The 71,195-nt window shown below is 34.6% G+C and overlaps 7 protein-coding genes and 1 pseudogene across 9 annotated transcripts; 1 reads left to right on the top strand and 7 right to left on the bottom strand.

Moving 5' to 3' along the window:
• Positions 1–27,053: 27,053 nt before the first annotated feature.
• Positions 27,054–28,539, bottom strand: LOC116126962 (annotated as a pseudogene).
• A 6,290-nt stretch (positions 28,540–34,829) lies between these two features.
• Positions 34,830–39,054, bottom strand: LOC116127015 (serine carboxypeptidase-like 25). Of its 2 annotated transcripts, none has more exons than XM_031412679.1 (8): positions 38,688–39,054; positions 37,409–37,612; positions 36,848–37,023; positions 36,288–36,569; positions 36,050–36,180; positions 35,850–35,945; positions 35,645–35,750; positions 34,830–35,269 (listed from the first exon to the last, which is right to left on the bottom strand). In XM_031412679.1, the coding sequence occupies exons 1-8, from the start codon at positions 38,965–38,967 to the stop codon at positions 35,240–35,242; spliced, it is 1,305 nt and encodes a 434-aa protein (XP_031268539.1). In that variant the 5' UTR covers positions 38,968–39,054; the 3' UTR covers positions 34,830–35,239. The 2 variants fall into 2 exon arrangements, with proteins under 2 accessions (XP_031268539.1, XP_031268538.1); XM_031412678.1 differs by having other exon boundaries at positions 35,090–35,273.
• Positions 39,055–43,941: 4,887 nt separating this feature from the next.
• On the top strand, positions 43,942–44,775 carry LOC116126923. The gene is made up of 2 exons (XM_031412602.1): positions 43,942–44,196; positions 44,280–44,775. Exons 1-2 carry the CDS (start codon positions 44,006–44,008, stop codon positions 44,428–44,430), a joined length of 342 nt encoding a protein of 113 aa, XP_031268462.1. The 5' UTR covers positions 43,942–44,005; the 3' UTR covers positions 44,431–44,775.
• An 11,902-nt stretch (positions 44,776–56,677) lies between these two features.
• Positions 56,678–57,690, bottom strand: LOC116127037. Its single transcript, XM_031412705.1, has 4 exons — positions 57,440–57,690; positions 57,045–57,233; positions 56,838–56,941; positions 56,678–56,748 (listed from the first exon to the last, which is right to left on the bottom strand). Exons 1-3 carry the CDS (start codon positions 57,673–57,675, stop codon positions 56,911–56,913), a joined length of 456 nt encoding a protein of 151 aa, XP_031268565.1. The 5' UTR covers positions 57,676–57,690; the 3' UTR covers positions 56,678–56,748; positions 56,838–56,910.
• A 259-nt stretch (positions 57,691–57,949) lies between these two features.
• On the bottom strand, positions 57,950–59,792 carry LOC116126961. Its single transcript, XM_031412632.1, has 4 exons — positions 59,096–59,792; positions 58,739–58,835; positions 58,432–58,656; positions 57,950–58,333 (listed from the first exon to the last, which is right to left on the bottom strand). Exons 1-4 carry the CDS (start codon positions 59,377–59,379, stop codon positions 57,950–57,952), a joined length of 990 nt encoding a protein of 329 aa, XP_031268492.1. The 5' UTR covers positions 59,380–59,792.
• A 64-nt stretch (positions 59,793–59,856) lies between these two features.
• On the bottom strand, positions 59,857–64,317 carry LOC116127035 (disease resistance-like protein DSC1). 2 transcript variants are annotated; one of them, XM_031412703.1, is made up of 5 exons: positions 64,015–64,317; positions 63,105–63,619; positions 60,872–61,204; positions 60,249–60,775; positions 59,857–59,961 (listed from the first exon to the last, which is right to left on the bottom strand). In XM_031412703.1, exons 3-5 carry the CDS (start codon positions 61,169–61,171, stop codon positions 59,892–59,894), a joined length of 897 nt encoding a protein of 298 aa, XP_031268563.1. In that variant the 5' UTR covers positions 61,172–61,204; positions 63,105–63,619; positions 64,015–64,317; the 3' UTR covers positions 59,857–59,891. The 2 variants fall into 2 exon arrangements, with proteins under 2 accessions (XP_031268563.1, XP_031268561.1); XM_031412701.1 differs by lacking the exons at positions 63,105–63,619; positions 64,015–64,317 and adding an exon at positions 61,857–63,057.
• Positions 62,395–63,589, bottom strand: LOC116126960 (TMV resistance protein N-like). Its single transcript, XM_031412631.1, has 2 exons — positions 63,105–63,589; positions 62,395–62,932 (listed from the first exon to the last, which is right to left on the bottom strand). The coding sequence occupies exons 1-2, from the start codon at positions 63,587–63,589 to the stop codon at positions 62,395–62,397; spliced, it is 1,023 nt and encodes a 340-aa protein (XP_031268491.1).
• Positions 64,318–68,080: 3,763 nt separating the features above from the next.
• Positions 68,081–70,893, bottom strand: LOC116126959 (protein SUPPRESSOR OF npr1-1, CONSTITUTIVE 1-like). Its single transcript, XM_031412630.1, has 4 exons — positions 70,714–70,893; positions 69,720–70,052; positions 69,240–69,623; positions 68,081–68,278 (listed from the first exon to the last, which is right to left on the bottom strand). Exons 1-4 carry the CDS (start codon positions 70,819–70,821, stop codon positions 68,081–68,083), a joined length of 1,023 nt encoding a protein of 340 aa, XP_031268490.1. The 5' UTR covers positions 70,822–70,893.
• Between the last annotated feature and the right edge of the window lie 302 nt (positions 70,894–71,195).

The following is a 71,195-nucleotide window of genomic DNA, read 5'->3' as shown; positions in this document are numbered from 1 at the left end:
ACTGCTGTTTATTTTGAAAAGCATCTTTCATATAAATAAAAATATTTTTATTAATTTTTAAATATAAAAAACATAATTTTTATTGAAATCTAATAGACTCTTTAAATTAAACAAAAATACTTTTTATTTTTAAGAAAAAGACTTAATGTGAGAGAGAATTAATAAATAAAATGCATAGGAATTTATAGTTTATTAATTAAAATTATGATAGAGAGTAAAATTTGACTCTCTAAACATAGAGAGTCAAACTCGCTCTCTAATTTTTATTTTAAAGATAAAGAGTATGTTGGATTCTTGTTTTTATGGATAAACTCTTTATAATAAAGAGATTTTGGGTCATATAAAGAGTCATTTGGAGATGCTCGAAATCATTTATGCTCCGCTGTAAGCTTAATATAAAAGAGTGCTTGTATCTCAGAGCTAAAGTATAGTTATATTTCTCGATGTCAGACTTTGTCTAAAATTTGGATTATTCTACGACAATTTCATCAGAATAGTTGTAAAGTCAGTACACGTCATTTTAAACATCAATTATAAACTATAAAGAAAGGATCATTGTCAATTAGTGAACTTTTATTTCTGATGATAAGCTGTTAGATTTTATCTTAGATGGATTAGATTTTAAAGCTATTATTATGAATCTAACATCTCAAATGGTGTCAATTTCTTTACGGTTGATTTGCATTCTGGAAATTCGGTACAATTTGCTGCTGTAAAGTAAATCCAGTATCTCAAAACACACTCTTCCTCAAGCTCATCTAATTGCTGCGAATAAGTTTGGATTATTTCCTGGCGCTCAATTTAATCGAAATGTGAATAGAGGTGGCTATCAGAATGCTTCCAGAGGAAGAGATAGAGGAGGACGTTCAAATAATAACAAAGGGAAAATAATTTGTTGATTGTGTGGAAAGTCGAATCATGGTGCTTGGCAGTTTTCAAGGTCCTTCAAATGTTATCATTGGCTCTAGTCAACAGACGCAGACTACTGATTTTTCTTCTCAAGAACATCAGTCATCGCAGCAAACAAGTTCTTCTATGCCTCAACAGCACTACTATTAGTCTCAATCACGAAATTTTTCTCAGCCATCAGTTGTGAAGTTTAATAAAGCATATCTGATTTTTATTTTGAAGATATTATATAAATAAAGAATATTTTTATTAATTTTTAAATATAAAAAACATAATTTTTATTTAAATCATATCTTTAATTAATAAAAACTACTTTATTTTTTAAGAAAGAAACTTAATGAGAGAAAGAATTAAATAAAAGTATAGAAATTTAGTTTATTAATTAAAATTAGGATAGAAGTAAAATTGACTCTTAAAAATAGAGAGTCAAAACGCCTCTCAATTATATTTAAAGATAAAGAATTGTTGGATTCTTGTTTTTATGGATAAACCTTATAATAAAGAGATTTTGGGTCATATAAAGAGCTGGAGAAGCTCGATTTATGCTCGCTGTAAGCTTAATATAAAAGAGTTGTGGTACTTGAAAGCGTTCATATACAAGTTTCCCTCAATTTGAGAGGTTTATTCCACTGGTATGAGAGCATTTTGACAAACGTCTTCTAGTCATAGAAAATTTTCATTCATTTTCTCACCTTCCAACACTGATGAGAAAAGTTCTTCCGTTTTTAAGAACTCCGCAAATTGACATCTGATAACTTCGTTTTTATAACTCCTCCACAAATTAACTTAACCATTCTCATTCCTCTTTCTATTAAATGATTCGTGACAATTATTGATATTAGTTCTCTTGGTCTCTCTTACAACTCTACTTGGTTATATAAGTCCAGATCCATTTGTAATAGTGAAGATCTCGAATCAGAAAAGTATCAGTGTTTATCAAAAACTAATCCTGACTATGTCGATTGGAACAAAACAAAGAATTCGTTGTTCACTGGCGGTTGGTTCTAATGGTGTGGGCTAGGGCTGGAAAAAAAGGCCGAACCGAAGACGAAACCAAAAAATCGAATTTTTCCACCCTTAGTGTGGCCCAAGTTGTTACTTGGATGGAATATGGAATTGCTTCCTAAGCCTTTTTTTTTTTTTTACCGGGGTTATTGGATTCGGCTTACGAATATCTCAAGTAATTTTCCGGGACTCTAAAATTATTAACTTGGTAAGAGTTGTAATAGCTACCCCTATTAGCAACCGATGAAAGACTCAAACTTAAAACCTCTTAAGTAATACACTCAAAAATCTTTATCGAATCACTCGACTACCTAAAGGTAGTTTATTACCAAAATATCTGAAGCAAGATGTATGACACACCTTTGAAACTGCAAAATTACAATAGTCCGTTCAACATTTTGAGTGTAATCCAATGTTGATGATTACTAGTTATCTTCTTTTTGCAATTTAGCATTTTGTGTTTACGCCTTCTGTTTGGGCATGTATACTTATCTTATCTCTGTCCCTTCCATAAAAGTCATGATATCAAGAGTCCATAAAAGGTGTCATCTTTTGCCGAGATTTTCTTATTAATGTTTTGAGTCTTTCAACTTATCTTCCAGAAACCTTGAATGTTTCTAAGCTGGATTATATATGTATTTTTCCTTTCAATCAATAATTGTTGGACTAAACAATCACTAGATAACTTGAAGATAAAAGAGTAAAGAATGACTTAACATGGTCTTCCAAATTCGAGTGTTCTTGATGGTCAAAAAGCAAGATGAGGATCTAACATAGTCTTTCGAGTTTGAGTCCCCACGGTAGCGAATAAGGGTGGTCACTAGAGCTTTGTTTATCTCGTTAATAGTTTTACGTCTCGAGAGATTAGTTAAGGTGCACACAAGTTAGCCTAAACAGAAGAAAAAAAAAAAACTATTGTACTAATTTACTTGGGAAAAATCAAATGTTGCTCAAGCTTTAAAACAAGTACGTAAAATTGCCCTCATGTGAAAAATCAAGTCAGTTGATATTGTTATTAAGATAAGTTTTCAATTAATATGTGGAAATGGGTAATGTATGGCTTTGTTTTAAAAACCGGACTGGACCAGTCGGGACTTGACAGCTTCTCTGGTCCGGTTCAGGTCCTAGGGGGGTTTTCATAATATTTTAAAATTATATGGATTAATTTACAATTTTATAGAGGTGTTGGGGAGATATATCAAAATTTTAGGGATTAATTAATAATTTTTTTGGAGCATTTTTTAATAAATAAAAATTTTAAGGACTAATTAAAACTTTTTAAGAGAATGTTTGTAATATATTAAAATTTAAAGTTTTAAAACAATGATGTATGGTTGACTATGCTTGCTCAATTCCCCATTCCATCATTCAATTCAAAGCAATGTACCTGCCTTTTGCCAATAAAAGGCAGGTACATTGCTTTTAAAATTCAATCAGTGTACCTCAGTAATCAACATATACACAGCTAGTCAAGGCGGCATTTCTACAGCTTGGTGGGCTGATAGAGATCTTTCCACAGCCACATGAATATGAGACATTAATTGGAAAACTTAGCTACAAGTTCAATGTTCCTCCAAATATCCCCATCATTTTTCGTTGAAGAAAAGTCGATCTGAACTTGTAAAAGACTTGCAACATGATTTTCGAGCTTACTGTTGAAAGTCAAGTTTTAGCATTTTGACTTGTTGACTATGCTTACTCAGCATTCCATTTAGGTTTAATAAAAGCATATCTGATTTTTATTTTGAAGAATATATTTTATATAAATAAAGAATATTTTTATTAATTTTTAAATATAAAAAATGTAACTTTTTTAAAATAAAATTATTGTTGATGTCATCTGTTCAACCAATTGGACCGGTTGACCCATGCCCTTATTTAAAACAATGATGTATGGTTGATTATGCTTGCTCAATTCCCCATTCCATCATTCAATTCAAAGCAATGTAACTAGTCAAGGTGACATTTCTACATCTTGGTGGGCTCACACTGATCTTTCCACAGCCACATGAATACGAGACATTAATTACAAAACTTAGGTACAAGTTCAATGTTCCTCCAAATATCCCCATCATTTTTCGTTGAAGAAAAGTCGATCTTATATAAATACTTCAAGTTGTTAGGCATCAAATCAATGAATATATTGTGTGCGGTAAATCCACCCTCGTGGCTTCACATCATGTGTGTCAGGAATGCATTGTCACCCGGCCACATTTCACCCTGTTAGACAGCTATTTCACTTGTAAGTTTATCAAGTATTACTTCATTAGTAAGTATCAATTTGTACTGATAATGAGGCTACGTGTCATCTCATAAGAGAGTTACTTCATGTGCAAGACTACCGTAGGCCGCGTGTCCCTTTCTGTAAGGGTTACTTCACCAGTAAGTCCACTAAAACAGCAGTATATAAATGGGTCTCTCACCCTAAAGAAATGATCTTTTGAACAGTCTATTTTCTAGCTATAGAAACTGTCTCATTTGTGTTAAGGATTGAGATTGCTTGTACTTATAAAAGCACATAAAAAAATAATAAAATAACAATGAATATATAATTTACACCTTGTATCTGAACAACTTTAAAAATCTTCAGTTCTTTGTATTTATTTATCACTTTAGCATTAATCCAACACTAAATTATCAGTTTATTACAAACCCTTGCGTAAATTCCCATTAGATTTATGTACTTCTCATTGGTGCGAAAAAAATCACATCAACCGAATATATATCATTTATGTATGTATTAGTTTACATGTCTTTTTAACTCTAACAATTAATATTATTTATTAAAAAAAAGAAAAATCCATCATACATTAGATGTATCATATTATCTATATATCAAGTGGATGAATATCATATCATATATGGATTATTTTGTCTTTGTTAATTTTAACTATCTATATGATATATTGATAACAAGAAAATATATTATGTATTAAATGTATCACATCGTATATGTATCAGGTTTATGAATATATGTCATTAGTGTATTATTTCTCTTTTTAATTCTAACAAACAATAATATTTGTAAATTTTAAAATAATTGTATAACATAATTTTATTGGTTTGACAGATAAACAATGTAGTGCATTCATTGCATTTACATAATGCTTTCTCCTTTTGATAACAAATTATAAGATTTTTGGATCATAATACCCTTACCTTAACTTCTTTCTTCTCTTCCTTTATATCGTTGTTGATATAGAAATCTGCACCAACCAGAGAATGCCGATTGACCCTGTCGGAACCAGAAGTGATGTACGCGTGATTTAATGAAAATCAGTAATGAACAAAAATGAAAGAATCATAAATAAGAACACAAGACAATTTTTAAAGTGGTTCGACAAGTTAGAACTTGAGCCTATGTCTACTACCTTAGTTGGAGTCTAAGTCAACCTGAATATCTTCCTTCCAAATAGAACCAATCTAAATATCTTCTCTCCTAATAGGGAATTATCCTCTCCAGATTAACCGCACAATAATAGCCCCCCAGTTTTTGGAGTGCGTAATCGCGCTTCAAAAACTCATGTCTTTGATCTAGATGCTTGTCACACTATAGGCTGCAGTCTCGAACTGAAGAACTTGAACTATGTTTGCCGCGATTTAAGAGATCTTGAACACGTGATCTCAAGCGAATGAGTGAGCTTATAAGATTAATCAGAGAGCATAAAGAGCTTAATCTAAAAGCATAGAGAGCTCGATCAAAGAGCACAAGAAGCTCGATCTAAGAGTGCGAGGAGTTCAATTACAAAGCACAGAGAGCTTGATCTGAAAGCATAGCTCGATTAGAAAGTATAGAAAGCTTGATCTGCGAGCATTACTAGATCAGAAAATGTGGAGAGCTTGATCTGAGAGCATAGCTCGATTAGAAAGCGTGGAGAGTTTGATTTGAGAGCATAGCTCGATCAGAAAGCGTGGAGAGCTTGATTTGAGAGCATAACTCAATTGAAAAGCATGGAGAGCTTGATCTGAGAGCATAGCTCGATCAGAAAGCATGAAGAGGTTGATCTGAGAGCATAGCTTGATCAAAAAGAGTGGAGAGCTTGATCTGAGAGCATTGCTTGATCATAAAGCATGGAAAGCTTGATCTAAGAGCATAGCTCGATCAGAAAACGTAGAAAGCTTGATCTGAGAGCATATCTCGATCAGAAAGCATAAAGAACATGTTCTAAAAGCATAGCTCGATCAGAAAACATAAAGAGTTTGATCTAAGAGCAAATCTCAATTAGAAAGCATGGAGAGCTCGAGAGCTAACTTGAGAGCTTGATAACTTGGGAGCTCGAGAGCTAGCTTGAGAGCCCGATAGCTTGGAAGCTAGAGAGCTTGAGAGTTAGAAAGCTAGCTTGAGAGCTCGATAGCTTGGGAGATAGAAAGCTTGGGAGCTAGAGAGCTTGATAGCTTATGAGCTAGAGAGAGCTATCGAGCTCTCGAGCTCGATAGCTTGCGTAAGAGCTTGATAGCTTGAGAACTTGAAAGCTCTTTCTAATCTGAGAGAGATCTAAGCGCACAATCTGAGCGATTTGGCCACATGATCTGAAGCTAAAGATCAGAGTGATCTAAGCACGTGATCTGAGGGATCTGACCACGCGATCTAAGAGCTCTGATTTGGAACATGCTTCAATATTTTGATGATAACTTGAGCTGAAAACCTCGAATTTGGATGATTCTTGGACCATCGGAAGCTAACTCGAAGGGCTACAATTCTTGTGTTTATTACTTAGCCAGATTCAGACTTTATCCTACTCAGATTTTCACATTTGACGACGTGATTCTAGATTAAGAAGTTGGGATTTGTTGAAGAAATTGAGACTTGAGGAAAAAATATGGAGAGCTGTTGTGAATTAAGCCCTCATTCTAGCGCCAAAATGTTGATATAGAAATCTGTACCAACTAGAGAATTATGATTGACTCTGTCGGAACCGGAATGGATGTGTGCGTTATTTAATGAAAATCAGCAACGAACAAAAAAGAAAGAATCATAAATAAGAACACAAGACAATTTTTAAAGTAGTTCGGCAAGTTAGAATTTGAGTCTACGTCCACTGTTATCTTCTTGCTTTTGAGAGCTTATAAAGAATAGTATAATTCCAAGGAAAATTTGCTTAGAACAATTCCCCAACCCCTTTGAAAACAAGTTATGATGGGTTTATATAGCACCGATTTACATGATAGAGTTGAGATAAGATTCAAATACGTAGAATTATGAAGTTGCATAATCTTCCTCTACCTTAGTTTGAGTCTAAGTCAATCTGTATATTTTTCTTCCAAATTGAATCAATCTAAATATCTTCTCTCCTAATAAGGAATTATCCTTTTTTGATTTACTGCACAACAATCGTATTAAATGGCTTAACTAAGCTCGAGAATAAAACTTATCATAAAACTAGATTTTTGATTCGTTTTGAAGTAATTAATGAGAAGAGTTAGAGAAGGGAGAGAAGAAAGAAGTTATGCTAACAGATTTATTGTCCCAAAATCTTATAACAGATCTTATCTACCAATGTAAAAACATCCACCCAGATAGATATGCATGGAGCAAGTTGAAGGTTGAACCTAAAGGACGACACCGGCAATGGAAATTAAATAGAGACGTATGAGAGATTGAGAGTTTAATTCTTCATACACTTTTCCAAAAAGGGTCTTGAAAATCCAACCTGGATTTAACCTTCTTCAATCATTATGGTCTTATTCATGTGAATCCCAGTTTCAAAACCCTAGATTTTCAAAGCTTACTTTTGAAATTGGGTTTTATGATATAGCTATCCTATCAAATACGCATAAATCCTACCACTAATGTTAGGGCAACGAGAATAATGTAGCCAAAAATTTGTTGGTTTTCAGTCTATGAATTTGGAAATTGTTTCCAACCAAAATGAGTAAAATATAAAGATGGGGCTCTTTTGTTTTGATCCGGAATTTATGAGCTTTACTTTACCACTAAACTAGTAGATAACTTCGCCAGCAAAACCACGGACATCTAAAAACTCACAAGTTATGTTATGTTAATTGTATGTTCCCAGCTTTATAATCAAAATCCTAGCATCTAAAACTCACCAAGTTGTTAATTGGATGTGTATATGGAGGATTTTCAAATTTTGAGCGACCCAGAGATCGAGTATATTTCCATGGAAGTGGAAGATTTTGAATGCTGTCAGAGACTTCTAAAAGTGGAGTAATGGACTGAGTTTTCTATGCTAGTCTGCTAGCTAATGTCTACCTGTATGAAAATCAGTGGTGGTCATAGTTGAGATAAAGACCCTGGAATTTAAGTGGTCGACTAAGGTTCAAAGAGACACTGGCATAAAAAGTAGTGATCTCGTACTAGAATCTCAGCTAATAGTGACGAACCTACAACTGGAAGCACTCTTCATTTGTAGTTTGAAGGAACGGTCAATTAGTGAAAGAAGAAATAAATACATTCCACTATCAACTTGTGTGGGTTAACAAAAGCAGATGGAGATTGATGTTGTCAAAGATAAAGACCAATATAATCTCGGGGGTGTGGCCTAAAGATAAAGACCAAAGGGAGCCTTGTGGTCAGCCATCTAGGTTCCTTTCGGAAAAGTTGAAAGTTCGGACTGTACACCTACCATAAATCTTTGAAAGATCTACAATATTGCTGATCATCAAACCTCTTGCGTTTATACAGGATTATAGTCAATAAAACCAAAAATTAGTCTTTAATTTAATTTTTATAATTATTGTGTACTATAAAATATTCTCATAAGTTCTTAAATTTATTACGAGAGGTCAATGGTAATTTATTAATCTTAAGCATGAATTGAAATGGATTGTGGAGAACCGCCTATTTGACATGACAATAGAAAGTTACAGCTAAGCTTTATACAAACACTCAACACTCTTGAAACGTCATCGTTCTGTGAGTTTACAACAATTCTTTTACAAACAGCAACCCTCATGTTCATAAGTTGCACTTTGGTCTGTCTCTAACTTCTTTAAGTAATACAATCAACATCTGCCTCAATTCGAGCTGAGTAGATTAGTGATGGCTGACATTCCCCTGAAACGGACTGCTGTGCTTAGAAGACTAAGAGAATTGCTGCAGAATACAGAACTTTCTACAGCTTGGTGACATTCCCCCTGAAACTGGACCTGCTGTGCTGGAAGAACAAGTAAATTGAAGACATTTCTCCTGAAAATTTCGGCAGAATACAGCACTTTTGAAGAAAAATAAAATTACAGCACCTCCTTAGCCAATCTTTAGTCAATCTTGGCCATACTTCTTTCACTTTCAACACACACAGCATTTAATTGCCATGCTTACATTCACTTCCAGCAAAAATCACAAAAACTACACACACGTACAAAACAACCAAACACAAAACAAGGCCTTTAGCCAAACTTTAGTCAAACTTGGCCATACTTCTTTCCTTTCAACACACACAGCATTTAATTGCCATGCTACACATTCACTTCCTCAGCAAAATTACAAAAAACTACAACACGTACAACAACAACCAAAACCACAAACAAAGTAGTTCCAACAATCATGCCACAAACCACAACAGAGCAGTTCCAACAGTCCTGCCACTGCATACACCAGCATGCTACGGCATTATACAGCAAAAACCACAAAAAGAGCGTTCCAATCAGTCATGCCACTGCATTCACACCAGCCATGCTACTGCATTTTCCAGCCAAAAACAACAACAACCAACACCACAAAACAGGCAGTTCCAACAAATCATGCACAAACCACAAAACAGAGCGTTCCAATCAGTCATGCCCTGCATTCCACACCAGCCATGCTACTGCATTTATACCAGCCAAAAACCACAAACAGAGCAGTTCCAATCAGTCATGCCACTGCATTCACACCAGCCATGATACTGCAGTTATACCAGCCAAAAACCACAAAACAGAAAACACAAACAGAGCAGTTCAAACAATCATGCCACTGCATTCACATCTCATGCTTCAGCCGGCAACAAACAATAGATCCGTAACAACCAGAATTATATTTCCTGTGACTGAGAACAGTAAGTTTTCTGCTTAATTCAGTGAACTGAGCAGCTGGTAGAGGTTTGGTCAAATATGTCCGCTATTGAAGTTAGAAGGACATATTGGATCATAACTGTTTTGCTAACACTTGGTCTCGAGGTAGTGTATCAATATCAATGTGCTTAGTTTAGCATGGAAGACAGGATTAGAGGCTAGGGGCACCGCATGACATTGTCACACCAAATAACCGGTGTTGTGGATAGTGTTAAACCTAGTTTCAGAAAAAACACTTTGCAACCAAGCTACCTCAGTACCAGTTTGAGCCAAAGCTCGATCTTCAGCCTCAGTTGAGGATAGAGCAACTACTTTTGCTTCTGGGAACTCCACTGAATCAGATAGGAACCATATACAACAATATCCACTTGTGGATCTCCTGTCATCAAGTTACTGCCCCAATCTGCATAGCATAGCATTATACTTGTAAAGCCACTGTTGGTTTGAAGTGTAGGCCATAATCCAGTGTGCCTTTGACATACCGAGGATTCTTTACATGCCTGCCAGTGGAGCTCTGTAGGGGCTGACAAAAACTGGTCAACTTGTTGATAGAGAAGCTGAAGATAGGTCTGTGAGGGTAAGATATTGAAGAGTACCTATGGTACTTCGTAAAGTGGGTTGTTAAATGGCTCACTATCAGTAGAGAATAATTAACACCAACAGCATGGGTGTGAGACAAGGTTAGCATCCACATCTTGGTTTCTTAGCAAACTGAAGCATACTTTGTTTGTTTTAATGAATGCCACCAGAATTTCGTGTGGCTCTAAACCAAGAAAAGAGAAGAACCAAGGGTTGTAAGAGCAAATTACTATTTAACTCTAGCATCAGGAGCAACATAAAAGAATCTGTTCCGTGATGAGAATATCATCAAAATAGATTAGAACATAAGTAAGTGATCCATGTTGCTTGAGATAAACAAGCTAGAATCTGCAATGGAATTGAATCCTTGTCATACAAGGCTGTTTGAGCTTATCAAACCAAGCTCTAGGAGCTTGTTTGAGTCCATAAAGGGCTTTATTCAACTTACACACATATCCTGGTTTATCATGATCCTCAAAACCTAAAGGTTGCTGCATATACACTTCTTCAACAAGAGTACCATTAAAAAGGCATATTACGTCAACTTGTTGAATATCCCAACCTTTGTCACTGCCAAGGTCAAGATTATCCTAATGGTGGAAGGCTTAAAACTGGACTAAACGTCTCAAAATAGTCAAGTCCTGGTGTTTGTTGAAATCCCTGGCTACAAGTCTAGCTTTGTACTTTTGTAAAGTACCATCTGCATTATATTTCACTCTAAAAAACCACTTGTTTTTACTACATTGAGTCACAGTGAGAGGAACAAGTTTCCAGGTTTCATTTTGAGCAATGAATAAATTCATCTGCATGGGAGCTTTCCATTTACATTAGCGTAAGGCATCAAAAGGAGATAAGGTTCTGGTTCAGGTTCAACACTTATATGAGTAGAAGACATAGATGTAGATTCAACACTGTCATGGCAGAAATCACAGGTCCTTGGTGCAGTGTATCAGTTTCAGTAAGTAAGGCTGCAGATTGAGGGTAAGAACCTATTCCAGAAAGAGAGCAAAGTGCTTTAGATTGTGCTGCTGTTTTAGCTCTTGTGAGCATAGAATGGGTGTTGATAGCACAGACTTTGGGTTGAGAGAAACATCAGAGGTGTCAGCAAACTTAGACAATGATAAATCAACTTCAAGAGAGCAAGAAGGTATTGTGTCAGGGCTGTGATAACTGGCAGGGAAGAAATAGGAAATGTGGGTGAAAAATGGACTGGGGCAGATGAGATTTTGACAGAGTCTGAATGCGAAATAGTTGAGTGTGTAGGATGGTTTTGTAGGAAGATTATATGTAGATGTTGAGAGATAGGAATTAAGTTAAGTTGTGGTGAGGTAGGAACATTGTGGACCAAATGTAGGTGTGGATTTATTACCTGCTGCTGTATCATTAGGATTTTGCTGTGAAGGTCGACTGCGGGAGGGAGCAAGGGGCAAGTCCAGTTGAAGAACCATGAGTATGCTTAATATGTGAATGCACAGAAACGAAAGGAAAAACTGAAGGTGAAATAACAGAATCAGCAGACAAAAAGGAATAGAAGCAGACGACAAGAATGCATTCCTTGAGAAAACGGAAATTCAAATTCATTGAATTTTACACTAGGTGTGATAAAACAGTTTGCCATCAGGTTTAAACATTTATATTCCTTATGGACTAAGCTGTAACTACAAAGACACACTTCTCAGTATGAAAATCAAAACTTATGTTTATAAGAGGTCTAAGAAAAGGAAAACAAGAACAACCAAAAAACCTTAAGATGTGCATAGTTGGAGTGGTGTGAAAGAGTCTTTGAAGGTGATATATTGCCAAGAGTGTGTGTCGGCATTCATTTATAAGAAATACAGCAGTTTCAAATGCCAGCCACCAAAAATGTAGTGGCATAGAGGCAGTGCAAGGAGAGTTAAACCTGTCCAACAAGATGTCTGTGTTTTCTTTCAGGTCGCCATTTTGCTGGTGAATATGAGCACATGAGTGCTTGAATGAATTCCTAAACTAGTAAGGTAAGGATGAAGAGCAATATACTCTCTCCTTGGTCAGATTGTAGCATTTGAGTTTATGGCCAACTGCCTCTCAGCCAAGTGATGAACTTGATGAAAACTGGACTTAACTTCAGCCGGTTTAAGAGGAAACAGCCACGTGTATCTACTGTGAGTCATCAAGAAATTGGACAATATCTAAAACCTTCAGATGATAATAAAGGTGCAGGCCCCCACACATCACTATGGACAAGTTAGAGGTGCACTAGCTTGTGAGAGGATGAGGGAAAGTGTCTATTATGGAGTTTCCTAATTGACAAGCATCACAGACATATGTGCTGATTTTGGTGATATGTAGACTGATCTAAAGGGAAACCATCTATAGGTGAATTCAGCTGATCTAGGGAGGAATTAACAGTATGGAGGTAATTTTAGGTGAGGTATTCTTCGGTAGAGTTGCAAGAATTCTACGTAAATAGTTGAATTGGATGTCCTAACGTTTATGCCAAACCATTAAGAGTCAGAGCTGGTAACAGTTAAAGCATTGTGAGTGGTAGAATCAGTACACTACAATCAGCAGATTGGGCAATCAATATTAGAAATAGCATTCAAAACACTCAAACTATTTGTTTATTGATAGGTAATGTATTACAACATTGAGAGCTAATACATTGTGCATCATTATTATAGGTTCATGAATGAGGCAACATTATTTGAAGTAGCACATGCACAGACTTGTTGGAATACTTTGACATCTAACTATCACTAGAATGCAGAACTATGACAGTAAAGCATTATTGACACAATTAAAATCTGGTGATGCAACAGTGGGACTAAACCAGTTTTAGGAGACATATGAACTGACGCATGGAAAAATTGGATGAGGAACTTGCAACTGGTACAAGCCACCTTTAAGTCCCCTTCAGCAGTGTTGCCTTGGTTAGCTTGTCCTTAACAATCACAGTCGCATTAAACTCAACAACTACACTGTTATCTTTAGTAAACTTGGAATACTTAAAAAATTTTTGGTAATTTTGGGCACAACAAGATATTTTGAGTTGAAGGCATTTTGAATGTAAGGTACTAGGTAAAGGAGACCAACAGTAGAGAGATAGATAACACATCACCATTGCCACTTGAAGCGATTTACACCATCATAGGGCTGACTGACATTTAAATGGCTGAGGTCTGATGCTACATTCAGTAGCTCCAGAACTCATATACCAAATAGGATCTGTGGGTGTGAGTGAAGGGTAGAGCTGAATACGGTTTTGCTGTTGAGGATGAACTGACATTAGCAGTATTATGAATAGGTTGAGCAGCAACGGTAGATACAAAAAGGCTTGATTAGTAACTGAGTTTTGTTGGCTAGGTACTCCAAGAAATGGTGAGGAAACAGAGTCACCTCTCAGTGAGAAACACTACTGTTATGTGAGTATGATGGGAACTAGGTGGTGGTGTTTGGAGAAGTTCTGATAAGGGCTAAATTGCTGTGGCTGAGATGTGAGGAGACTGAAAAATTCTTGAGTGGGGTGAGGGCTGTGAACCAAGCATTTGTGGGGACTGTGCACCAGTATTGTAGACTGCCATAATAAGTTCCAGTGTATGAGGTAAAACCTGTGATAGCATTGAGCAGCTGAGTGACAGCTTTATGACAAACTGACATATTATCTAATTCACGCCAGTATTTCGTCCCCTACCTCTCCATAACCTGAAATCCAGTTGGCCTTGTACTATTAAAGGAACCTTAGAATAGTAACTTGATGACCACCATGCTGCTCCATAGGCTTCTGAGACGATACGGATAGTTGTGATAATAGTGTGGTTCCTGTGAGTCAGTGAGGGAATGGTATTGGAAAAAGGGTTAGGTGAGGTTTGAAATACTCCAGTTGGTTGGAGACATAGGATTCTTGTTCTCTGTATTAAATCTAGTAGAGCGATGAAGTATTAACTGAAGCTAGATTGGCAGAGCTACTGTATGAATCAACTGAATTAAACTTGTCAAGTCTAATCTAAATTTGTAATAGAAATTGCGCCTCCTGCAATGTACATTATCCACCTTTGATTCAAGCCTAGATGTGGTTAACTACAACTGCATCATATTCTGGGCCTAAAACATCAAGTACATACTGCAGTAATTCTTCATCTGATATAACTACCACACTGGCAGAGAGACTTTCTGCAATTTCTTCATCTTCTTATGTATTCTGCAATTCCTAGATTACATTATGAGTTGTCTGTAAAAGATTCTTTAAATGAAGTGCTCTGGCCTTTGAATCATTACAAACTCATTTTCTAAGGTATACCATATCTCAGTGGAAAATTTACACTTAGAAACATTTCCAAACAGTGTTCTCAGAAATGGATGCTAATAACCAACTCACAAGAAATTTGTCTGTGCGTTTCCACATGATATAAGCAGGGATTACTTATCACTACAGAGTCACTAATAGTCTTAGGTTCTCCATGACCCTGTTTCTAATTTCTCATTTACAGAATCAGACAGTATAAGAGGAGGAGGACAGGGAACTTACCAAGTAAGTGATCCTCAAGTTCGTGTGAACCAACCGTGAACAAGACCTGTGAACTCCAGAAGCGATAATTGTTCCGAGTAAGCTTAGGGTTTATCACTGCAGATTCGACGCCAGAGCTGAGGTGGTGCGGCTTGAAGATCCAAAGATTCACGCAACATTTCTTCACATGCTTTGAGTGATTGTGAAGAGGAACAGAAACGGACGCCATTGAGTGAGTCACTGCTCTGATACCAAGTTAGAATGTGAAGGATGAAGCAAGAACTTAGCAAAACAATCAAGAAACAATGCAGAATTGAATCTGGATTCTATTTCAGAGAGAAACGAATTCTGTTTCATTTTTCTTAACTGAATTAGTAAAGGTACAGCTAAGCTTTTATACAAACACTCAACACTCTTGAACGTCATCGTTTCTGATGAGTTTACAACAATTCTTTTTACAAACGCAACCCTCATGTCATAAGTGCACTTTGGTTGCTACTTCTTTAAGTAATACAATCAACAGACATATCTTTATACCAAGGGTTAAAGTCATTAGCAACACTGTTATCTATCAGTTTTAAACGCTATACGACCATTGAAAAGAGAGATACCCTATTTATATTGAATCTAGAAGATGCCCGACAGCACCAGAGTTGATCATCCATTGCCCAAATGGACGATTCAATTCTGATGTGTTGGGCCTATTTTAGACCATATTTATTATCCTTAAATATATTTTGTTAGTTATCTAATTTAATTAATTATATGTTTATTTTTGTTTTGGTGATAAATTTGGAAGCATGGAGAAAAGTCTTTTAATTCAAGTCTTTAATATCCAAGGAGAGATTAAAGCCCAAAAAGCAGAAAGGAGAGAGGAATAAAATAAAGGGGGGTAATAGTAATACTTAGCTCTTTAAGCGACACAAGCCTGAAAGTAAAGGTTAATTAATGGTGTGGGCTAGGGGGAAAAAAAGGCGAACCGAAGGACGAAACCAAAAAATCGAATTTTTCCACCCTAGTGTGGCCCAAGTTGTTACTTGGATGGAATGGATTGCTTCCTAAGCCTTTTTTTTTTTTTACCGGGGTATTGGATTCGGCTTACGAATATCTCAGTAATTTTCCGGACTCTAAATTATAACTGGTAAGAGTTGTAATAGCTACCCTATTAGCAACCGATGAAAGACTCAAACTTAAAACCTTTAAGTAATACACTCAAAATCTTTACGAATCACTCGACTACTAAGGTAGTTTATTACCAAAATATCTGAAGCAAGATGTAGACACACCTTGAAACTGCAAAATTACAATAGTCCGTCAACATTTTGAGGGTAATCCAATGTTGATGATTACTAGTTATCTTCTTTTTGCAATTTAGCATTTTGTGTTTACGCCTTCTGTTTGGGCATGTATACTTATCTTATCTCTGTCCCTTCCATAAAGTCATGATATCAAGAGTCCATAAAAGGTGTCATCTTTTGCCGAGATTTCTTATTAATGTTTTGAGTCTTTCAACTTATCTTCCAGAAACCTTGAATGTTTCTCAGGGATTATATATGTATTTTTCCTTTCAATCAATATTGTTGGACTAAACAATCACTAGATAACTTGAGAGAAAAGAGTAAAGAATGAATTAACATGGTCTTCCAAATTCGAGTGTTCTTGATGGTCAAAAAGCAAGATGAGGATCTAACATAGTCTTTCGAGTTTGAGTCCCACGGTAGCGAATAAGGGTGGTCATAGAGCTTTGTTTATCGTTAATAGTTTTACGTCTCGAGAGATTAGTTAAGGTGCCACAAGTAGCCTAAACAGAAGAAAAAAAAAAAAACTATTGTACTAATTTACTTGGGAAAAATCAAATGTTGCTCAGCTTTAAAACAAGTACGTAAAATTGCCCTCATGTGAAAAAATCAAGTCATTGATATTGTTATTAAGATAAGTTTTCAATTAATATGTGGAAATGGGTAATGTATGGCTTTGTTTAAAAACCGGACTGGACCAGGCGGACTTGACAGCTTCTCTGGTCCGGTTCAGGTCTAGGGGGGTTTTCATAATATTTTAAAATTATATGGATAATTTACAATTTTATAGGGGGTGGGAGATATATCAAAATTTTAGGGATTAATTAATATTTTTGGAGCATTTTTAATATAATAAAAATTTAAGGACTAATAAAACTTTTTAAGAGAATGTTGTAAAATATTTAAAATTAAAGTTTTAAACACTGATGTATGGTGACTATGCTTGCTCAATTCCCCATTCCACATTCAATCAGCAATGTACTGCCTTTTGCCAATAAAGGCAGGTACATTGCTTTTAAAATTCAATCAGTTGTACCTCAGTAATCAACATATACACAGCTAGTCAAGGCGGCATTTCTACAGCTTGGTGGGCTGATAGAGATCTTTCACAGCCACATGAATATGAGACATTAATTGGAAAACTTAGCTACAAGTTCAATGTTCCTCAAAATCCCCATCATTTTTCGTTGAAGAAAAGTCGATCTGAACTTGTAAAAGACTTGCACAGATTTTCGAGCTTACTGTTGAAAGTCAAGTTTTAGCATTTTGACTGTTGACTATGCTTACTCAGCATCCATTTAGGTTAATAAAGAATATCTGATTTTATTTTGAAGAATATATTATATAAATAAAGAATATTTTATAATTTTAAATATAAAAAATGGAACTTTTTTAAAATAAATTATTGTTGATGTATTGTTCAACCAATTGGACCGGTTGACCCATGCCCTTATTTAAAACAATGATTATGGTTGATTATGCTTGCTCAATTCCCCATTCCATCATTCATTCAAAGCAATGTAATAGTCAAGGTGACATTCTACATACTTGGTGGGCTCACACTGATCTTTCCACAGCCACATGAATACGAGACATTAATTACAAAACTTAGGTACAAGTTCAATGTTCCTCCAAATAATCCCCATCATTTTTCGTTGAAGAAAAGTCGATCTTATATAAATACTTCAAGTTGTTGGCATCAATCAATGAATATATTGTGTGCGGTAAATCCACCCTCGTGGCTTCACATCATGTGTGTCAGGAATGCATTGTCACCCGGCCACATTTCACCCTGTTAGACAGCTATTTCATTGTAAGTTTATCAAGTATTATTCATTAGTAAGTATCAATTTTGTACGATAATGAGGCTACGTGTCATCTCATAAGAGAGTTACTTATGTGCAAGACTACCGTAGGCGCGTGTCCCTTTCTGTAAGGGTTACTACCAGTAAGTCCACTAAAACAGCAGTATATAAATGGGTCTCTCACCCTAAAGAAATGATCTTTTGAACAGTCTATTTTCTAGCTATAGAAACTGTTCATTGTGTTAAGGATTGAGATTGCTTGTACTTATAAAAGCACATAAAAAAATAATAAAATAACAATGAATATATAATTTACCTTATCTGAACAACTTTAAAAATCTTCAGTTCTTGTTGATTTATATCACTTTAGCATTAACCAACACTAAATTATCAGTTTATACAAACCCTTGCGTAAATTCCCATTAGATTATGTACTTCTCATTGGTGCGAAAAAAACACATCAACCGAATATATATCATTATGTATGTATTAGTTTAATGTCTTTTTAACTCTAACAATTAATATTATTTATTAAAAAAAGAAAAATCCATCATACATTAGATGTACATATATCTATATATCAAGTGGATGAAATCATATCATATATGGATTATTTTGTCTTTGTTAATTTTAACTATCTATATGATTATGATAACAAGAAAAATATTATGTATTAAATGTATCACATCGATATGTATCAGGTTTATGAATATAGTCATTAGTGGATTATTTCTCTTTTTAATTCTAACAAACAATAATATTTGAAATTTTTAAAATAATTGTATAACCTAATTTTATTGGTTTGACAGATAAACAATGTAGTGCATTCATTGCATTTACATAATGCTTTCTCCTTTGATAACAAAATATAAGATTTTTGGATCTAATACCCTTACCTTACTTCTTTCTTCTCTTCCTTATATCGTTGTTGATATAGAAATCGCACCAACCAGAGAATGCCGATTGACCCTGTCGGAACCAGAAGTGATGTACGCGTGATTTAATGAAAATCAGTAATGAACAAAAATGAAAGAATCATAAAATAAGAACACAAGACAATTTTAAATGGTTCGACAAGTTAGAACTTGAGCCTATGTCTACTACCTTAGTTGGGTCAAGTCAACCTGAATATCTTCCTTCCAAATAGAACCAAACTAAATATCTCTCCTAATAGGGAATTATCTCTGCACCAGATTACTCTGTTGATCTCTTCAATGAGCTCCTCCAGCTTCCCCGGCATCACCTTCGGCATTGCTGCACATAGCTTCCCTATATCATTTCTATCCTCCCCGGCTTCCAATCCATCTGGAATCGACACCAGACGGATTCCATCCCCTATAGAATTTTCCGGTAATGCGTTGATGACCCGGTTGTGAGTATGATCTGTGTTGACAAATGTGACTCTGAAGCCATGCTTAACTAAGCATAATGAAAGCTCCAGGAAAGGAATTACATGGCCTTGTGCAGGAAAAGGAATAACTAGAATATGTGGAGGACTCATTTTAGTTTTCAGTTTCCTATATGTTTCTATGAACACAATTTGCTTTGTTTTATAATGACCAGCGTGACTTCCCCGGTGATCTCGGTGATATAAAAAATGGTTTATTAAGTCAAATCTCTTTCCTTACGCAATTTATTTCAAGATGGAGACAAGCGAAAATTTGCTTATTTTCAAAAGTGATGGCCTAACAAAAATCTTTTTGATCATATGCCAAGTTGGCCATTAATTACTAGCCTACAACTTTAATTGTCATTTTGTCCTATCAAGGACACCGCCTTTTAGTAATGTGCAGCATTGCCTTATTAAGGCCTACATTTCCCATCAAACATTAGACCATTTCATTAAATACTTTTTAGATCTGAAGTTGACAGCAAATAAATCTTTTTAATGACCGCACTTATTATCAATCGAAGTAAGTCAAAAGTAGGGTGTTTGTCTACACTTATAAAAATTAATTTATAAGTAACAATTACTTATATTAGTTTATAAATATTTAAAATTTTAAATAATTATTTGTTTGGTTAAAGTATTTATAGGTGATTGATAAGTTATTGACGTGTTTAGTAAAATGTAGCTTATAAGTACATTTTATTATAAAATAATTAAAAAATGTACTATATTAAATAAGGGTATATTATAGAATTTTAAAATTAAATAAGGATAATGTGATAATATACTTGGTCAAACTAACTTATAAGCAAAAAAAAAAAAAAAAAAAAATACCTCTCCCTCAACTTATTTTTTTGGCTTATAAGCTCAACTTATAAGGTCAAAAAAATTATAAACAAACAGGTCAGCTTAATTTTATAACTTATAAGCTAGTTTGACCAGCTTGTAAGCTTAGACAAACACCCCCTTAGAATCCCTTCAATAATATATCCAAAAATTTTAATTGATCATCATAAATATTATCTTCTTCTAAACTAATATCCAAAAATTTTAATTGATCATCATAAACATTATCTTCTTCTAAACTAGTGGTAAGGAATTACGTGATATTCTGTTATGTGTATATTTTGAACACATTTCATATTAATATCATGTTGTTATAATAAATTAATGGTTAATTATCATGTTACACATATAACATCTCTTTTTTTCATGAAATTCTTGCTTAATTGATATTATTATAAGGAGAGAGTACAAAAACACTGCATATGAAATATTTCATTCATATAAGATTAAATAATCTGGAACTCAGAAAAGGAATAGGGTGGAGAAATTGCACAAGAACCACCAGTCTATCAAATTACAAGAAGTTATTCCTCCATAATTTCTTAGAAAAATAAAAAATAAAAATCACAAAGATTGATCTAGTTATTTTGCTACCATCACCTCCGGTATGGATTATGCAAGGATTTTGAGGATCCCTCAAAGAGATCTAACATGTAATTCTGTAGATCATCAGCACTGTATTTAATGTGTTTGGGATGAGCCATGTTGTTTGGGTTTTGCTGCAATCGGTCTTCTTATTCACGTTTTTGGAGCGGCACTTTTAGGCGTATCAACAACAAATGCTATGATATTTATGATGCACATGGAAGAGGTTATCTTGCCTCCTCTTAGCTCCAAGATAAAAGGTTTCTTTAGCTGGTCACATTTGCTGTCCTCCTAAATCTGTTCTATTTTGTTATCCAAATCATTAGTTGTTTCAGATACTCTGGTCAAGCTGATGGAGTACGGAGAAGATGATGATGACCTGGAGGAAACCGGCGAAGAATCCCTTACCTCTGACTCCTCATTCAGTCTCAACTCAAAGAAAGTAGCTGTTAGAAAACCATTTTGGCCTTTATGACATATTCAGGTGGTGGATTATAAGGAGAGTACAGAAATACTGCATATGAAAAATTTTTACATCATTCATAAGATTAAATATTTTGGAACTGAGAAAAAAGTGGAGATACCAGTGGAAAAATTGCACAAAACAACTAGTCTATCTGTTAATTTGGGGGCAAGAACGTGAAACTGAAGAAAATTCTCTTATTTAGTAATTGAATTCAGTTACATTGTTGCTTATATACAGAGAAATAATACATAACTTTTAACTAACTTCATCGAACTACCTTACAAACTTACAGCTCAGCATAACTAATTCCTAACTAACTAAGTTTCTTCCAACTTGAATCTTAACACTCCCCCCTCATTTGGCATCTTATGTATATCTTTCAAGCATAACTTGGACAAAAGTTTTTCATATTGTAGCCTTCCCAACCCTTTCGTCATCACGTCTGCCAATTGTTTCTCCGGTTGGTATGTATTTTGTAATGATCAAACCACCTTGATTTTCTCTCTTAAAAATGACAATCTATTTCTAGTTTTTTGTCTCTCATGATACATGGGATTTGCCACAATCTGCAATGTTGACTTATTATCATAGAAAAGCAACGCCAGTATTTTGGCTTCATCATCAAGCTCTTAAGCAAGCCTGTTAACAAACTAACTCTGCACAGCTACACCATGCTTCTATATTCTGCTTCTGCAGATGATCTTGCCACAGTATTTTGTTTCTTTGATTTCCAAGATAGAAGAGAATCTCCCATCTTGATGCAGTATCCTGATACTGATTTTCTACTGACAGCGCAGGCTGCCCAATATAGTCACAAAAGGCAACTAACTCTTTTGTAATTTTTGCGGACATAACAACCTAAGTGCTGGTTCCTTTTCACATATCTTATAACCCTCAATGCTACTTCCAGATGTGATTATTTAGGAGTCTGCATGTGCTAACTTAAAGTCTGGACAGCAAATGAAATGTCTGGCCTGGTCATGGTTAGATATACAACGTTCCCACCATCCTCCTGAATACACTAGGATCTGACAACAATTTATCCTTTTCATCCGTAAGAACTGTTGATCATACTCATATGAAGTCAGTTTTAGATGTTGTTCAAGGAGTGTTAGCAGTTTTGCAGCAGACAACCCAGCCTCTGAAATAGTTCTAGTGCATATTTTCTCTGGTTCAAACAATTCCTTCGAGGACCTAGCAACTTCAATTCCAAGAAAGTATTTAAGGTGACCAAGGTCTTTGATTTTAAAGTTATCCTGCAGTATGAACTTCAACTGATCTATCATCTTAGTGCAGCTCCCTGTTATCAAAATGTCATCTACTAGACAAGCATAATCACTATATTGCTTCCTTCTCATTGGTGAATAATGAGTAATCTATTTACTCTGTAAGTAGCCATTTTTTATCAAGGCTTCAGTGAGTTTGTGATTCCATTGTCTACTTGCTTGCTTCAATCCATACAAGGATTTGAGCAATCTACAGACTGTGTTCTCCCCCTGAGTGCCAAATCCTTGTGGTAAAGACATGTAAACTTCTTCATGAAGATCCCTTTGCAGGAAGGCATTAAACACATCAGTTGAATAGTGGCCAAGCATGAATGGAAGCTAACGCAAGGACTAATCTGACATGACCATTTTTGCCACGGGGGAGAATGTTTCTGTGTAGTCTATACCAGCTTGTTGATTATAGCCCTTGGCCCAAGCCGAGCTTTATATCTCTCTAAGGTGCCATCAGAATGATACTTGACTTTGTACACCCATTTGCAGCCATTGGCTGCTTTCCTGGTGGAGAGAAACAGGCTGCCAGGTTTTGTTGGCTTCTAATGCAGTGATTTCAGTATGCATTGCATCAATCCAATTAGGATCCTGAGAAGCTTCAGTAAATGAAACAGGTTCCTTGATCCGAGAGATGGAAGAAGGAAACACCTGTAAATGGAGAAAGATGATCATAAGAGACATATCTGAAATGGAGTAATGAGCTAAGGGGTATGTAATCCTGCAACCATATTGGAGGTCTATGTGATCTAGCAGAACGTCTGATGTTTAAAGGAATGTCAAGAGGAGATGCTGGAGCTGAATATGTTGGAGATGTGGAATCAATTGTGGGAGTAGCAGGGGCAAGATCATAACAGGACCAAGACTAGTAACAGAACCAGGACTGAAATGGTCATCTGGTAACAATGGATCAGGAACAACAAAATTTATAGAGCAGGATAAGAATCATCAAAAATATGGTATTGAAAGGATCACTTGGAAATAATGGAACATAAGAATGTTTCTGGATTGGAAAGAAAAATGTCTTCAATAAATTTGACATCTCGGTTGACAAAGAAACTGAAACTTGTAATTTCAGCAACTTGTATCCTTTTTGTGTGGAAGAATATCCCATAAAGACTGATGGGATGGCCTTGAAACCGAATTTATCTCTGGAGCTCAGATTGGATGCATATGCCAAGCAGCCAAGCACCTTGAAGTGATCAATTGAAGAGGAGAACCAAAAAGAATTTAGAGGGGAATTACCCTGGAGCATATCAGTTGGAATTCTATTGATGATAGCAAGCTGTGAGTATACATTCTCCCCAGTATTTGATTGGAATAGAGGCCTAAAATCTCAAGGCTCTAGCAACACTAAGTAAGTGCCTATGCTTCCTCTCTACTACCCCATTCTGCTGGGGAGATAAACACAAGTTTTCTGGTGGATAATCCCAAGGAAGTGAAGAGTGCTGAACATTGTAGGTTGAGAAACTCTAAGCCATTATCTGTTCAAATAGTTTTGACAGAGGCTGAGAATTGAGTCTGGATAAGAGTAAGAAAACTCTTAATATGAAGTATGACTTCATGCTTGTTTGCCATGAAAAACCCAGGTAACCCGAGAATGATCATCAACCACTGTAAGGAAGTATTTATAATGATTATGTGTAGGAGTATGAGAGGTCCCACACATCCTATGCAACAAATGAAAACATGCAGGAGCCCTTGTAGTACTAATATGAAATGGCTTTCCACATGTTTGGCAAGGGGACAGATATCCAATGGTACTCAGCATTATCAGAATTAAAACTTCTTATTCTAGAAAAATATTTCAGTTTTGCATATGGCATATGACCAAGACGTTTATGCCAAAGCTGGCTTACAGAAGCTGAACATGAAACAGGTAAAGTTTTATTCAAAGTAGAAACATTGGCCTTGTATGCATGAGAAGGCATGAAGAAGTAGAGACCCTCTGATTCTTTACCAATCCCCAGGATTTTCCCATTGGAGAGGCCCTGAAATATGCAGGAATCAAGATAAAATGACAAAGCAAGATAATCTTTGGTGAGCTTTGAGATAGAAATCAAATTATACTTGAAATCTGGCACAAATACACATTATCAGTTTCTGATCTGGACCAATGTTACAAGATCCAATTGTTGTTACGGTTGAATGATGTCCATTAGGAAGTCTGACTGTGGAAGGAGAAGCTGTCCCCATTAACTTGTTCAAATTGTTTGAGAAGTTGTCATATGGTGACTAGCTCTTGTGTCTAATATCCAGCAGACTCCATGTTTAAGGATGAAAAGTAGAGGGAATACCTGCCATATTAACGTGTGCATCATTTGGAGCTAATGCAGGTTCCTTTTGGAGCAATTTCAATATCTCTGCATACTGTTCTTTGGAAAGATTGGAGTGCTGCTGCTGGGTATTATTTTTGAATAGTTGTGGAACTACTGTGATCAGTAATTCAGTAGTTGCAGCATTATTTACTGACGATTGGGCAGAATTCTTTCTTCTGGTGAACTTAAATCGGCAGGATACCAATGATCCTATAGCAATTATCCCTTTTGTGTCATTTCATATGGCAGTGTTCACAGGTTATATTCCAGTTCTTTTTAGATTTGACCGATTGTTGGTTGGATGAGGATAAAAAACTGTTGGTTCAGAAGAGGATTCTACAGCAACAACATTGGATAACTTCTCTGGCTTTCTCTCATGACAAGCATAGAGTAGGCTTGGTTGATAGATGGTAAAGGTTGCATCATGAGGATTTGGCTTCTAGCATGCAAATAAGTCTCATTTAATCCCATCAAGAATTGTAGTAACTTTTGATTCTGCATGTGATCTACTTAAACCTTTGACATAGAACATTCATAGGAAGGAAGTTGGACAATAGACGAGTATTCATCCCATAACATTCTTAGTTTAGAGTAATAAGTGGAATGATGAAGTTCCCTGCATTAAGGTGACTATTCTCTATGTACTAAAAACTCTAGATCCATTCACTTTATCAAACCTTTCTTTCAAATCTTTCCATACCAGATGTGCACTAGATGCAAACAATGCCCCGTAGGAGTTCTTTAGTAACGGAATTCATGATCCAGGAGAGAACTATAGCATTACATCTATCCATTGATTGTGCATGCTAACTGGAAAGCTATCTTTGTGCAAGTTCCATCAATAATCCATCTTATTTTAGCTAACATGCATTCTCATAGATCTACTCCAATGAGTATTATCAACACCACTTAATTGAAAGAGACGAGAACAGCACCTGGAGTATCAAAGGATGTAGATAAAGCTGATGACTGAAATCAATTGATGACTCGATTGATCATTTCCATTATTTGCAGAAGACTGCATCTCTCCGTCTGTACTGGCAGTTACCATTTTGGAAGAATGAAGATGATAGCTTCTTGATCAAAGAAAATGAGATCAGATAAAAACAATCCAGAGGAGAGGTTGACGGAGCTTATGGAACAGATCCAAAAGAAAGAAGCTGACGAAACTGATGAATCAGTAAAACCGTGAATTACTGATGAACAGAGTGAAGTTCCTGTAAATTTTAGAATATTCAAACCCTGGAATTTGCTCTGATACCATGTTAATTTGGGGCAAGAAACGTGAAATTGAAGAAAATTCTCTTATTCGTAATTGAATTCAGTTACATTGTTGCTTATATACAAGAAATAATACATAACTGTTAACTAACTTCATCGAACTATCTTAACAAACTTACAGCTCAGCATACTAATTCCTAACTAACTAAGTTTCTTCCAATTTAATCTTAACACATCAATTACAGTTATTCCTCTATAATTTCTTAGAAAAAAAAAATCACAAGATTGATAGTTATATTGCTCCTATCACCTCCCGTATGGATTATGCAAGGATTTAAGGATCCCCAAAGAGATCTAACAAGTAATTCTGTAGATCTTCAGAGTTTTATTAGGTTCGACTATCTGTACATGTCTGACTATACATGTTACCCAAAACGCGGTAAGCATGAACCACTTTGGATTTTGAAATTCGTAAATCTTCTCGAAGCTGAGCGTTTGGGATGAGCCATGTTGTTTGGGTTTTGTAAACCTTTCAAATGCAAGATAATTCCTGAACGCTCTTGAGTTGGGTTTCGACCCTCCACACTAGAATTCCCCTCCTCCTCAATAAAGCGAGGATTGAGCTCCAAGTAGCTCTTTCATAGCCCATTGCATGCTGTTGAAATTTCCAGTTGTGCTTTCGAATCCAGCTATCACCAAAAATGGCCTAAGTTCTGATTCTTAACCTTTTGAGCATGTAATGTATATTTTTCATCAAAGAGTGCTGCAAGAATATCCTTGTATGACTTGATTTATCATGAATTTTGGATTCTAGAATGAGCAACTATCGATTTGGAGAGCCATTGGTGAAGAATTGCATGAAAACCTTCACTTGTGTCCTCCTCTTCCATATCTGTACTCATGTTAGATGATTGTGAACTAGAATCCTCTTTATCATTGTTCTTCAAAAGCAAATTCAGGTCTTACGGTAGTCGTTAGATTCCTGATGTATTCATCACATATTTGGTCAAATGGTGAATTCCTCCCCCTCCAATGGGCTAGTTGATTTGTATGAGAAAGGCATTCTCAAATTCCAGAAAGTTGATCCTCACCGATAACCCAATCTCCTCAAAACCTCATGATACTGATTCTAAAAGAAGAACCAACTTCATCAAAGTAATTCCATGATATCTGGAAGAAGATCTGCTATTACCTCATACATGTCAAGAAGGAAATAACTTTCTGGCTGGTGGGGCCAATACACAGCTTCACCAAAATTCAGAAGCTGCAACATGAAGCCTGAAGCCTCAACAAAGCATGATAAATTAATTGACCACACCCCAAATATTTGCCGCTGAGCAATTTTTCACTAGCAAGATAGATGCGCACAAAGACTTATAGCCCAAACCCATCTTTTGATTTTGGAGTTCAAGTTAGCCCATTCCATCTTAGGCACATCCTCAATACTCAGTTTCTCCAGTTCAAGAATAAGAGACTTCATCCAAGGCATCCTTCCGGGCATTGACTAGGCCTGGCAACATTCATGATCATAATAAGACATGACCATCAAATTGGCATGCATCTGAGATCAATAATCACATTTGGTTTGACCAAATCATGTGATCCTCTGAGGTTCTGCTGATACTATGTCTTTTGTTGAAGCATTGATAATTTGCTGAAAATTCAGTTAAGTTAGTTTGTTTTTGAATTAGTTTCTTGGGGCCAAGTAGCAGTTGCATTCCCTTGTTTCCTGCTGAAACTGAAGCTGTTGGAGTTGTTTTGGAGTTGTTAATTTTTGTGTCATGTTTAGGTGAATCAGTGTAAGATAAGTGTGCATTAAGTTACCAACTTTGTTTTTGAAATTTAAAGTCTGAATGGTTGGTTGTAGTTGGTAAAACATTAAGCTTTGTTGTGTATATATTGCAAGTTACAGTGTAATGAAATATAGCATTCACTTTCTGCTTTTTCCTCCTTTTCTTTCTTAGAGTTCTCCGGCCAATCCCATCAAATGGTATCAGAGCTTAACACCAAAACAACCTGAAATCTCTCTTACACTCAGTCATCAACCTCTACTCAAGACCACCTCCCATTTTCAGCCCAAACAACCTGCATCTGCACCTTGTTTACCCTGCATCAGACACAAAACTTAAAACAATGGCTGCTCAATCAGCCCTGATGTCACCTCCAGTATTCAATGGGGAGCACTACCACATATGGCTGTTAAGATGAAGCTTTCCTCCGGGGTCAGGGGCTGTGGCATAGGTGGAAGAAAACAGGCAGCCACCTCCATCAGGACAGAATCCTACCCTGAACCAAATGAGACTGCATGAGGAAGAACAGCCAAAGTACCAAGAGCTCTCTCCCACATTCATGCTGCTGTAACAGACCTTGTATTCATAAGGATCATGGCGTACGAGACTCCAAAAGAGGCATGGGATAAGCTGAGAGAGGAGTACATGGGCAGCACCACAACAAGAAACATGCAGTGCTAAATTTAAGGAGATTTGAGATACAGAGGATGCAAGATCAGAAAGGTCAAGGACTATGTTGACAGGCTAATGGGTGTTGTAACAAGATAGGCTGCTGGGAGTGGATTGCTGATAGAGAGTGGTGGAGAAAGTCCTGGTTAGCCTACCCAGATTGAGTCCAAAATCTCATCTTTAGAGGACTCAAGAGACATGGGACAGGTTACACTCACCAGAGCTAGTTCATGCATTGCAAGCACAAGAGCAAAGAAGGCTCTTGAGGCAAGATGTTGGTGAGGGTGCAATGATGGCAATTCACAAAACTAAACCTTCAAGGAATAACATAGGTATGTCGGTGAAAAGAAAGGGAAGAGGAGTAATGGCCAATGGAAAACCAGGTGGGATGAAGAATATCCACCTTGTTCCCACTGTAAAAGGAAGGGTACTCTGAAAAAAGGTGCTGGTTTAGGCCAGGAAATCAATGCAGAGCATGAAGCAGTTTGGCCATATAAGAGGTGTGCAAGGCAAGGAGAGCAGTCCCAGCAGCAAGCCACAGTGACAGGGACCCACAACCAAACAGGGAGCAGAACAGCTGTTTATGGCCTCGCTGCACCACCCCCTGCTGTGATGGCTGGCTAGTTGACATGGGTGTACAAACCATATGACACCACACTTGCAAGATTTTGTGAGATTAAACTCAGACATCAGTCCAGGATTAAGTGGCAAATGGTGATTATGTTGAAGCAAGGGAAGGATGTTGCAATCCAAACCTCCACAGGTACAAAACTCTCTCAAATGTTCTATATGTACCCAAAATTACTCAAAGCCTCCTAAGTGTGGACAAATGTTAGAAAATCATTATGTTTTACATTTTGAAAATCAATATCTGTCAAATTTTAGATAGTGGGTGTGAGTTAATGAGAGTGAAAATGGTGGGGAAAGCTTTCCCATCAACTGAAAAAACTGAACATAGGGCCTACAGTGTAAAGGTAGATGAATTTGTGAAATGGCATAAAGACTTGTTCATGTCCATTACCAAGGTCAAAGAAATTCAGACCAAGAAGCTGCTCCATAACCTGCCAGAATTAGAAGAGAGTGATTCATGTGCAAAGCTTGTCAACTTGGCAAGTTGAGTAGGCAATCCTTCCCTGCAAACCAACCTGGAGAGCAGCTGAAAAACTGCAACTCATCCATACGGATTGTAGTGGTCCTATGGAAACTTGTCTTTGAATGGAGAGAATACTTTGTGTCTATTCATTGATGACTATTCTAGGTATGTTGGGTGTATTTTCTGAAACAAAAAGGACAGGTTTGCTGGTGTATTCAAAGAGTTCAAGCTTCTGGTGGAAAATCAAGCAGAAAAAACCATAAAGATCTTAGAAGTGATAATGGTACAGAGTACACTTCTCAAGAGTTTGAGCAAGTGTGCAAGATGCTGGAATTAGCACCAATACCAGCCCCTACACTCCACAGCAAAATGGAGTCAGTGAGAGGAAAACAGGTCAGTTGTGAGATGCGCAGATGCATGGTGGCTGAGAAGAGATTGCCAAAGAAATTTTGGGCAGAAGCTATTACCACTGCAGTTTTTCTGCTCAATAGTGCTTCCAAAAAAGCCTTGGACAGTAAAACACCATGAAGCATGAATGGAGTTAAACCAACTAGAGAGGCTAAAATTTTCGGGTTATATGCTACATTTTGGTTCCAGCAGCAAAAAGGTCCAAGCTAGATGAAAGGCATTATTGGTATCTTTATAGGCTATAGCAGTCATCTAAAGCCTAGGGTATATGTTCCAGAAACCAGAAAAATTCAGATTTCCAGGGATGTCAAGATTGATGAGGATGGAGTATGGAATTGGGAAAAAACACCTGATGTAGAGACAAAACCAGGCTGGACAGAAGCTGTACATGAGCAATTTTGATGATGTTGAGAGTGATGTGGAAGATGAAATTTCAGTTAAGTTACCAGACCTTTAGCTGAGGTTTATGAGAGATGCAACTGGCTTCACTTGAGCAACAGTTTACTTTGAGGCTGCAAAATCAGAAGTGTGGAGAGTGGCCGAAGGAGGACTTGCAATGATTGAAAAGAATCAAACCTGAACTTGTGGACAGACCTCAAACAGAAAAGTGATCCAATTAAATGGATTTTCAAGAAGAAGCTCAATCCGGATGGTTCTGTCCTTAAGCACAAAGCAAGACTATTGTCAAGGCTTTGCCTCAGTAGTATGGAGTTGATTTTCTGGACACCTTTGCACCAGTTGCAAGGCATGACACAATCCGGCTACTACTTGCAGTGGCAGCCCAATTCTCATGGAAATATTTCAGCTGGACATCAAATCTGCCTTCCTTAATGGATGGCTGAATGAGGAGATATATGTTGAGCAACCGGAGGGTATAAGTCAGGGGAAAGGAAGACAAGTGTATCTCTTAAGGAAGGCCTTGTATGGCCTTAAACAGGCACCCAGGGCCTGGTACAGCAATAAACAATCACTTGCTGAATTTGGATTTTGTGAGAAGTCCAAATGAACATACATTGTATGTTAGGGAGATTGATGAAGATATTATATCATTTCCCTGTATGTTATGATTTACTTGTGACAGGGAGCAAGCAAACTCAACTTGAAGAATTCAGAGGTCCATGTTTGATGAGTTTGAGATGACAGATTTAGGAGAAATGGCTTACTTTCTTGGAATGCAGGTTCATCAAAGTTCAGCTGGGATTTTTGTTAATCAGAGAGTAGGCGATTGAAGTGTTGAAGAAGTTCAATATGGAAAATTGCAAATCAGTGGATGTGCCTCTGGTTCCCAATCTGAAGCTGTCAAGAGATGAAAATGCAGAAAGTTTTGATGAGGGACAGTACAGAAGCTTGGTTGTTGTTTGCTGTATCTTACAGCAACTAGGCCAGACATCATGTTTGCAACTAGCCTACTGTCCAGGTTATGAATCCGCCAAAGAAACCCATTTTAGAGCTGTAAAGATTGCTCAGGTATGTGAAAGGGAGCACCAGCTTTGGATTGCGATTGAAGTGTTGAAGAAGTTCAATATGGAAATTGCAAATCAGTGATGTGCCTCTGTTCCAAATCTGAAGCTGTCAAGAGATGAAAATGCAGAAAGTGTTGATGAGGGACAGTACATAAGCTTGTTTGGTTGTTTGCTGTATCTTACAGCAACTAGGCCAGACATCATGTTTGCAACTAGCCTACTGTCCGTTTTGAATCAGCCCAAAGAAACACTTTTTAGAGCTCAAAAGAGTGCTCAGTATGTGAAGGGGCACCAGCTTTTGGAGTATGGTACAGGAGGTCAGAAGACTTTGGTTTAATTGGTTTTTCAGATAGTGACTGGGTGGTTCAGTGGAGGACTGAAAAGCATTCAGGGTATACTTCTTCCTGAACCATGGTGCATCTGCTGGATGTCGAGAGCAAGAAGAACGTTTGCACATCCACAGCGAGGCAGAAGTACATTTCACTGCAGCTGCTGTGAATCAGCTGTCTGGCTGAGAAATCTTGGAAGATTTGAAGCTGAACGAAGCATCCTGCTGTGATAATGTGTGATAATCAATCGGCTGTGGCTATGGCTTAAGAATCCATTCCATCATGGGAAACTAAACCATAAAGATAAAGTTTCCATGCATGAGAGAAGCTGAGCAGAAGGAGAAGTGAAACTGGTCCACTGCAATGTTGATGAGCAGTGGCTGGCATCCTAACTAGGGATTTCTAAACCAATTTGAAAGCTTCAGGATCAGACATTGGTGTTTCCAGCAAAATTATCAAGGAGGAGTTTTGAGCATTGAAATTTGCTGGAAATTCGTGTTAAGTTTAGTTGTTTTTTGAATTAGTTTCTTGGGGCCAAGTAGCAGTTGCATTCCCTTGTTTCCTGCTGAAACTGAAGCTGCTGGAGTTGTTTTGGAGTTTTTAATTTTGTGTCTGTTTAGTGTAATCAGTGTAAGATAAGTGTGCATTAAGTTACCAACTTTTTTTTGAAATTTAAAGTCTGAATGGTTGTTGTAGTTGTAAAACGCAAGCTTTGTTGTGTATATATTGCAAGTTACAGTGTAATGAAATATAGCATTCACTTTCTGCATTTTTCTCCTTTTTCTTTCTTAGAGTTCTCCGCCAAATACCATCATCTTTGAACGAAACCTTCAATTGAGTCATCCACCAAAAGAACAACTGAGCTACTCATCTACACATCATCTTCACTTGAACGAAAGACGTGTTCTGGCTCAAAAGGTTGCCTGTTTTGCACGAGCAAGTGTCTGAATTCTTCTCAAGTCTTGCCATAGCTATTTGAAGAACATATGCGCTCTTCTGTAACATTCCTTCCCTCTCCTCTTCTTTCGACACAAACTACCTAATCTTTCATCATTTTCGACGTTCATCCGCAGCATTCAGATACTCATAACTTCATTATCCTGAGTCCCAAATCGGACTGATCTTCCTCCGACCAATAATCTTCTCAACAACATTAAGCTGTTCTTTATCTCACGACTCCCTCACCTTCTCATCATCAATGTTGCCATGGTGGACAATTGGGAACCAAGATCTGCCAATTATCTTTCTCATATCCTTCGTGTGGTTTTATTTGACCCTAATGCCCTGACAGGTGTTTCGCTGCAATCAAGTTTTCTTTTCTTCCATTTCCGGAATAATCGCTGACAGTCCTCATAGCCATGGCCTTCTTCCCTTGCTATTCCCACCTTAAATTTTCACAAACAGAAAAACAATGATACTATTTAGGCAAAAAATAGCTTCAGACTTCCTACACAAATGAAATAACTACTCAAATATTCATTACCCAACAAAGAAACTCAACTAGCTAAATCAAAATCAGTAAAATATTCTCTTGCATGATGGAACAATTCAATAAAGATAAACAAAGTCAACAAAAACTTGCAATGACGAAAAACAGAACCACAAACATATTAAAACAACCTTATCAATAAAAACAGAACAAGAACCTTGAAAATCCAATTCAGTCCCGATCTTTAGAACACATAATATCAGAAAATGGATCCACAAAGCAGAAATGATCATCAATCAATCCAAAACTAAAATAACTGAATGCTGAAACTAGAATAGATTTCAAAGTTTTAACAGTACAATAACCAGAAGAAGCAAAACAAAACAGAGAAGATCAGCAACAAGTTTAAGCAGATCTAAGCAACAATAACAACTAATCAGATTAGAATACAAAGTCCAAGATGGAAATAGTATATAATAATATAATAATAAAAAGGAGACTTTGTACGGAGAGTACTAATAACTGACCATTTTCCCGGAGCTTTTGAAGATCAATTAATCGTTTTTAAGCTGTTAGCTTTCTCTCTCGTTATGCTTTAGCTTCTTCGTTCTCTCTCTCTTTCTCTTTGTGCGTGTGTGGTCTTTGTTTTAGTTTCTATGAAACTTCTCTCCTTCCACTGTTCTTAGTCTTTGTTTATTGATTATACCCTTTTGATTCACTTGGTGTTGGGGGAGGCCTCGTGGCTTTGACCATTTTCGTCTACGCTAATAAATACAAAGAAAATCACCATTTACAGTGATAACTTCTTCTTGATTTCTACTTGGGTGTTGACTGATATTTTGATTCTGGTAAATTCTATAGGGGAGAATACACTCTGTAATTTAATAACCCAACAAATGATTCGTTAATAACTATCGTTGCATGCGTCTACGATAGGACTTCAAATAGCTTAGACTTTGTAACAATTAGAATCAGGATGTCAAAAAATAATACATAGGGTCAGGTCAATAATCGAAGGTAAAGCTCTTACTTTTACAACCAGCTGTGTATCAAATTTGAGACTGTAGATTAAAGATATGCATAATCCTCTTGATTCATTCTTACTATTGAGCTAGACTTAGTAGTTTAATGTATTCTAATTATTTTTATTTTTGTTATTTTCATTAAGGATATAATATTAAATTAAATCACCCCATTTTATGATTAAATTTGTTGTGTAAATAAAACATTTAAAATTAAGATTAGTAAAGATGAATTCATATTTTGAATATGGATTTTGTTTGGTTGATTATGACTTGGTCATGTCAAGTCATGTCAGTTGCCATTGGCTACATTTCTAGTTTGATTTTTCTAAATTTCTGACCAATTTGCATCCACTTTTATATTGTTGTCTCAATTATCTCCATCAGTTTCTGGTCATGGATTCAAAAATTCGGACTTTAATTATATAAAAGCTTGTGGACAAATTCATTCCCTGTTTTCCATTACCAAATTGTTTGAATAAAGGGATGAGATCATTGCAATGGTTTCCACTAACTTTTCATTCAAAGAAATGGATAGGGAAACCTTGTTCATTCCAATTTTCCTATTACACATATAAAAATCTTTCTTTCCCTCTCCCTACTAACTTAACTTAATTTAATTTCCAATGATAATTAATTAATTTCTTTGTTCATAACAATAACATCTATTCAATACCAAAGACTTAGAATTAAATTTTTTTTTTTTTTTCATTTTTCTTTGTTGTCCTTCTTCATCAAGACCTTGGAAGAGGTTCTCCTCTCAAAAATGATTTGAATAGCTGCAGAGCAGCTCTTGGCTTGAACAGTGGCACCTCATGACCTGCCCCTCTCACTGTTGCAAATGTTAGCCCTTCGTAAACTTCTGTCCATCCTCCTACCTTATCACCACAAAAAAAAAAAGAAAAAAACAACAACGACGACCCGTTAACATACATTATAAACATTTTTTTTGTTATATATAGTCAAATTTGTCCTTAAAATATACGTTAAGATTGTTAGGTATTGATAGCAAAAGGAACATGTGATTTTTACTTATTGTCAAATGAGCTGGAGACCACCCTTATATTAAGAATTACAAAAGTCATACGGGCATGCACGGTTTGACCCTTGAATTCAAACAATTCATATTCAATTTCTTGAAATATTCTGTAAAGGCCTAGAATTCAGGTAACCTGCCTATAAATGTTATGAGATATTTTTATGACCAAATTAATTAATCCAAGAGATGAAGGCATAATTAGCTACTGACCTGCTTCTTAACATACCAAGGATACCATGGAATTTTGGTTGTTAATTTCAGTTGTGCCAGAGAATACCTTGTTGCAGTAACTGGCACCACTGAGTCCACATCTCCACTGCAATTTTTGAAGAGAAAATGCTTAGTTATTACTATATATATATATATATAGGGAAAACTAAATAAAATTTGATAGTAAATACATAATATTGCCAACCTGAAAACCCAAACTCTTAATCCACCCGCTATCATTTGTCTATAAATTGGAAGAACTGATACATCTGTGTCATTCCAATTGCGGTTTAGTAATTCGCTGTCATCAAATAACACGAAATTTATTAAAAAAGTGTTAAATAAATAAGGATCCTTTCCTGATTTAAGCTCTCGTGACTTTTTAAAGATTGTATTTACGATCACCTGCAAGCAGTCCACATATAAGGAATTTTGGTTATGTTAGCATGGAGGGCTTTTTGCACATCAGGCCTGTTGTAATAAATCTCGGCATACTTTTCTGTACAAGGATCATAGCCTGATATCTGCCTCAAAATCTGACAATATGCCAAAGAAATTAATGATACTCATTATCATTTTCTTATGATTTTCTATACAAATTATAACTTGATATATATTTTACTTTATGTTTATATTTATATACCTTATGGGGTCGATGAGGCAACCGAATAGTCTGGCGTGTAGTAGTGCTACCATCAGAGTTGTTGCAGGGAGGTGCATAGATGTTATACTGATCGATGTTCCCAAACTCTTGATCCATGGCATAACTATAAAGTGATTCACACTCGTCTGATTCTTTCTGCCTTCTAAAATCACAAGTGTTGATGAGTTGTCTATATGTTTTATCAGAGATCATGGCATGGCTCCACCAATATGTCACAGTTCCCAGATTGTCATAGTAGTTGTCTGTCACTGCATTCCCCACCTGCATATTCTTTTCATCAAACTTTTTGCATTTCCGATATAGAAAAACAATCTATCTTTACCCCGTACTCTAATTTTGATCCAAATTTATGTATATCTTATCAGTTTTGAGATATATTTTTTTTTTTTTCAGAATGTAAACTTAATCGTTATGACCTGAAATGCGAATAGTTATATAAAAGTATATATAAAAAGACGTTCACGTTAAAGAAAGACTAATCTAAGTCACATCGAACCTTGTAATGTTGCAAATTAAATAGTGTAAGAGGATTATTTTACCATAATCCCTTTGAGATTTATAGGGTGTTTTGACTTAGAATTGTAGATCATAATTTCTCTAGCCAGCTGAGGGACATAATGGCCGGCGTAGCTCTCTCCAGTGATATAAACTTCACGGCCTTTGTATCTTGGGAATCGTTCCAACCATCGGATCAGGAATGCCAGTGAGTCCTTAGCTGAAGCGTATTATATATTAATCATCCATTAAAACTTGAACATTAAAGGTGAAAGAAAGAGTCAAAGACCCATCAAAATATATCAAAATGTACATGCTTTACATGATTATATCTAAGTTGTTTTACTTTAAGTGAGCAAATCTTAAGCTTAAAGTAATGATTAATTAGCTTAATTATGTCGGCCAACAGTTGATGTAGAAGCCATAAAGAATGAAGACATAAGACCATGGCATGCATCATTATACAATTCAGTGCTGCTAGTCTTCAAAACTGTGGCCTACCATTAACCAAAAGTACTTCATACTCTTTGAAAAACAGCAACACTACTAGTGATTATTATTATTATTATTATTATTATACAAAATGAAAAATCTGTGGGTCCTACCAGTGCGGCGGTCGCCCGTGTCGAGCAAATCGGCCGACCGGTTGCTGTAAGAGAAGCCTACACCAGCAGGAGTCTCTAAGAACAAGAGGTTGGCCACAGAGTTCCATGAGAACTTGTTAAGGTGCAATCCTGAGGCAGTCCTGTTAATTCTAAATGGGCCTATTTCTTCAGAAGCACCATATGCCACAGAAGAGCAACCAGGACCTGGTCAAAAAGATCACATAATATCATAAGGATGTAAATATTTTGCAAAATAAAACTACAAAATATATATATACACATATATCACATCATAAAGTTGACCCAAAATTAACATATCATGTGCATTTATGCCTCCTAAATTTGGCCTAGCTATAAAGTTGAAAGACAGGCATTTTCTGATACTTCTTCTACAAGGGTATTTTGATTTTTTCCAATTTTTTGAAGTTTTGATATCAAAGTTAAAACAGTTTGAGATAAGAATCCATGCAGGTGTGTAAAACAAGGTGTCAAACATTTATTTTCTGACAAAGTGTCAAAGAAAGCAGCTATGAAAATGGGGTATTAAATGTTGCCTGCTTCTGGTTGCTATCAAGCATTTAATTTTCTGATTATTACTATGCAAATAGTTAAGTGTGTGATGTGTGTGAAGTGGGAGAGGGAGAGGGAGAGGGAGAGGATAGAGTAGAGTTTTATGTTTACACAATTAACTTTGTATTATTATTTGTTTTATTGGTCGTTAGGTTGATTGTGAATGAAACTTCTACTTCTACTTCTACTCCATTGGTAGTTAGGTCATCATCATTTCTGTCCATTTTGTAGGCCACAGTGAGACCACTCTTCTTCTTCTTTTTTTTTTTTCTTTGTAAAAGAAAATCTTTTGGCAGCTTCGATAAATCAAATGAAAAAATATTAGAGTATAACATTTACATAAACAAAATCTTTTTCTCTTCTGTGTAAAAGATTTCAACTGCACACAAAGTTTCTAAATACAGTTTGTACCTGTAACTTGTAAGCAAGAAGAAAATAAACCTTTTCACCATTCAAACAAAACCATGTCGGCAACAGAAAAATTAGGTAAGAATAATTAGTGTACAGAGTGAGACAAAAAGGCAAAGCACGGCATTAATGAAACTTGTACCATCCAAAGAAAAATATGTTTAGAAGTAAAGATTTGAGGCAATATAACAGTAAAAACAAAATAATCATCAAAAGCTTATAAACATGCAGAATAATATTTTTTTCCGCAAAAGCATGCAAATATGGGGAAAAAAAAAGAAAAGGGTTTTTACGTTCTGACCTCCATTAAGCCAAACAACCAAAGGTTTAGACAAAGGGAGAGTGGTGGCCTCAGTGAGCCAGTAGAAGAGAGCTCTACCAACAGCTTGGTTAACAGTAACGTAGCCGGAGAATTGTTGGAAGGAGACTTTTGGTTGGCCTGGAAGAGCAGTGATTCTGTCATGAGCTTCTTCTTGTTGAGAAGAAGTCACAACTAGAGGTGAAAGATTTAATGTTATTACGAGAAAAAGAGGGAGAGTGTGGAGAAAGATCTGAGCTTTGGCCATTTTTATGCCCTTCATGAAGTGAAATGAAAGGAGAAAGAGAAGGGGAGTAGACGAAAGTGTAATTCAGAAAGGATTAAATAGGGAGGGAGAGAAGAGTGAAGAGTGAAGAGCGCAGAGAGAGAGAGATTGATTTATGAGATTTAGAACACTATAATAATAAATCTACAACACTACTTTTAAACAGGGCAACCATCTTTATTGTGAAAATACTATTTTACCCCTACTTATATTTTAAGATACTTTGAAGAAGTGTTTTTGTTTTCTTCAACTACTTTCGTATTTCTATAAATGAGATTGTTATGTGTTTGAAATAGTAACATGATAACATAGTTAATGTCAAGGTTTTTTATTTTATTTTTATTTTTGAAGTACTGTACTTATTTGAAAAGTCCTCAACAAGAAAATAGACTATAAATCATTTAAAGGTCTTGTATTTAAATCACACAAAATAACATCATATTTGTAATTTATCTGTCTATTAAATCTATAAAATATTTAAAATATATTAAAGATTAATTAAAGTGTGTGTAAACTAATCGATTAAAAAAAAATAGAATACACTAACTTCTAAAATAAGATTGATGGGGTGTCCATATCACTCAAATTATTAATTTCTTTAATTTATAAAAGATTCATAATTTAGTTTTAATTAGGAAAGCAATTGTCTCACTCACAGTCACATGGTTTTCACACACCCATGAAACAGTCCCTTTAATCCTCCATTAATTCCTCTTGTATTCATCTTCCACATCTTTGACTAGTATTCTACCTTTATCCTTTCATTTTTGGCTTTTATATCTCTCAGTCTTCCTTTGTTTTCTTCCCTTAATTATTTATAGTATTCAATAATTAGTAAAACACAATAATTTATTTTTGTCAATATACGGTGCATAAGATTACTATTTTGGTTGCACGTCTTTGTGGAAAAGATTTTTTGTGTTAACCAACCGAGTAACAGAAAGGATTTTTTAAGTCAGAATAGACTATAAATTTTAGCCACAAAAGTAGGCTTATATATCTTTCATTAGATGTTTATTATTATTATATGGTGTCAGTATCTCATTACAGAAATAAGTTAGATATTGGTTTATAAAAGTGGGTAAAGAGCATCTCTCAATAATTTAGTCTTTTAAATAGTTGACAATAACTCTGATAAATGATAGTAGAGTTTGAATAAATCAAATCGGTTGAGGGAATACCAAATGGGGTCGAGAGGGAAAAAAAAATGATTAACTAGTTAAGAGGTAAGATAGAATACCAAAAGCCATTGATTAATCAAATATCAGAATAACTAATCAAAGGGTGAGTCAGAAAAAAATGAGTGAATCACGTTAAAATGAGTAAACAATATCATCTAATATTCATATTTTGACGTGATTAAAAAAACCTGGCTTATATAACAAAACATAGGAAGAAATGTATTATGAATTGGGTATAATAAAGGAAGAAAGGGAGGAGGAAGCAAGCTTTAGTTGTAGATGTCTTTACGTGCACGCGAGCTGGGGTTGTGGGGATTGAATTGATTTTCCGTATATAGTATTTGTGTGTGGGCTTGGTGATGATGTCTCTTTTGGACTTCAATCTTCCTTCTGCAATCTCCCACTAAGTTCTTTTTCTTTTGCTTTTGCACATTTTATCATTGCCTTTCCATATATTTTCTTTATCCATCTATCCTCCACTCATCTTTGCCCCTAAACTTTTCATCAAATTTTTTGTCTTCAAACTTAGTAAAAAGAAGTAAGACATGAAGGAAGGAACATAAAGAAACATAATAAAGAAGGGACTAAATGTAGGATAGAAGAAGTAGATGATATTTATGAGATTAAAGAAAGGCAGAAAGCAGTTGGTTTCCGCCAAAAATTTGAAGGACAGTAGCAGCATTATCAAAAAGAGAGAGAAGATGAAGATGGAGAGTTACAGTTGGAGTCATTTCAACTAGTCGATGCTTATGAACAAAGACCGACCCTGCAGTCCACAAATCTTGAAAGAATAATGTTAGCCTTACTCCCTCTTTTTACTCATTTCTGTTACTCACTCATGTTAATCTCCCTTCTTACTCAATTCTCTCTCTTCTTACACCCACCTACCATATGAGTGAGTAAGAGAAAGGAGTAAGAAAGGGGAGTAAGGTTAGCATTACTCATCTTGAAATGCATGCATGCTCATCAGAATTTAATTTATAAAATTAATAAAATAAAATATAAATGGGTATGGGTGCATTTCTGAAAAGACTAGGACTGTTCAAAAAAATTCGATATCTGATCCTAATCCATTCTGCTCCGATATGAAAAAATCGAATATCTGGAAATTCGGATCGTAATTTAAAAAAATCCGAATATTCGGATCGGATACCGGGTCAAGATTGTTAAAAAAGCGGATATCCGTATCCGATCCGGATTTTACTAAAAGTCTAAAACTACGTCGTTTTGATTTTTAAAATAAACCTAAACTAAAACTATGTCTCTCTTGCTCGAACACGCACAGACACAAACACACAGTCACTCAAACTCTCTCAGTCTCTCTCAGCCGCTCGCTCAACTCTCTCACTCTCAGTCTCTCTCGCTCAACTCTCTCACTCTCAGTCTCTCTCGCTCGAACACTCACAGTCACTCAAACTCAACTCTCTCAGATCGCAGTCTCTCTCGCTCAAACATTCACAGACACAGTCACTCAAACCCAACTCTCTCAGATCTCAGTCTCTCTCGCTCAACTCTCTCAGTCTCTCTCGCTCGACACTCGACAGACACTCAAACTCAACTCTCTCAGTCTCTCGTCAACAACCCCAAATCGTCAGTTCCTCTCCTAAATCCCTAATTGAAGCCCCAAATCGATCGTAAGTAAATTTCTTTAGATTTGCTGAATTTTCTTTTTCCCTTTCGAAATTGTAGTGTTTTCCATTATAAATTGCTGAATTTTCTGCCTTGTTTTGTGATGGATGCTTTGACTATGGATTGTTTGTTGGATCTTCATTCATGGTTTGTTTGTTGAATTATCTTTGATAATAGAGGGATTAAGTTAAAGCTTGTACTTTTTCGTGGGAAATTTGATGAATTTTATGATTAAGTTTCTGGTTCAAATTCAGAATTGGTCACATGAACTGCCCAGATAACCTTATGCAATTAATTTTGTTGTTAATCTTAAAAGTTGTTTATTTAAATGGTTTATTTGTTTTATTTTGTTTTGTACAGGAGGATGATGATGAGTATGAATTGGCAATGAAGATAGCATAGTCAATATGTAAGCTGTGACAGTGTTTGGACAACATATGTTAAATATTTTGTGCTTCATGTTAATTTTTTTAAATACTTTTATCATGTAAGGAAATTATAATTTCAATTTTATTGTTAGAATTATTTGATTTTAATAAGAAAATTTTAAAATTCGGATCAATTTTGGATATCCAATTATCTGATACGAATAATCAGATATCCGTAAAACTGAATATCCACATAATTCAGATCAGATTCGGATCAGGATATAATCTGACCTGAAAATTTAGATCGGATCAGAAAAAGTCCTATTCAGATTGAATATCCGGATTTGAATAGTCCTAGAAACTAAGAAAAGACAGTGGAGTCTAAATTGATTTGAAGATGTTCAATTCATTGTATTATTAATTAAGAAAAGAGTAATAGTAATTACATNTAAGATGGTTAATTTTATAATTTTAGTAATTTAGGGGTTAAAATATAATTTATTAATTTAGGGTTAAAGGGCATTATAGTAATTACACCCTCACTATCCTAAAAAATGTTAACAGTGTTATTTTAAGGGTGGGAATCTGAAATAAATAGAACTTGTGATACCAACTTGAGGTTTCATCAAACCTTGGGTGGGAATATGTTGTTTACTCATTCTAAAATCCCACCACATATTTACTTTTTGTAACAAAACTTAAAAGTCTTACGTTAATGTTACACGTCGCTTTGGGCCCTTGCTGGTTCACAAAGGTTTGCTTTTGGGCTTCACGCAAGTGTCATTCACTCAAAACATGTCTTGACAATTTAAAAGCTCACATGCTATTTAATAAACATTCACATTTCCTTTCTAAGCAATGTAAAATATTACATTCACCCCCCTTTTGGACCCAAGGATCCTTGTTGCAAATCTTGTGTGATGGATTATCCACACACTTCCGATTGGGATGGGCTTTGATGTCATCTACAATATCCTGACCCATTATCAAGATACTGTTTGATTTGGGCCCTCATTCAACCTCATTTATTTTATATTTATTAAGTTGAATTTTTATAATAATTCATCAAATCGTTTTTTTACACATCATTTTATGTAAAAGTTTTGTAAGCACACTCTTTAAATATAGTATTATTCTTATTATATATACGTCTTATATGATTGTTTAATTTGAAGTACATCGAAACATTATGAAAAAGCATAATAATTTAAAAATTCCTAAAATTATTAAAAAATTTCGACGGTTTTATAATGATTTTCAGAAAGCTTGAATCCACTTGAATTAAACACTCATACAAGGGTAAATAAAATAAAATACGTATACTAATTACTATGTTTAGTAATTAGTATACGTATAAATTATAATAGGAAAATAAAATATAATAGGCTAATTACTTTAGGGCAATGTTATGTGTATTAACAATTTGTACTAATCCAAGTACTAGCATTGAAAATTTAAAATTCTAAAAAAAAAAAAATTTCAAATTTTCAATGTTAATACTTGGATTAGTACAAAATGGTCAGTACACATAGTATTATCGATTACTTTAACATTTATAGATGAAATCTGACCTGTATTAGGTGGCCCAATAGCATCTTGCCACGTCAAATTGGACCCACCATTGAGTAATATAAACTTTATTTTGAACCTCAACGGGTAGTAATAGAAAATGCCAAAATTCGACCGTTGCAAATCCTCATCACTAAAACGGTAACCTCCAAAACATAAAACGTCATCACCTTACATACAAAAACACTCTCTTCAAGCTACTCTCGAAGTTTTTCTCAGTACACTTTCTCAATACCTTTTCTTCTGTTCCCAGCACCTTCTTTTCTCAGGAAACTAACAAACATTCCGATGGAAAAGGTTACTGAAACGCCATTGAAAAGTCCTGAACAAGCAGCAAACACCACCCTCTTGGAGCACAAAACTCCCCTTCAGAATCGACAAACTGATGGGCAAATTTCACAGGATTCAGGAAATGAGTTGAAGAAAACCAATACCCCGGATCGGCTTAAAGTGCCCAAGGCATTTAAGTACCCCGAAAGGCATGTACTTTTCTCTACTCTTTAATAATGTTTATTATTACACATTTGATTAATTGCGTATAAAACTTGTCTTGTTTTTACAGGTATAGGAGCCCAACTGATGCAATAATGTCACCAGTTTCAAAAGGATTGCTTGCCAGAAACAGAAAGGGAGGTGTACTTTTGCCACCTAGCATAAGTCAGCCCAAGGTATTAAATAATATGTGTTTTTTAATTTGTTTTGGGTACTTATAATTTACATGTATGTGGTTTTTATATATATTTTTTCATTTGGTTTGGGATGGCAGATTCAAGAATTGCTTGTTCAAGACGTGGGTTTGTTTCAAAATTGAAGTGTTTGAATTGATGGTGGTGGTGGATACAGTTAAATGTTCAGATGGATTCTTGAACCTGATGAATTTGTCTGCTATGAAGTTGGTGGTGTTGGGTTTGTATAAAAAGAAAAAGGGTTTCTGGGTTGTGAAGAGCCTATTGTTTACATTTCACTGAATTGTGTCATGTGATTTTTCCTGAAGCACTCCTGTAATTTGAATTCAGTACTTCTGTAATAAAAAGTTTAACATAATTGTCAATTTACAACTATCTGACCCACTCTTTGGGGAGGAAATCGTACTAAACCCTTTATAGGATATAAGGTCATGTTTGGTTCATGGTAATCAACATGGGAGCAGGAATCCCATTAACAAACAATCACCTTCAAACATGAACAATGACTTATTTGCCCTCATTTAAAACAGAAAATGACTTATTTACTAGTAATGAGTCAATGCACTGGATCATCGACCGCTCATCCTCCATGCGCCGACGGTGATTTGGGAAGCGTGAGGGGAATTCGTCGGCCGGTGGTTTTGACCAGGAATGACCAGTTTACAAAGCTCAAGTGATGGGAATAGGCTGACAGTCACAGAATCATAAAGATAGCCAATTTTACTGAACTCATGAATGTCAAAACATCATTTGAAATGACAATTAAGTCTTCTGAAAATACCGAAAGTTCAAAGACCAGAGAATTGAATTGAATTGAATTCTCAGAACGTAGTTAATACAGTCAAAGCAAGAGCCTATCAAATGATTATATTATTTTTTAAATAATTGATTGAAATATTTTATTATTTATTTTATTTATAGACTTTTTGGGTAGTTGGAGTTCATTGATGATGATGTATTTACTGGAGTCTTTAAGAAATGGGACTATCTCAAGAGAAATAAATGTATTATTTTTCTCCTATCAGATAAGGAGATAGGTTTGAAAAGTATATGGGTCCTCTTGCCTTGGAAATATCTCCTGGATTGATTGATATTATTATTCCCCTTTAAGCTATGTTTTGTTTTGGACTCATATTTGAACTTTTCTATCTACTTTAAACAATTCTTTTTATTTTTTATCTTTAGGAAAAGAATAAAATGAAGAGTATCACTATAAAAATCATTAATTCTAAAAGAGTAAACGACATATTCCCACCCAAGGTTTGACGAAATCCTAAGTTAGTATCACAAGTTTCATTTATTCTAGATTTTCACCCTTAAAGTAACGCGAAATGGTTAGATATAACGGCTCAGGGGTAAATTGGTCATTTCATAGAAAAGGTGCACATTAGCAGATCGTCGCCCATAACAAAGATTCGGCACATGTTAGCAACATCACCACCGATGTTTTTCGCCCTTTTCCGATGATTCTTCCACCCAAAATCACCCTTGTGACCATCATTTGAACCCTCATCCTCTCCTTTACAAAACCATACCCTTGACAACCCCTCATCGCCCGTCGATCTCCAGCCACGACAGCCGCCACATGCGACTAGTTTTCGTCGGTGTCCACCGACGAATGGCCACTAAACGGTTGCTGGGACATAGGGGTTTTGTAGATTAGGAGACGCTGGTTGCAGTGGTGATGTCGAATTAGATTTTCGTCCCCAGAATCGACCGGAATCCGACGAAGAACGACGAAAACCTAAGCTTGACGGCACCGACGATTGGAGGGCCCAATGAGTCAGGAACCAGAGGGGTTTTGGACGACGGATGATGGGGAAGGTGATGGAGGTGGCCAGGGGTTTCGCTAGCATCGAAAATAGCCCAGATCCGGTGAAAACCGAGACGGTGCACAGTCATTGAGGGTGTAATTGATGTAATTTCAAAATAAGATGGTTAATTTTATAATTTTAGTAATTTAGGGGTTAAAATATAATTTATTAATTTAGGGTTAAAGGGCATTATAGTAATTACACCCTCACTATCCTAAAAAATGTTAACAGTGTTATTTTAAGGGTGGGAATCTGAAATAAATAGAACTTGTGATACCAACTTGAGGTTTCATCAAACCTTGGGTGGGAATATGTTGTTTACTCATTCTAAAATCCCACCACATATTTACTTTTTGTAACAAAACTTAAAAGTCTTACGTTAATGTTACACGTCGCTTTGGGCCCTTGCTGGTTCACAAAGGTTTGCTTTTGGGCTTCACGCAAGTGTCATTCACTCAAAACATGTCTTGACAATTTAAAAGCTCACATGCTATTTAATAAACATTCACATTTCCTTTCTAAGCAATGTAAAATATTACATTCACCCCCCTTTTGGACCCAAGGATCCTTGTTGCAAAATCTTGTGTGATGTATTATCCACACACTGCCGATTGGGATGGGCTTTGAGTCATCTACAATATCCTGACCCATTACAAGATACTGTTTGTTTGGCCCCTCATTCAACCATTTATTATATTTGTTATTTAATTTTTATAATATTCATCAAATCGTTATTGAACACTCATTTTATGTAAAAGTTTTGTAAGCACCCCTTTAAATATAGTATTATTCTTATTATATACGTCTTACGATTGTTTAATTTGAAGTACTCGAAACATTATGAAAAAGCATAATAATTAAAAATTCCTAAAATTATAAAAAATTTCGACGGTTTTTATAAGGATTTTCAGAAAGCGAATCCACTTGAATTAAACACTCATACAGGTAAATAATAAAATACGTATACTAATTACTATGTTGATATTAGTATACGTATAAATTATAATAGGAAAATAAATATAATAATATGCTTATTACTTTACCATTTATGATGAAATCTGACCTGTATTAGTGGCCCAATAGCATCTTGCCACGTCACATTGGACCCACCATTGGGTAATATAAACTTTATTTTGAACCTCAACGGGTAGTTAATAGAAATGCCAAAATTCGACCGTTGCAAATCCTCATCCCTAAACGGTTAACCCCAAAACATAAAACGTCATCACCTTACATACAAAAACACTCTCTTCAAGCTACTCTCGAAGTTTTTCTCATACACTTTCTCATACCTTTTCTTCTGTTCCCAGCACCTTCTTTTCTCAGAAACAACAAACATTCCGATGGAAAGGTTACTGAACGCCATGAAAAGTCCTGAACAAGCAGCAAACACCACCCTCTTGGAGCACAAAACTCCCCTTCAGAATCGACAAACTGATGGGCAATTTCACAGGATTCAGGAAATGATTTGAAGAAAACCAATACCCCGGATCGGCTTAAAGTGCCCAAGGCATTTAATTACCCCGAAAGGCATGTATTTTCTCTACTCGTTAATATGTTTTATTATTACACATTTGATTATGCGTATAAAATTGTCTTGTTTTTACAGGTATAGGAGCCCAACTGTGCATAATGTCACCAGTTTTCAAAAGGATTGCTTGCCAGAAACAGAAAGGGAGGTACTTTTGCCACCTAGCATAAGTCAGCCCAAGGTATTAAATAATGTGTTTTTTAATTTGTTTTGGTTACTGTAATTTACATGTTAGTGTTTTTTATTATATTTTTTTCATTTGGTTTGGGATGGCAGATTCAAGAATTGCTTGTTCAAGACGGTGTTTGTTTCAAATTGAAGTGTTTGAATTGATGGTGTGGGTGATACAGTTAATGTTCAGATGGATTCTTGAACCTGATGAATTTGCTGCTATGAAGTTGGTGATGTGGGGTTTGTATAAAAAGAAAAAGGGTTTCTGGGTTGTGAAGAGCCTATTGTTTACATTTCACTGAATTGTGTCATGTGATTTTTCCTGAAGCACTCCTGTAATTTGAATTCAGTACTTCTGTAATAAAAAGTTAACATAATTGTCAATTTACAACTATCTGTGACACATTTTTTGACTTCACAAGATGACATCTAAAAGTTTAGGGGGTTGAACAAACTGGTCCATATTTGCCAAAATGACCCATGGACTGCACTGGCCATAACCTTATTTAGACTGGGATCATTGGTCGGGCACCAGATACATATTTGGCAAGCTCATATGCTAATTTGCCCTAGTTAATTGGGTTTAGTTTGGCTCTGTCATCAAGACCTGCTATGCTAAGACAGGATGGATAAAATGATTCATATCATAAGCTTCTGATTCACAGAGCAGGCAACCCGGAATTTCTTTTGCAGAATTCAGCTTTTGTCTTGATGCTGCAATTGAACAATTACACCAATCTTTCATATTATTCTGAAACAAAAAATTGGGAATGATTTAGGTGAATATGGAAAGATACATGAGCAATGTAATCCATATGCTTCACTGACAGTAGCAATGCTCATATACATTACATGGACTATTTTTATTTTTGTATGAATTCGTTACTCAATCGACTTCATACCACTGGATTGAACCAATATCTCCATCGAGTTCAAGTTCACATACAGAACTACTAGGAAAGAAACAGCCTCATCAATGGTTGGAAATCTTGCAAGGTCACGTGGCAATTCTTTCCTGGCCGTTTTCTAACAAATCTTTCGTTTCGCTTTCAACTCATCTTCTGATAAACCTTCTCATCTTGGCCAGGCTCAGCAGCACATAAGTTTCAGTTCGTGAATATGCCTTCCCCTCCTCCTTGTTGCAAAAATCTGACAGCAGAACAACGAATCAGAATATTGAAAATGACATAAATGGTATTTGATTAGATGAATCTCAACGCTATTTACACAGACCAGAAAAATAGAAGTAAAAATTTATTTAACTTCAACTCAGGTGCCAAAAAATGACCATTTTCTGCAGAATAAGACATAAAATCAGCCAGAAAATGTTAATTACCTTTACTTCATTGTTTCGCGGGCTCCCTATTGGGGCAGTTTGGAATTTAATGAAGAATTCAAATCTCAGTTACCCCAGAGAAACATGCTTGAACAAATGGTGCAGAATATGCTGTCTGATTCTTTTTACCTTGAAAGGACTATAACATTAGACAACAATACATTAGCCTAACTTAATATATATAGGATATGCTAACCGTATAAACATAGCCTCCAATTTGGCTGTAAGTCTCAAGGGAAGATTAAATATTCTATAGTCTAAGTTGCTTTCTCACAATCAGATAGAATTACAAAATAATAACTGTAGCTGATTATTATTCTGTATACTTTGAATAAGAAGATACATGAATCTTTGTCTCAAAATACTAAAACTACCGAGAATCCACCTAATTATATTCAGTTTAATCCTAATTTCTTTCTCTTTCAGAATTCACTAATTTCCAGACGTTATGCTAGGAATTATATCAGTCTATTGACTCTATCCATATTCAAGATATCACAAAACTCAACGCAATTTAGTGTCTTATTGTGAATGCATTATAAGCGGCAATAGACATAAAAGCCTCATGAAAACCAAAAAATTAAACAAATTTTAATTCAATTTACAGTCAATGCAGTTACGGTTCTGCAAATTCATATTCCTATCAATCTTGTTTGTGGAATCACCACCAAATCAAAACAACCCAAAAAAACTTATAATGAACACCAGATTGTTGATTCACATCTCTCTCTAAAAACAAAATATCATGTCAAAGTATATAAATCATGGAAAAAGCCAATGAGTATCGAACTTACAGATGAAACTATGAACTCGGTTGATTATGAGTTGGTTACTTACTGAAGGCTGTCTCCATTGAAACCATTGTGCCTGCAAAACTCAGCATTTCTCTTTGTTTGAAGTAAATCTACGTTGCGGCACTTGGTGGCATACTTTCAACTCTGTATTGAAGATAACATGATAAACTTTAAACATCGATTGTGTTGTATATCTTGCCTTCAATTTTCAACTATTCACATGAATACCACCAGCCCCTTTTTGAACCCTCTGGTTTGAACAACTTTTTTCTTTTTCTTTCAAGACAGTACAACGTTTTGCAAAGAATAAAAAGATTTGTACAAATTGGTTAGAGCGTCAATTGGGCTTTTGACTGACCAAACAAACTTCAGTATGGATTATTCAAGCCCATGAATCATGTGGAGACACATAACCAATAACCAATTGTGAAAGACCATTTTCAATATAACTTACAACCAAGGTTGGTTTATGAAGTTAGCAAATAGACACCTCCCAACCTTTGTTATGCCCCTAAATTTTATGTAATTGGTTACTTAAAACTAATTCTCCACCAATTATGAAGCAAAACAAGCAATTTAGGTAACCAACTTTTACAAGTTTCTGTTCCCACGTTGGTTGTGATTTAAATGGTTCTCTAAAGCCTGAGCCCTCTAAAATTACTAAATCTATTACTTGGTTAAAAAATATAACCAGATTTTTTTTTTTTTTTTCCTGATTCTCTTGTTGTCAATGTGCAGCCAATTGACCAAAACTTGTTTCTTCTATAGTCTTTGTATTGTTCTATACACTCTTTCATAACGCTCTGCATCCATTGCCCTTCGCTTTTGGCGAATAGGGTGGCTTCAGGATCAATATTCAATCCTGACAAATCCCTTAGGCTGATCCCTACCATGTCTGTGTGAGCCACGCAAAGACATCCAAATTCTGTTTTCAAAAACTAACCAACTGCTCAACTAGCTGGCTGCTGAGGTCGCCTCCTATCTTCAAGTACGTGAGTAGGCTAGCATTCGTCAATTGGGACCTCAACCAATTTCTCCACTGGTCCGCTGATAGGCTCTTCTTCACCAGCCCGAGGATGAATGGTATACTCGATAAGACTGGGTCGCGGCTCTCCTCTTTCAACCGTCATCATCTGTGGTTGCTTACTCTTCCAGGTGCTTTTGGATTGCCTTGTTGTAACATTCTCGGGATTAGAGTGCGATCCTTTGACCTCCCCATCTTCGTTAGGAGTTGGAAATTTCATCATCTAGTGGTAGATTGACGTAACTGCCTTTAGGCTTCGAAGGAGAGGCCTTGAATTATTGCATTGAAGGCGGATGGGTAGTCCACGACTAAGAAATCGACCATTCTGTCATCTTGTTCTTTTTTCCAATAGTTATGGGCAGAGTGATCATACCTTAGGGGAAGATGTGGTTCCCTGTGAACCGTACAACAACATAGTTGCGATTTCAGATCTACATTGTTAAACCCCATCTTCTCAAATGCTGACTGGTAGAGGATGTTCATTGCACTATCATTGTCCACAAGCATCATGTGGACCTCATTGTTAACTACACGGGCAGTAATGACAAGTGCATCATTGTGAGGATGATGTACCCATCTCACATCTTCCTCTTTGAAGCTTATCGTTTTAGCTTCTACACTTGGACACTTAGCTGGTTGCAACTCGAGGCTAAAAACACTAGTGGAGGGCTCATACCTCGCTTCCCTCGCATATAGGTCTTGGAAGTGGTTGTAACTGCCTCCAACATAGGGTCCCAAAAGATTTTTCGGATCACATTAACTTCTCCCTAGGGACCTTGTCACCACTCATCATCGTAACATCGGTCCCTACGGCCTCTCTGATCGTTGGCAAATTCTTTCAAGTGACCCATCTTTATTAGATCTTTAATCGCGTCCTTAAGGACGCCACATTCATCGATGTTATGTTCGATGTCTCGATGGTAACAACAATAGTTTTTGGGGTCACGCCTATTACGATTCTCCTGATTAGGACTGGCTTTGAGACTAGCCTTGCTTTCTTAGAAACGACAAAAAGCACTCCAGGGAAGCAACTAAAGGAGTGTAGTCACTGTAATGGGAGAATGGTGCGAGTGTCTTTCTAGACTCTACCTGCTCTTTCTTGGAGAATTTCCTCTTGTTCCCGTCATCCTTTCTGTCTCGGACATCTTTTCTTTTCTCTCTCGATCGATCCTCAATCCGAACATGAGTACTGGTTGAGGCTCTGGAGTCGTTGTGTCTCAATCTGACCATAAAATTTTCTATTCATAGATGCTTCTTAGCCATCTTAGGAAATCGGGCAAGGGATACATAGTCCTCGACTTGGAGCTCCTTTCACAGGTCAGTCTGCGGTTGAACTCTGGCAATGATAAGTGTCCACGCTGATTATTTAGGAGCATTGGTCACACTATTTAACCTAGAGTTAAATCTTTCATTTAACCCAAAGTTGAATCTTTCCACGTAGAATTTTGGTGCCTCGTCCCTTTCTTGTCAAATGTTGCCCAGGTAGCTTAGAAGCATAGAAAATTTCCTATTTGCTTGGAAATGTTTGAGGAACTACAAACTTAGTTTCCTTCAAGAGGATATGCATCCAGAGGGGAGCGATCTGAACCAGCTTTTTGCTCCCGTGGTAAGAGTGACAGTTAGGTAGCGACATTTGGCCGAATCTGAGACCTAGCATAGCTCCATCTGGTCGTTGAAGAAGTCCAAATGGTCCTGAGCCTAAGGATCGCCATTCCCATCAAAAACCCTCACGTCAGGCATTTTGAATCTTGGTGAGAGAGGTGCACGAAGCACAACAGTGGAGAATGGAGATTCTCCTTCCCAATCTCTTACTCATCCTGATGAGCTTGGAGTTCATCGAGGGCTTGCTGCTTGTTTGTGATCTTGTCCCCAAATTAAACCACTAGATCTCTCAAAAATAACAAATCCATCAAGCTAATCATTCTTTGCTTGTAGGAGGCTATGTGATCGGCCGAGTTCTTGTTGGCTGTATTTGGCCAGTCAGATTGATAGCCGCAACGTTTCAAGTTCAATCTTCGATCTGACCAAGTTTGTTGGAGCAAGAGAATGGAGCAAACAACATGGGAAGAGGGAGCGTCAATGTGGCGGTGGTGCTGGATTCTGGTAGTCCCTAGCCGTCGATGTTAAAAGGCATGACACTTATCTCAAATTAATTTGGGGATGTAATTTGGTGGAAGTACAAAAGTAATAATGTCTTAAAAATCTTGCGTATAAGGATAGAATAGTCCATGAATATTTTTATAAATTGTTTTCAAAATAGGGGCATTACTGTCCAAAATTTTTATTGATTAGGGGGTAAAATTGTAATAAAATTAAGATTACCGAATAATCTTAGAATACCTAAGAAAAGATTACCTCCTATATAATCTACAATGGTTACTAATATTAGTATTAGAGGATTACCATAATCTTTTATTACTTAACAACCAAACATGATAATGTCCGTAATTTAAGATGACATTATTGGAATAATGGAGGATTACCGGCAGATAAAAGTCAAGTAAAATTCAAAATAGAGTAACCTCCTCATGCTATAACATTCAAATATTAAGTCAAAGTTAAACTAATAAACTTTGCAAGTAGAATTATATATTTTTATAATCATTCATGGTATGACAGTTAATTCGGATTTTGAATTTTTTTACTCAAGACAATATATTAGTTGGTCTCTATTAATTTCCTTTAAATCATTTCCAAAGTTAAAAAAATATTCGTTGGTTTTAACTTTGGTAACTCTTTCCTTGAACAATTTGCTTCTTTCTAACTTATATAACATTTGGATCCAATAACATGAGCAAATTAAGACAATGTTTGCAAATAATATCCAAAAATAATAATATACATATTTCCATATTCTAAGTAGATCTCTAATTTAAAAATAGATAATTAATAAATGAGAACTTAAGATTATAGTTTCAGTATTACTAGAAAACAATGTAGCATCTTCGTACATGATACATATAATCGATTCTTCTCATCGGAATAAAAATTCTTTCAACTTGCTCACCTATTGGACAATTAATAAAGAATATAATTAGTTAATTAGCTTATGATATATAGATCTTGATTACAATCAATCACGTCCACATAAATAATATAAGCAAAATTAGATATATAGAACTAAGAAGTAATTTAGAGCTAGGACTTACCAGTATACTCATANTTGAACTCAGGTGCACAAAAATGACCATTTTCTGCAGAATAAGACATAAAATCAGCCAGAAAATGTTAATTACCTTTACTTCATTGTTTCGCGGGCTCCCTATTTTGGGCAGTTTGGAATTTAATGAAGAATTCAAATTCTCAGTTACCCCAAGAGAACATGCTTGAACAAATGGTGCAAGAATATGCTGTCTTGATTCATTTTTACCTTGAAAGGACTATAACATTAGACAACTTAATACATTAGCCTAACTTAATATGTATAGGATATGCTAACCGTATAAACATAGCCTCCAATTTGGCTGTAAGTCTCAAGGGAAGATTAAAATATTCTATAGTCTAAGTTGCTTTCTCACAATCAGATAGAATTAACAAAATAATAACTGTAGCTGATTATATATTCTGTATACTTTGAATAAGAAGATGACATGAATCTTTGTCTCAAAATACTAAAACTACCGAGAATCCACCTAATTATATTCAGTTTAATCCATTAATTTCTTTCTCTTTCAGAATTTACTAATTTCCAGACGTTATGCTAGGAGATTATATCAGTCTATTGACTCTATCCATATTCAAGATATCACAAAACTCAACGCAATTTAGTGTATCTTATTGTGGAATGCATTATAAGCGGCTAATAGACATAAAAAGGCCTCATGAAAACCAAAAAAATTAAACAAATTTTAATTCAATTTACAGTCAANTCTTCAGGGAATTGATTTAAATCCGGTAAAACAAAGCTATTAGAATTCCAATCTCTTGTGGTGGAAATGCCACAAGATTGTTGTTCATCATCGAAATAGCCACTTTTGTTAATTGTGGCAACATTCACCATTGATTCAACAAAATCTTCAAAGAATTGATTCAAATCTAGTAAAACAAAGCTATCAGAATTCCAATCTCGTGTGGTTGAAACACCAGAAGATTGTTGTTCATGATCGAAACAACCACTTCTATTAATTGTGGTAACATTCACCATTGATTGAAAAAAATATTTAGGGAATTAATTCAAATCCGATAAAACAAAGCTATTAGAATTTCAATCTCTTATGGTGGAAATGCCAGAAGATTGTTGTTCATCATCGAAACAACCACTTTTGTTAATTGTGGCAACATTCACCATTGATTCAACAAAATCTTCAGGGAATTGCTTCAGATCCGGTAAAACAAAGCTATTAAAATTCCAATCTCTTGTGGTGGAGATGCCACAAGATCGTTGTTCATCATCAAAACAGCCACAATTACTAGAAAAAAAAACCCTTTCTTGACGGGTAATAACTGTCAAGAATTTTTGATAGTTTTTCACCTGTCATTAAAGCTCTTATCAAGAAAGGGTGGTGACAGTTTTTGAACTGTCAATAATTTCTTGGCAGTTATAAAACTGTCAAAGATTTGGTCGAATTTTAACCAATCCTTGACAGTCTTCGAACTGTCAAGAATTTTTAACCAAAAATAAATAAAATTGTTTTGAATAATAATAATAATAAAAATTTTATTAATAATAATTTTCCATCCTTGACAGTCTTCAAATTGTCAATAATTGTTTTTGTAAGTATTTTTTTAAATATTTTTATTTTGTAATTAGTTTATTTTCCATATTATCACCAGTTAAATAATAGAATAATACACTGAAATTCTTCATAATATTCCTCAACCAACAACAATTATCACAATTCATAAATAAATTTAAACATTCAACAATCTTTCAATTAATTTAGTAAACGATATTCAACAAAAGTAGTATATCATTCAACAAAAGTTTGATACATATTTTTTCCGTCATTGATGCTTTGACATCAATAACTAAAAAAAGTTTGATACGTACATTGCCCATTCTCCTCTTACTTCATCGATCTCCGCATCTGTGTATACTTCTTTCCCCAGAAACTGTAAAAGATTAAACGTAGATAAATTCAGTATATATACAACTACAAAACATTGATGAAAACCTAGTTCTCACCTTCAATCACAACTCACTCAGATCCCAGAAAACACAAATTCCAGAATTCCACAACCGACACAGATAAAAATTTCATATAAACACAATAAGCAACACAGAACAATCAAACAAATACTCTTCAATATGTATATCAATATTGGTAGTAATTCAGCCAATACATCAGTTTAACACAACCTAAAATTATCAACACCATTCAACATTTATGTATGATATTCTGAAACCTCCTTAATCAATATATAATAAACCAACACTAACACTTATTGAAATCCAAATGGATAGTAAACTTGCATGGTTTTTCAGTACTGCCAACCCATTATCAACTATATCTCTCATGTATCTCATTACATAAAACCCACATTCAACGCTTCCCGGTTGGATTGGTCCCTACACAAAATTAATTTAGAAGTAAGCATTATTCAAAAGGTAAAACACTATTATAATGGAAAATTAATTGCTATTGATAATAACAATTCTACGCACCAATACTTTTTGCCATGTGATAGTAGCCCTTTTTTTGGACACTTTACAGGCGGAATGAATGAAGATACCACTGTGAAAGTTAAAAACAATGTCTAAAATTAACGAGCAGAAATTTATATTATATAAAGCATAAAAAATGACATAAGTAGGGCTACTAACTTTTGCACCACTTCTTGTAAATCCTGTCCCATATCTCCCCTCAAGGGATCCAGATAGTACACAATTAATGTCTTCATATCAATACCAACAAGAACCCAATGAAACCTATTAAGAAACCTGATAAGTACCCAATGTAACAACAACAAAGAAGTAGTAGAATAATCTATAAACAAGAACCCAATGTAAGGAAATAAAAGAATTACTAACCCTGGGTTGTATGGAATTAGAATTAAATTCTCGTTCTTAACAATTGCCAACTGATTGGCAAGCAATTGTGCCCTTTGGGTTCTTGTTCCCATGACATTATTGCTGCCTGCTATAGACAATGCGTTGGGGTTCATGAAACCAAATCCATTTCCATAGCCACCATTAACCTTCAGCTTCTCATATAAAGCCCTGCCCCAATTAAAAAATACTAAAATAATAATCATATGCAATATAACACTTAATGAAACCAAATCCATTTCCATCGCCACCATTAACCTTCAACTTCTCATATGAACCCCTGCCCCAATTAAAAAACATACTAAAATAATAATCATATGCAATATAACACTTAATGAAGACTAAATCATAATCAATACTATAACCAAACAACTCACATTATATAAACTGTGATGCATGATGCTGTCAACTCCTCCATATTAAGCACTCTTTCAAAATCCTCCTTAGTTAGGTAAGTATAGCTATCATACCCGAACAAGTTGTCATCTGTTTGTACACGAACTATTTGTTTATTGGGTATAAGGCGATTAACCATTATTGAGAACATCTTCAGAGAAGGATTGTTTTGTACTATATGCCTCTCAGGTACCACCGATTGTTGTATTTTCTTCATTTTCAATGGTGTCACCTCGACCTTTCTCTTCCTAAGACTTGGGCGCTTCTTGTCCACCTTCATTTGTTGGGGCTCTGACTTAACGGGTGTGATCGCTAATCCATTACCCAATGGGTCAATGTCCTCAATCTCCATATCAGAATCTACCTTGTCATACACAGATTCCGATTTCTTAGGCACTTTTTTTGGAGTTGCATACTTCTTCTTAACAAATTTCTTAGAAACCTAATAGACATTAAAAAACAAGCCAATATTAAAAACATAAAAGGATCAATCAAACACAACTTATTTGGAACAAGTTGTCATCTGTTTGTACACGAATTGTTTGTTTATTGGGTATAAGGCGATTAACCACTATTGAGAATATCTTCAGAAAAGGATTGTGTTGTACTATATCCCTCTCAAGTACCACTGACTGTCGTATTTTCTTCATTTTCAATGGCATCACCTTGGCCTTTCTCTTCCCAAGATTTGTGCGCTTCTTGTCCACCTTCATTTGTTGGGGCTTTGACTTAACGGGTGTGATCGCTAATTCATTACCCAATGGGTCAATGTCCTCAATCTCCATATCAAAATCTACCTTGTCATACACAGATTCCGATTTCTTAGGCACTTTTTTTGGAGTTGCATACTTCTTCTTAACAACTTTCTTAGAAACCTAATAGACATTAAAAAACAAGTCAATATTAAAAACATAAAAGGATGAATCAAACACAGCTTATTTGGAACAAATTAGTTGATGATTGAAGTCTTTACCATGTCCGTTGCTCGTATTATTAGCTCCTTTGGCCAAAGTAGACGATGGCCAACCCCATCACTTACCTTCACCAAAAAATTTTCCTCATTTGGGAATGGGAGATATGGGCTCCCATCAAACACCACATCCATGGTCACCCATACATTGGAACCTTCATATTCCATAATAGTTCCCTTCGCCACAATGTTGGCGGGGGAATCTACGGTAAGATAACAAGTAGTATCCTACAATAGTAGAGAAGCCAAAAATAATGTTAAATAAATAGGACAGCATTTGTATCTTGGTAACCAAATGTTTAGATCTTACCAATGCTATCGATTTGGGCAATGGAGCATTGCCTTTCAATGGATGATGAGTGCTCAATTTCCGATGCCGTGGTGGACAAATTGACGTGAAACAACGCCTATTAACAACAGATTAAGTCAAGCAAACAACAAAAACAACAGTTGACATGAAATTTGATATAAAATAAAATCTCAAATGATTTTTATTTTGTATTATTAGTAAGACTCTATAAATGATGTGTAGATCTATTACATGACTTCAGAATGCCACATAAAATTTAATACTGATTGAAATATATATAATTACTTTTTATTGGACAAAATAAATTAAAAGAATTGAAAAATATTATTGAGCTGAAAATAAACCTTTACTATTTACCTTAAGCTGTTTATACCATCAAAGGAATTTGAAATTTGCAACTTATTGGATTGTAGTTCATCTTTCTCTTTCTCTTTCCTCTTTTTTTTAGCATTGTCAAAACTTCTTCTGGAGGTTTTCAATGGTTCTCTATAATTTTCATCGTACAACAAATGGATCCCACATTTTTTCACCTCGAAATGATCATCATATTTAGGATTAAATTTGATGAGTGCTTTACAATCTAATGACTTCATCTCAGAAGAAATTTCATGATATTCCTTATCGCACTCTTCAAACACCATTTTTGTTATAGAACGAAAACTGAATAATACACAATCTGACAAGTCCCGTTCAGATAGTATGACAACCGTGTGACCACCCTCACCAAAATCATCACACCAGTATTCACTGTCATTTTTATAAATTTGTTCTTTACCATCTTCGCTTTTGACCAAGCGGTAAAAGGTAACACTGATGCAAAGATAAATACTATACTTGTCCGTTTTTGGACAAACAACAATAGATGTAAGAAAACCTCGAAAGTTAATATTATGCCAATCTAGTGACTGATCAAGAGTTATAGAAGATCTCGTATTTTGAAAGGTAAACCACTTAGGAATTTCATTTCCAGAGACGCAAAAATTAGCACAAAATTCTCGACAAGAATCCTGTACCAAAGAAAATGAAAATCATCACATCATAACATAGTTTTAGCTTTAGCTTTAGATTTTATTTTTTCTTTTCTATTACTTCTAAAAAACAACTAACATCATAAAAAGGAGAAAGGATATAAAGAGATACCTTGCGAAGAATTTTAAGTAAATCCAATTTGAAACAATTGGAAAAAATTGATGTTCGTGATCTCAAATGAGGTAACAATAGAAATGATGGATCTGATATTGATTGCAAGGATGAGCAGTCACATGCGGCCACACTTACACCCACTGGAAGCTCTGGCAAATGTTGAAGTCTTTGACATTTACTTATCTCTAGGATGTACAACTTAGAAAGCCCTTTGATGTCTTCTGGTATGCTCTCAAAATAATTTCCATCTAGATGTAACTCTTCTAGAGAGGATAACTGGCCAAGATTGTCAGGTAATTTGTTGATTTGACAGTGTGTCAAAAAAAGCCGTTTCAAAGAGCTCAAATTTGATGAGGTAATACTAGAAGTGATGGATGTTGGTACTTCTTTTATGACGAAACCAGAAGCTTCTAAATCTCCAAAGTCATCGGGTAATCTTTCCAATTTGGAGCAGCCGAAAAGATTAAGTTCTTTGAGGAATTTCACCTTACAGATGCTGCTTGAGAGAGTCTCAAGCGATGAACATTCTGAAAGATCCAACTCAACTAGTCTCGATGGCTGTTCGATGAAGGGTGATTCTTTTATTGAAGTTTCCCTTAAAAGTAATACTTCCACCTTACATGAGATCTTTGGAGCCATCTTCAGATCATTGCAGTAACTGAGATCAATACGTTCGGATTGAATGCCATCTGGTAGACTAATAAGCCTTGAGCAACCGTATAGATCCAAATTGACAAGCTTATTGAGATTTTGAATAGATGAGGGAGTGATCTTCAACAAACTTTTACAATAACTTAGATTCAATGACTGAAGATTTGTGGCTTTTGAGAGATTTGGAAGCTCTTTCATGTGTTGAGAGAAACTAAGATCAACATCTATCAAATTTTCAAGTTCCTACAAGAAAGCAAACAAATGACCAACTCAAATTAGTGCCTTGTATATTTATAATTTTTGACAAAAAGACCACCATATAAATACAAAAATACATACCTCAACACCATTCCAATGTTTAACTTTGTTAAATGGCATATCAAGTCTGACAAGAGTCTTTGGAAGAAAATGTTTTGGCACTGACTTAAATGGATATCCACTCAAGCTGAAGAATGTTAGGCCATTGGGAAAGGATTGAAGGTGTTGAAAAACTTTCAACTCATTTCCATGATTGCATAAACTAAAGATTCTCTGCGCATTGTCTTCTCCGTGTTGTGAGTTGTATACTCTCAAGAATCTGAGTTTACGCATCTTTGACAAAGCACGAAAATCTAACCTTGCATTGCTTATTTTAGACATATCCAAGCTTATGCTTCGTACTGCTTCAATCTCCTAATAATAGTCAAAAGATACAAAAGCTTATTAAATTAATTTAAGCTTCATACGTCTTAAACGACTTATATATTTTTTAAAATAAATTATAAATAATTTACATACAAATACTCTCATAATGAATAAAAACATTGAGATGACTAAAACAAATAAAGATTTACGGATTTCAAATATGCAGTACTAATTGGTATCTAAAAATATAATAAATATAACAATAATATTAATACAATAACATAATAATAACAATAACAATAACAATCATAACAATAATGCTTGATAAGTAAGATTATGTATATATATGAAGATAGAATGTATCCATGATATATTTCCTTTTGATGTATTTATGCTTTCTTTGTATAGACGACACATTATTTTAATATAAAATCTGAATTAGGAGATTGTGTCCATACATCAAAGGAAAATAATAAATATTCAATTTGAAAATAAATAACAATATTGAATAAGTCTTTATTAGAAATAAAATAAAATAATAATAATAATAAAAACAATAGTAATAATAATAATAAAAACACCATGATATCTCATTAAATTTATCCTTAAATGGGACTTTAATTTAAAATTTGTGTAAACATGTGAGCGGATTACTCTCAAGCCATCTATCGATTTAAATATCCATACAGCTAACCCTTACCTTATCTTTCTTCAAATGCTTCGAAGATATCCTCGTGATGCCACAATCGAATTTCTTTACAAGTATCATTTCGAGCAATTTCTCTACCCATTTCTTGAAGTAAATCATGCATTGTTATTTTGTCGTATCTCACGGACACAAGACACTTATCAATAAGATCTTTTATTCCTTGCTTTGCAAAAATGCCACAAGCATTTAGGGTTTTTATCACTGAATCTATATGTTCCTCTTTAAAGAAACATGCAATATCTAAAAATATAATCTTTTCGTCTTTCTCAAGTCTATCATAACTAACTTTTAATACATTATGAACACTCGAAAGAGGACCTTTTTCTAGTTTTTTTATTGTACTTTCCCAAATTTCTATTTCCTTCGAAAGCAAATAGGAACCCAACATTTTAAGAGCCAATGGAACGCCTTTAGAATATGCTATTGCTTTCTTTGATAGCTCCATATATTCTGTAGTACGAGGGTATTGTCTAAAGGCATACTGATTAAAAAGTCGATGAGCTTCCTTCTCTCTTAATCCCTCAACCTCTTATATATAAGCATCGTCTACATCACAATTTCTCAACACTTGTTTATCTCTTGTTGTTATGATAATTAGACTTTCCGAGCTCAACAAGTTAAGGTTTCCAATCAAATCTTCTATTTGCTGTGAAGACGTCACATCATCAAAAACAATAAGAACCTTCTGTTTTTGAAGTCTTTCTCTTGAGTAGGTGAGTCTTATATTGGCATCTCTATCATTTAATATCACGGAAAGAATTTCTTTTTTCAAGTGAACTAATCTACTATTTTTCTCCGACTCTTCCCTAATATTTTCAGCAAAATAGCATCCTTCAAACTGTTTAAAGATTTTGTTGAATACAACACTAGCAATAGTTGTTTTGCCTATACCTCCTATGCCCCAAATTCCTATTTTGGAAACACCATTTGATCCCTTGTGCAACAAAGACTCTATTTTGTTTATTGAAAATTCTATTCCAACCAGGTCTTCATAACCACTTGGAGACAATTTATTTAGTCTTTTCAATATATCACATGAAATTTCATCTATGAGTTCAGTTTCATACCTAGTAAATAGAAAAAATTCGAACATTAATTACTTAGGATAAGAAAATCAAAAGGAGACAGGAAAAAAAGATCACAAAAACCAATACAAAGATTTTAAATAACCGATCTTGTTAGATTTTAAAAAAGAAGTAATATTGATGAGTACAAAATTATATGCAGATTAACACTTACGTTTTTGCATCTATAGTCCAACCAGATTGATTAGCTGCTTCGTTCAACGCACTCTTCCATCCTTGCAGCATCTCCGGCTGTTCCTTAAAACGGTCTTGAAGTTCAGCAAATCCCTTCCCAAAACTCTCTTTCTGATGCCTTACATGAGATGGGTCTACCTTATGGAAAATTGGTAGTACAATCTGCTGCTTCGTTTTCTTGCAATCAAGAATCTGTTCAAGTTCTTGGAGACACCATCTTGAAGACGCATAATTTTGTGAGAAAATGATGACAGAAATCTTTGATGCTTTAATTGTATTCAAAAGAGATGACGAAATCTCTTCTCCTCTTATCAGTTGGTCATCCATGAAAGTTTCAATCTTTTTGCGACACAAAGCCTCATAGAGATGGCTTGTAAAATTATAGCGGGTGTCTTGGCCTCTGAAACTAAGAAAGACATCATAGTTCTTCAATTGAGGAGTGGTTGAAGATGAAGAAGCTGCCATCAAACTCCACTGATGAAAGACTTTTCAGATCTGTTTAAGTTTGTAGACAATTAATGAATAAGAGAAAAAAAAAAAAATTAAAGTAATTAGAAGTCTTATGTTTAATAATTTTCCCCATTTTAACTCTTTGAAATATTATTATAAGTTAATATAAAATAATTAAATGCATAATTAATATACCTAAAAAATGATTTATTTTAAAAGTAAAAAAAAAAAAAATTTAATGAAAAACAAAAAAAAAAAATTACTTTCTGATTTTGTTAAATAAATCTTGAAAATAGAAAACAGGACAAAAGTTTTTTTTTTTTTTTTTTTTTTTATTACTTCTTAGTTATAAATTAAAAAAAAATGATATTACAATTTTAATTATATAAAAAATAAAAAAAAAAAAAAAAAAAATTACAAAAAAAAAAAGAGCCACGTACCTTTTAATTAGTCCTAGAAGATCAGATTTGCACTAGCTATTGGAAATTGAAGATCAACACTGGTTTGAGAGACTATGAGTATCAAGAATCAACAAAATATTAAACTTGTTTGAAACATAAATGCATCTGTTTGGTAACAATTTATAATAAAAAAAAAAAACAAAGAAAAATATTAGGTATAAAAAATCAAATAAGCTAACCAAAAATACATATATAAACTAATTCAAACTATTTAAAAAGAACAAAAAATAGATTTAAGAAATCAAAGAGAGTGAGAAACATACAACTTTTAAGGGTTTTGCAGTATCCTTATTTTCATACACACACTTCGATAGATTTTCAAAATAAAAAATTATGATTTAATATATAATTATTAAATACTTCATTAATATTTATAGTAATTCTAAAAACAAAATTAAAATGATATATAAATCATTAATAACAATAACAAAAAAAAAAAAACTTTCTGCTTTTGATAAATAAATCTTGAAAATAGAGAAAACAAAGAAAAATATTTTGATTATTGTATTATTACTTTTTAATTATAAATTAAAAAACATGATATCACCTTTTTACCATCTAAAAATTAAAAGAGATGTGAATAAGTAGTTTATAAGGAGAGAAAACAAAAATTCCAGGAATAATAAGGCGCTACTTACTCCTTTTAGTTAGCCTTGGAAGTTCGGATCTGACGTTCCAACCAATGGAACAAATTTGGACGCTCTAATATCAGTAATCTTCAACTAACTCTGACTACATGTTCAACATGTTTGAAACATAGATGATCATTTTCAAAAAATTATAAAATTAAAGAAAAATAGAATATATATAAAAAAAAAAAAAAAAAAAAAACCCAAGTATATATGTTACTGAACTAACCAAGGGATCCAGATCTTATTGTTTTGCAGTGAGATGTAATTGCTCCAGAGAAAGTATGTGAAGCCAGATATGAACTAAAAGCGGTTGCACTGTAAAATTATTCCAAAGAAATATTTGGAGAACAATACTGATGAATGTATTAAGTAATATTTCAAAAGAAACTAAAAGAAAATGTAAAAATCTTACATCTTTGAGGGTGTTTTTGTACAAGTGAGCCGATGCAGAATTGCTTTACCCGATTTTTCTCTCTTCTTTACTCACTCTTGTAGAGAAAATACCAGCAACCTTACAGGAACTTTGGTGGAAATTTCATTACAATTATGAACTGATTTCTTTTTCTTAGTCTCTCTCCATTATTTCTACTTTAGCAGAAGTTGTCTGCCATATTTCTTTCTTGACTTTGACAATCATGTGATTACACCGTGGGCATCTTAGGGACAGGTTTTTTTTCTTTATTTTTCTTTATTGCTTTTAGGTTCATGAATAAAAATAAGTAAATTAATTTCTATTTTACTTTTTACTTTTCATAAAGTGATTGTTACTGTAATAGTATAAGATAATTGAAATTTATTTATCAATTTTAGATAGTTTATTCATTACAAATCAAATTCTAATAAAATATTTGATAAATATAATTGTTATCATATTTTAAATATACTGTAAAGTGTTAGAGTTGTCGACCACTTTATCATTAATGGGTCATGCAAACGCATTCAGGGTCCCCAACTTATAGGTGGTTTGAGCATTTTCCATGTATAACCGTAAAAAGATTTTTTTAAGTTATTAATTCTTTATTGTGTTTGAGCTTAGGAATATAGATCCTTGTAATACTAGGATTTAGTTTTTTAAATCTAGAATATAAACATTCTTTCCTTGTGTAAGTTACATTCATTGTAAATGAGAGAGAATTGAAACAGTATTGCAATAACATTGACTCAATTGGGCGTAGCCTGTTAATTGAGTGAACTAGGGTAAAATCATGCGTATTTCTTCTTTCTCTTTACTGTTTATGGTTTGTGTGTTTACTATTATTTTGGTTTTCGTTATTCTATTTGTTCATAAAGTAGTAACAGCTAATTAACAATTGAACCTTAACTACCTTGAAGCTGTCGATGTGAATGCTAAGCTACATTGAGCTGAGCTAACTACATATTTCTCTTTGTTTAAACTTGAACTATGAAAATGAAAGAAGATTCAAAGAAGAAGAAGAGTTGATCATGTTCTTTTATATTAGGACATCTTTGGATTATAGAGCAACAAATAAAACCAACCATTTTTCTTCAATTCATTATACAAATTATGTTTCTTTAATCATAGATTAAACTTATTTTAGTATTTTAGAAATAAAAAAATCGAAATAAAGTATTTTCAATTTTCAATACCATTTTTTTTTTAAATATGTATGGGATAAAATCGTCTCTAAGTAAACATGTTACGACCCAATGCCTTAACCCAATTCCGATTGGGCCTACGCCTAAATTCACTTGGAGAATTGTTTACTATATAAGTTGAACTATCTTACGAGTTACGAGTTAAGCTAAACTAGGTCCAACCCATTAGTCCACAACAGTCCATAAATAGGAATCATATCCTATTCTGTTTCCACTTCAGTCAAGATCCTGAATCTAATAAAAGTGGTAAGCTTAATCTGATAAGGGCAAGAAATCTTATTTCTTTCCTAATGAAGACTATCTCCCAAAGAATGACTTAGAGTCCTATTAGGATTCCAACCTTTTGGGTTCACTATATAAATAGAGGCTTGTCCTCTCACAAAGCATGCAATATCATTACCACCGACTTGCTCCTAAAGTTCTTACTCCTAAGAATATACACCTTCATCGTAGCTCTAGTCTTTGACAAAACTCCCGATAATCCTTATTTCCCTTAATCCTTACTAAATTGCATCTTTCAACCTTGCTGACTTGAGTGTTGAAGTGCCTACGGAAAACACCACCCTAGTGTTTCCTGAAAGTTTCACGCTTGTTTCTCCTTGTGTGCAGGTCCAGCGAGTTGTTAATGTCCTCAATCTCACAGGATCCATCCTTTTTGTAACCGTAGATTTTTACCGTCTACATAATATATATGATGATAGCTTTTCAAGTATAAAATTTCATGCTAATTTCGTTCCCATGATGGAGAATTTCTTAAACAAGATTTAGTTTTTATCACTGAATCTATATGTTCCTCTTTAAAGAAACATGCAATCTAAAATATAATCTCGTCTTCTCAAGTCTATCATAACTAACTTTTAATACATTATGAACACTCGAAAGAGGACCTTTTTCTAGTTTTTTTATTGTACTTTCCCAAATTTCTATTCCTTCGAAAGCAAATAGGAACCCACATTTTAAGAGCCAATGGAACGCCTTTAGAATATGCTATTGCTTTCTTTGATAGCTCCATATTCTGTAGTACGAGGGTATTGTCTAAAGGCATACTGATTAAAAAGTCGATGAGCTTCCTTCCTCTTAATCCCTCAACCATATATATAGCATCGTCTACATCACAATTTCTCAACACTTGTTTATCTCTTGTTTTTATGATATTAGACTTTCCGAGCTCAACAAGTTAAGGTTTCCATCAAATCTTCTATTTGCTGTGGACGCACATCATCAAAACAATAAGAACCTTATGTCTTTGAAGTCTTTCTCTTGAGTAGGTGATTCTTATATTGGCATCTCTATCATTTAATATCACGGAAAGAATTTTCTTTTTCAAGTGAACTAATCTACTATTTTTCTCCGACTCTTCCCTAATATTTCAGCAAAATAGCATCCTTCAAACTGTTTAAAGATTTTGTTGAATACAACACTGACACAGTTGTTTTGCCTATACCTCCTATGCCCCAAATTCCTATTTTGGAAACACCATTTGATCCCTTGTGCAACAAAGACTCTATTTTGTTATTGAAAATTCTATTCCAACCAGGTCTTCATAACCACTTGGAGACAATTATTTAGTCTTTTCAATATATCACATGAAATTTCATCTATGAGTTCAGATTCAGACCTAGTAAATAGAAAAAATCGAACATTAATTAGTTAGGATAAAAAAATCAAAAGGAGACAGGAAAAAAAAGACAACAAAACCAATACAAGATTTTAAATAACCGATCTTGTTAGATTTTAAAAAGAAGTAATATTGATGAGTACAAAATTATATGCAGATTAACACTTCGTTTTTGCTTCTATGTCCAACCAGATTGATTAGCTGCTTCGTTCAACGCACTCTTCCATCCTTGCAGCATCTCCGGCTGTTCCTTAAAACGGTCTTGAAGTTCAGCAATCCCTTCCCAAAACTCTCTTTCTGATGCCTTACAGAGATGGTCTACCTTATGGAAAATTGGTAGTACAATCTGCTGCTTCGTTTTCTTGCAATCAAGAATCTGTTCAAGTTCTTGGAGACACCATCTTGAAGACGCATAATTTTGTGAGAAAATGATGACAGAAATCTTTGATGCTTTATTTATTCAAAAGAGATGACGAAATCTCTTCTCCTCTTATCGTTGGTCATCCATGAAAGTTTCAATCTTTTTGCGACACAAAGCCACATAGAGATGGCTTGTAAAATTATAGCGGGTGTCTTGCCTCTGAAACTAGAAAGACATCTAGTTCTTCAATTGAAGGGTTGAAGATGAAGCCTGCCATCAAACTCCACTGATGAAGACTTTTCAGATCTGTTTAAGTTGTAGACAATTAATGAATAAGAGAAAAAAAAAAATTAAAGTAATTAGAAGTCTTGTTTAATAATTTTCCCCATTTTAACTCTTGAAATATTATTTAAGTTAATATAAAAATTAAATGCATATTAATATACCTAAAAAAGATTTATTTAAAAGTAAAAAAAAAAAAATTTAATGAAAAACAAAAAAAAAAATTACTTTCTGATTTTGTTAAATAAATCTTGAAAGAAAAAGGACAAGTTTTTTTTTTTTTTTTTTTGTTTTATATTACTTCTTAGTTATAAATTAAAAAAAATGATTACATTTTAATTAATATAAAATTAAAACAGAAGCAATATTACAAAAAAAAAAAAAAAAAAAAAAATTACAAAAATAAAAAGAGCCACGTACCTTTTAATTAGTCCTAGAAGATCAGATTTGCACTAGCTATTGGAAATTGAAGATCAACACTGGTTGAGAGACTATGAGTATCAAGAATCAACAAAATATTAAACTTTTTTGAAACATAAATGCATCTGTTTGGTAAAAATATATAAAAAAAAAAACAAAGAAAAATATTAGTAAAAAAATCAAATAACTAACCAAAAACATATATAAACTAATTCAAACTATTAAAAAAGAACAAAAAATAGATTTAAGAAATCAAAGAGAGTGAGAAACATACAACTTTTAATGAACATTCTGAAAGATCCAACTCAACTAGTCTCGATGGCTGTTCGATGAAGGGTGATTCTTTTATTGAAGTTTCCCTTAAAAGTAATACTTCCACCTTACATGAGATCTTTGGAGCCATCTTCAGATCATTGCAGTAACTGAGATCAATACGTTCGGATTGAATGCCATCTGGTAGACTTATAAGCCTTGAGCAACCGTATAGATCCAAATTGACAAGCTTATTGAGATTTTGAATAGATGAGGGAGTGATCTTCAACAAACTTTTACAATAACTTAGATTCAATGACTGAAGATTTGTGGCTTTTGAGAGATTTGGAAGCTCTTTCATGTGTTGAGAGAAACTAAGATCAACATCTATCAAATTTTCAAGTTCCTACAAGAAAGCAAACAAATGACCAACTCAAATTAGTGCCTTGTATATTTTTAATTTTTGACAAAAAGACCACCATATAAATACAAAAATACATACCTCAACACCATTCCAATGTTTAACTTTGTTAAATGGCATATCAAGTCTGACAAGAGTCTTTGGAAGAAAATGTTTTGGCACTGACTTAAATGGATATCCACTCAAGCTGAAGAATGTTAGGCCATTGGGAAAGGATTGAAGGTGTTGAAAAACTTTCAACTCATTTCCATGATTGCATAAACTAAAGATTCTCTGCGCATTGTCTTCTCCGTGTTGTGAGTTGTATACTCTCAAGAATCTGAGTTTACGCATCTTTGACAAAGCACGAAAATCTAACCTTGCATTGCTTATTTTAGACATATCCAAGCTTATGCTTCGTACTGCTTCAATCTCCTAATAATAGTCAAAAGATACAAAAGCTTATTAAATTAATTTAAGCTTCATACGTCTTAAACGACTTATATATTTTTTAAAATAAATTATAAATAATTTACATACAAATACTCTCATAATGAATAAAAACATTGAGATGACTAAAACAAATAAAGATTTATGGATTTCAAATATGCAGTACTAATTGGTATCTAAAAATATAATAAATATAACAATAATAACAATAATATTAATACAATAACATAATAATAACAATAACAATAACAATCATAACAATAATGCTTGAAAAGTAAGATTATGTATATATATGAAGATAGAATGTATCCATGATATATTTCCTTTTGATGTATTTATGCTTTCTTTGTATAGACGACACATTATTTTAATATAAAATCTGAATTAGGAGATTGTGTCCATACATCAAAGGAAAATAATAAATATTCAATTTGAAAATAAATAACAATATTGAATAAGTCTTTATTAGAAATAAAATAAAATAATAATAATAATAAAAACAATAGTAATAATAATAATAAAAACACCATGATATCTCATTAAATTTATCCTTAAATGGGACTTTAATTTAAAATTTTTGTAAACATGTGAGCGGATTACTCTCAAGCCATCTATCGATTTAAATATCCATACAGCTAACCCTTACCTTATCTTTCTTCAAATGCTTCGAAGATATCCTCGTGATGCCACAATCGAATTTCTTTACAAGTATCATTTCGAGCAATTTCTCTACCCATTTCTTGAAGTAAATCATGCATTGTTATTTTGTCGTATCTCACGGACACAAGACACTTATCAATAAGATCTTTTATTCCTTGCTTTGCAAAAATGCCACAGCATTTAGGGTTTTTATCAATGAATCTATATGTTCCTCTTTAAAGAAACATGCAATATCTAAAAATATAATCTTTTCGTCTTTCTCAAGTCTATCACTAACTAACTTTTAATACATTATGAACACTCGAAAGAGGACCTTTTTCTAGTTTTTTTATTGTACTTTCCAAATTTCTATTTCCTTCGAAAGCAAATAGGAAACCAACATTTTAAGAGCCAATGGAACGCCTTTAGAATATGCTATTGCTTTCTTTGATAGCTCATATATTCTGTAGTACGAGGGTATTGTCTAAA

This window comes from Pistacia vera, unplaced genomic scaffold (genome assembly GCF_008641045.1).
Source record: "Pistacia vera cultivar Batoury unplaced genomic scaffold, PisVer_v2 Contig188, whole genome shotgun sequence".
NCBI lineage: Eukaryota > Viridiplantae > Streptophyta > Magnoliopsida > Sapindales > Anacardiaceae > Pistacia > Pistacia vera.
The sequence above is the reverse complement of the archived record's forward strand: the minus strand, read 5'-3'. Positions and strand labels throughout refer to the sequence as shown.

Coding starts and splice junctions, on each gene's coding strand:
- LOC116126959 (XM_031412630.1), bottom strand. CDS start 70,821: ATGATTTACTTCAAGAAATGGGTAGAGAAATTGCTCGAAATGATACTT. Junction 70,053..70,713: donor AGCATTTGAAGAAAGATAAG/GTAAGGGTTAGC, acceptor GACTATTATTAG/GAGATTGAAGCAGTACGAAG. Junction 68,279..69,239: donor CAGAATGTTCATTAAAAGTT/GTATGTTTCTCA, acceptor GAACTTGAACAG/ATTCTTGATTGCAAGAAAAC.
- LOC116126923 (XM_031412602.1), top strand. CDS start 44,006: ATGGAAAAGGTTACTGAAACGCCATTGAAAAGTCCTGAACAAGCAGCA. Junction 44,197..44,279: donor GCATTTAAGTACCCCGAAAG/GCATGTACTTTT, acceptor TTGTTTTTACAG/GTATAGGAGCCCAACTGATG.
- LOC116126960 (XM_031412631.1), bottom strand. CDS start 63,589: ATGGCAGCTTCTTCATCTTCAACCACTCCTCAATTGAAGAACTATGAT. Junction 62,933..63,104: donor TGGACTATAGATGCAAAAAC/GTAAGTGTTAAT, acceptor TCTATTTACTAG/GTATGAAACTGAACTCATAG.
- LOC116127015 (XM_031412678.1), bottom strand. CDS start 38,967: ATGAAGGGCATAAAAATGGCCAAAGCTCAGATCTTTCTCCACACTCTC. Junction 37,024..37,408: donor CACGGGCGACCGCCGCACTG/GTAGGACCCACA, acceptor AATACGCTTCAG/CTAAGGACTCACTGGCATTC. Junction 35,751..35,849: donor TTAAGAGTTTGGGTTTTCAG/GTTGGCAATATT, acceptor CAAAAATTGCAG/TGGAGATGTGGACTCAGTGG.
- LOC116127037 (XM_031412705.1), bottom strand. CDS start 57,675: ATGAAGAAAATACAACAATCGGTGGTACCTGAGAGGCATATAGTACAA. Junction 57,234..57,439: donor TGCATCACAGTTTATATAAT/GTGAGTTGTTTG, acceptor TAATTGGGGCAG/GGCTTTATATGAGAAGCTGA. Junction 56,942..57,044: donor CTAATTCCATACAACCCAGG/GTTAGTAATTCT, acceptor TTTCTTAATAGG/TTTCATTGGGTTCTTGTTGG.
- LOC116126961 (XM_031412632.1), bottom strand. CDS start 59,379: ATGGTGTTTGAAGAGTGCGATAAGGAATATCATGAAATTTCTTCTGAG. Junction 58,657..58,738: donor TGCCCAAATCGATAGCATTG/GTAAGATCTAAA, acceptor CTACTATTGTAG/GATACTACTTGTTATCTTAC. Junction 58,334..58,431: donor TAATACGAGCAACGGACATG/GTAAAGACTTCA, acceptor AATGTCTATTAG/GTTTCTAAGAAAGTTGTTAA.
- LOC116127035 (XM_031412701.1), bottom strand. CDS start 61,964: ATGATTTACTTCAAGAAATGGGTAGAGAAATTGCTCGAAATGATACTT. Junction 60,776..60,871: donor AACATTGGAATGGTGTTGAG/GTATGTATTTTT, acceptor GCTTTCTTGTAG/GAACTTGAAAATTTGATAGA. Junction 59,962..60,248: donor GAAGTACCAACATCCATCAC/TTCTAGTATTAC, acceptor CAGATCCATCAT/TTCTATTGTTACCTCATTTG.